Below are 60,948 nucleotides of genomic sequence, written 5' to 3' on the forward strand. Positions count from 1 at the left end.
TTAAATATTTTTAAAACTACATACTGAGAAACTGATACCATCTTTGTCATAGAAAACACTTGTTGGTTCGCACTGAGTTCACAGTTTTAATATGTTTGCTGATCTGAGGTAAATTATTTATTATTGATTTCAGTATGACTATAAATGTAATTTTCATATGTGACCCTGGACCACAAAACCAGTCATAAGGGTCAGTTTTTTAAAATTTAGATTCAAACATCATCTGAAAGCTGAATAAATTGCTTTCCACTGATGTATGGTTTGTTAGAATAGGACAATATTTGCTTAAGATACAACTATTTAAAAATATGGAATTTGAGGGTCCAAAAGTCAAAATATTGAAAAATAGTTCTCCAAAGAAAGCTCTAAGTGATGCATATTACTAATCAAAATTTAAGTTTTGATATATTTACGGTAGGAAATTTACTAAATATCTTCATGCAACATAATCTTTACTTAAAATCCTAATGATTTTTGGCATAAAAGAAAAATCGATAATTTTGACTCACACAATGTATTTTGGCTATTACTACAAATATACCTGTGATACTTATGACTGGTCTTGTGATCCAGGGTCACATAAATATTCAAACTCAAATTAGGCACTTTTAACATTGAATAAAGCACATTATCAGTACATGAGAATATGATTGTAATAGTTTGTATGTTGTTGTTCCAGCTGTAACGTTGCAGAAACAGAAACCCTTTCTAAAATAAAAATTTTGTGTCGCCGTCACGGCTAAAGTATAGATACTACACGTCGCATGTAGAACACGGTGTAAGATACTTCTTTTAAAATGAAAAAAAAAAAATTCTGATTATTTAACCAGACGTGTTTAAGTTACAGATCATGGGAAACTTGCTTTTGCCCTAAGCTGGATGGACTACAACCACCAAAACCCCGGGGTAGGTGGTGAGAAAGCTTTTCACTGCCGCTCTCAGGGGACTTTTGAGCTTTTCTGGATTTTCTACACAGTTGTAGCTCACATACGAGGTAACTGATCCCAACCCAAACATCTCCACTCACCCTGCCAGCCTCTGAACCTCTCTCACTCACACATACAAACTAAAACTCATGAAAGTATTACTTGGATCCCCAGACATTGTAGACCCTGGTCGCAAGGTTGATGAAACATCAGGTAAGTTTGGGAGAGACCACGCCGCTCTGTCCCAGAGGGTTCTACAGAGAGCCAGTGGGAGTGTGGTGCCTGCCTCTCTCCCACGCTTAAGAAGGTCTCTGACTGATGACATCATTATGTGATGTCAAGAAGCGAGCAGCGATTGAGATTAACCATTTCAATCAGAGAAAAAAAAATTAGGAGAGAACATGTCTGCTGAGGACAATTGGAGGAGACTTTCGTTGAAACTTTCTTGATTAGTAATGCTTGTTAAAGAATTAGCTTACTTCCAGAACAAAAATGTACACATAATGCACTCACCCCCTTGTCATCCAAGATGTTCATGTCTTTCTTTCTTCATTCATAAAGAAATTCTGTTTTTTGAGGAAAACATCTCAGGATTTCTCTTCATATAATCGAAACCCCCAAACCCCCAAGTTTGTACTTCCAAAACGCAGTTTAAACGCAGCTTCAAATAGCCCTAAACGTGCCCAGCCGAGGAAGAAGGGTCTTATCTAGCGAAACGTTCGGTTATTTTTTAAAACAAATTGAATATTGATATACTTTTTAACCTCGAATGCTCATCTTGTCTCTGCAATGTGCATGCGTAGTCTATGTAATCTGGACCAATACAGGGAAAATTTTGTCTTACAATGCTGTTTTACCTTTTTTCATAAAGGGCCTTCTTTGTATGTTCACTTTGTGAACAATGGGTCGATACTTCTGCAGTAATGTTGGAACGATTTTGAAGTTGGGGATAAAAAACGAGATGGGAGTTTTTGGACATACCCTAACTGTATTGACCCGGATCACACAGACTACAGATGCACATTGCAGAGACGAGACAAGATGAGCATTTGAGTTTAAACACTATATAAATTGTCAATTTGTTTAAAAAATAACCAATCGTTTCACTACAGTCGTGGCCAAAAGTTTTGAGAATGACACAAATATTAGTTTTCACCTAGTTTGCTGCTCAACTGCTTTTAGATCTTTGTTTCAGTTGTTTCTGTGATGTACTGAAATATAATTACAACCACTTCATATGTTTCAAAGGCTTTTATCGACAATTACATGACATTTATGCAAAGAGTCAGTATTTGCAGTGTTGGCCCTTCTTTTTCAGGACCTCTGCAGTTCGACTGGGCATGCTCTCAATCAACTTCTGGGCCAAATCCTGACTGATAGCAACCCATTCTTTCATAATCACTTCTTGGAGTTTGTCAGAATTAGTGGGGTTTTTTGTCCACCCGCCTCTTGAGGATTGACCACAAGTTTTAAAATCTGGGGAGTTTCCAGGCCATGGACCCAAAATGTCAACGTTTTGGTCCCCGAGCCACTTAGTTATCACTTTTGCCTTATGGCACAGTGCTGTTGTTGGTTTGTTGGAAGAAGTTGCTGTTGGAGGGTAATTTGGTACCATTCTTTATTCATGGCTGTGTTTTTGGGCAAAATTGTGAGTGAGCCCACTCCCTTGGATGAGAAGCAACCCCACACATGAATGGTCTCAGGATGCTTTACTGTTGGCATGACACAGGACTGATGGTAGCGCTCACCTTTTCTTCTCCGGACAAGCCTTTTTCCAGATGCCCCAAAAAATCGGAAAGAGGCTTCATCAGAGAATATGACATTGCCCCAGTCCTCAGCAGTCCATTCGCCATACTTTCTGCAGAAGATCAATCTGTCCCTGATGTTTTTTTTGGAGAGAAGTGGCTTCTTTGCTGCCCTTCTTGACACCAGGCCATCTTCCAAAAGTCTTGGCCTCACTGTGCGTGCAGATGCGCTCACACCTGCCTGCTGCCATTCCTGAGCAAGCTCTGCACTGGTGGCACTCCGATCCTGCAGCTGAATCCTCTTTAGGAGACAATCCTGGTGCTTGCTGGACTTTCTTGGACGCCCTGAAGCCTTCTTAACAATGTAGTGGAACGTTTTTTTCGGGATTAAGTAAATTTTCATGGCAAAAAAGGATTATGCAACTCATCTGATCACTCTTCATAACATTCTGGAGTATATGCAAATTGCTATTATAAAAACTTAAGCAGCAACTTTTCCAATTCCAATATTTATGTAATTCTTAAAACTTTTGGCCACGACTGTAGATAAGACCCTTTTTCTATGGCTGGGATCATTTAGAGCCCTTTGAAGCTGCGTTTAAACTGCATTTTGGAAGTTTGTTAAAAACTTGGGGGCACCATAGAATTCCACGATATAGAGACAAATCCTGAAATATTTTCCTCAAAAAACATAATTTCTTTACGACTGAAGAAAGACATGAATGTCTTGGATGACAAGGGGGTGAGTACATTATCTGTACATTTTTGTTCTGATAGTGAACTAATCTTTTAAGGCAGATTCTGTTACTTGCCTTATATTTAATATATAGAAGGAACCAGTACCCAACCACCGAGCAAACAAACATAAAACTGCTCAGAGGAACAACTTTTCAACATTCTGGCAACCGCAAAAAACACCATTGCAGAGCTTCATGGTAGCCACCACTCACACAAAATATACATACACAGTTTCTATTGCAATAGTCACCATTAACTCCTAATGCATGATGTAGTTGTAGAGGAGTCTGTCTTCATTTTAAAAACCCAGAGAACCCAGGGAGCTGGTGCTTGTGCTTACTATGCACACTTACCACTAAATGCTGAATGACAAATAGTTGAAACAATAAGGTCCCAATTTGCAATCAGCCTCTTAAATTTGATGGAGAGAATATTGACAATGAAAAATATGATAAATTGCTAAATTAAGGGAACAGATTATAACAGATATATACTAAAAGAAAGACAATGGTACATGCAGGTTCACCCAATGCCTCCTCCTCCGTCTCCATTAGAGTGTCCTCTACCCCCACTGTTTTACACTGACGATATCACCCTGTTCCTGCATCCAGTGCTGTTTCTGCCCTACTGCGATAATACTATATCTGCAAAAAGAGTGAGTGACTGTTGACAGCTATGTGGGAACATTTAGGTGGAAATTAAGAAAGGGATTTGCAGCAGTTTTGGACGCTCTGAGATACTTTAAACTGATTGTACATGCTGACACTAGGGTTTTAGGCTTGTCTCTGTCCTTACCGTTCAAACTCAAACAAAAACGTGACATGGTAGAGCCCTGTTGTGTGTGAGAATTTGCGAAAATGTGTGTGTGTCACCTTATCGCTGTTGTAGTAAGTGAGATTTCCTCCTTCGAGCTTCACCCATCTTCTCTGAAAGACACAGTTCCTACAAGTACAAAATAACGTGTCATGTCAACAAAAGTCAAAACACATCATTATTCATGCTACAGTATTAAACAGACTATCAATTAGTTCTTATTATAAGGGTCATGTGAAACAAAATTAGGAATATTGGCCAGTGCTACCACTCAACTGGCATTGTGTGGGTCAGCTAGCAAAAAGCATCAAGCACAAAGAGGAAGAGAAAAAAGCAAAAACAGGAAGGCCATTTTTACGAGTGGGTTTAGCATGTATGAAAACTAATACCAAAATAAAGTGTGAAATACTCTGTAGGTTTATGCCTAACTCTGCTGAAGAAATGTAATCTTGCTTTTTAAAATGATTCATACACTACCATTCAGAGTCAGCAAGAAAGATTTTGTCATGTTTTTTCATGTCTTATGCCAATCAAGACTGCATTTACTTGATCAAAAATACAGTAAAAACAGTAATATTGTAAAATATTATTATAATTTAAATTCATTGTTCGCTATTTGCATAGATTTTAAAATGAAATGTATATGATCCTTTTGAAATCATTCTAATATGCTGATTTGGTGCTAAAAAACATTTCTTATTATTATGAATGTAGAAAAAAGTTGCTCTGCTTAACATTTTTGTAGAAACCTTCATTTGTTTTCAATACTCTTTGAACTTTAAGAAGATTCAAAAGGACAGCATTTATGATATATAGCCTACAGTGGTGTGAAAAAGTGTTGGCCCCCTTAATGATTTTTAATTTTTTTGCATGTTTGTCACACTTTAATGTTTCAGATCATCAAACAAATTTAAATATTAATCAAAGATAACACAACATGCAGTTTTTAAATGAAGGGGTTGATAAACTGTGGTTTATCACACCTAAGTTCAGTTTCTCTAGCCACACCCAGGCCTGATTACTGCCAAACCTGTTCACAATCAAGAAATCACTTAAATAGGACCTGCCTGACAAAGTGAAGTAGACCAAAAGATCCTCAAAAGCTACACTTCATGTTGAGATCCAAAGAAATTCAGGAACAAATGAGAAAGAAAGTAATTGAGTCTGGACAAAGTTATAAAGCCATTTCAAAAGCTCTGGGACTCCAACGAACCACAGTGAGAGCCATCATTGACAAATGGTGAAAACATGGAACAGTGGTAAACCTTCCCAGGAGTGGCCGGCCGATCAAAATTACCCCAAGAGCACAGCGAAGACTCATCCAAGAGGTCACAAAAGACCCCACAACAACATCTAAAGAACTGCAGGCCTCTCTTGCCTCAGTTAAGGTCAGTGTTCATGACTCCACCATAAGAAAGAGACTGGCCAAAAATGGCCTGCATGGCAGAGTTCCAAGACAAAAACCGCTGCTGAGCAAAAAGAACATAAAGGCTCATCTCAGTTTTGCCAGAACACATCTTGATGATCCCCAAGACTTTTGGAAAAAAAACTCTGTGGACTGACCAGACAAAAGTTGAACTTTTTGGAAGGTGTGTGTCCCATTTCATCTGGCGTAAAAGTAACACAGCATTTCAGAAAAAGAACATCATACCAACAGTAAAATATGGTGGTGGTAGTGTGGTGGTCTGGGGCTGTTTTGCTGCTTCTGGACCTGGAAGACTTGCTGTGATAAATGGAACCATGAATTCTGCTGTCTACCAAAAAATCCTGAAGGACAATGTCCGGCCATCTGTTCGTGACCTCAAGCTGAAGCGAACTTGGGTTCTGCAGCAGGACAATGATCCAAAACACACCAGCAAATCCACCTCTGAATGGCTGAAGAAAAACAAAATGAAGACTTTGGAGTGGCCTAGTCAAAGTCCTGACCTGAAAAAGGTACAACAATTCTGCCCAAAATGAGTGGGCCAAAATTCCTGCACAGCGCTGTAACAGACTCATTGCAAGTTATCGCAAACACTTGATTGCAGTTGTTGCTGCTAAGGGTGGCCCAAACAGTTATTAAGTTTAGGGGGCAAACACTTTTTCACACAGGGCCATGTGGGTTTGGAACTTCATTCTTCATTCAAAAACTGCATGTTGTGTTTACTTGTGTTATCGTTGATTAATATTTAAATTAGTTTGATGATCTGAAATATTAAAGTGTGACAAACATGCAAAAAAAAAAAATCAGGAAGGGGGCCAACACTTTTTCACATTTCTAACAATGCACCCTTGTATAAAAGTTGAATAAAAGTTTTGTTTTTTTATTTCATTAAAAAAAAAGAACTTACTAACCCTAAACTTTTGAACAATGAGGAAATTTTATACCTTATAAATCCTGTAACATACAAATGGAAATAAAAATTACAAAATAAAAGAGAAACCAATAACTGCTGTAATCTCAATGAAATCAAATTTTCATTCATTTAAAAAAGCTAAGCAGAATAAGGCCACTTTGTGATGTGATGTCAAGCTAATCAAGTTAACAAAATTCCAACATAATTTGATTCTTTAAATTTAAATAAATAATTAAATATCAAGCAGTAGCCACTGTTTGGATAACTGTAAGGTCACATTACCAGAAGGAACACATTACTACACTTAGAAGTGGAGCATTTAGCAATAAATGCTGCTATATATGAAATGTGTCATGTGTCATGAGCATTACAGTGGACTAAAGCTCCAACAATGGGCACTCTGCAGTTAGCTCACTGTGGTGTGAAGTATAGCTTCCTGCTGCTGTGTGGCTTCAGGAAACTTGAAATGTAGTGCATGAGTCATGCTACTTTCTACTACTACCTTCATGGACACAAGGTCATCTGAAGTGAATGACAAAGAGCTGCATAAAGTGCACCTTCTGTCTTCCAAATATAAATTAATACAGTGTACAGAGAACATTTTTGGCTATACTAACTATGTTCCTTAACATTGATACTCTGATATGTGCTTTAGTACTTGACTTGACTGGCATTCTCAAGAGTTACGTTAAAAAAATACAAAGAGTGCAAAGCAGTAAACAAAGGCCTGCATGATCCTTACCCTTGAGGGGAAAGTTTGTCTAGCCAGCCTGCTTTGGTGGCAGCATTACGGGTCCCATAGAAGCAAGCGTAGGGAGAAATGGAAACTTCTGTTTGAGAAGGAAGGTTTGGTCTCAGTAGGCCTGATAGCTCATCTTGTGCCATACTGTATATGTCATTTACATCTGTTCGTGGTTGGGCCAAAGCTGATGGTCCAGTGCTCGAGAGAAGAGTAGGTGGTGCAGAATGTTTCAAAGAGCATTCATTAGCCAATCGCTGACTAAGCGTGCATTGTTGGACAGTGGAGTAATCATCCTCATCATCCTCATCATCATCATCATCAACATAATGTTGCTTGGAAAGGTCTTGCTTCTTGTTACTGTGTGCTCTTTCTTGGGTTTGTGCCTGCTTGTTTCTAAAAAAAAAAAAAAAAAAAAGTAAGACCCAAATTTGTTAAGCTGGTATTAGGAAAAAGGCAAATAATAACATTTACAATGATTAATCAATTGCTTTATGTTCTTAGAAATGATGACCATATTTAGCAAGAGGGACACTGTTCCTGAGGAACATTGAATGGATAGTTCACACAAAAATGATTTTTTACTAACTGTCTTGTTTTTCCAAACCTGTATGACTGACTTTCTTTTATGAAACTCAAAAAAAAAGATATTTTGAGTAATTTCCTAACTTTTTTGTTTTGTTATTTGTCCATACAAAAGTAAGTCAATAGTAACTTTTTGGCTACCAACCTTCTTTCAAACATCACATTTCAGGCCAGATTTACTAAACAGGCCAAATTCCATGAAAATGCAGATGGGAGGGAAAAATTCTGTGTGTGACTTACGAACAATGTGCACATTAAAGAATACAGGCGCAGCCAGATCATTTCCATAATGACCAGTGCAATCTACCAACAGCAGCGCCAATTATCGTCTGCTTTAAGACATGCTTTTTGGGGGGCGTTAAATACCAGTCATTTGACTAGCGCAAACATTAGTGTTGCGTGATTCATTTTAATATTCTCCTCCCATAAATTTTGCATCTGAAAGGGAAACTCCTACAAATGCGTATTCAATAAGGTCAGGTGCAAAAATAATTATGTCCACGCCTTTTCAGCTGTAATTCTTCACTGTGCGTCTTTAGTAAATTCTGACAGAATGCCAAAAGATGTTTTGCGCTGGGGCAAGCTGTTTGTAAATCTGACCCTTTGTGTTCTGCAGAAGAAAGGGTGAAAAGAAAGGGTTTCTGGGTGAACTATCACTTTTAGAATTGATATGTAAAGAATATTTGATAATGAACACTTTCATTATTGAAAATTAATTCAAAAAACACATGGTGTCAAACCCTACGAACCACAATGTTGTTCACACAGATCCTATGAGTACCACAGTGGGCATATGAAAATCTACAAAGCAGTTTAAAATCACAGAAATTATCAAGAATTAGAGGACTTCGACTTAGGCTGATAAGAAAACAGGCTGAAGTTCACCAAACTGTTCACCTTAACTTCTGTTGTTCCAGGTTCTCTTTTACTCCTTGACTGGATACTACATCATTGCCCAAATCCTGAAAAACAAACCCAATCAAGATGAAACTAAAAGCAAGACTATTTTCTAAATTATGTTATCAAATAACATTTACCCTTGTTATGAATGTCTTATGGCATTTTCAGACCTGTAGACCAAAGCAGGGTCTAATTTAAACTGTCACCATATCTCAACATATTTCCGTGGTTTGTTTAGCTTTCACAAGGCAACATTTCAAAGCATACCATAATGTGTTACATATATATACAGTGCCCTCCACTGGCACCCTAATATTGGCACCCTTGGTAAATATGAGCAAAGGTGGATGTGAAAATAAATCTGCATAATTTATCCTTTTGATATTTTATTCAAAAAATTCACAAAATTCTAACCTGCCATTGAAGTAAAACAACAGAACCTAGGGGTGAAATCTCATTATGAAATAAATGTTTTTCTCTAGTTCACGTTGGCCACTATTATTGGCACCCAATTATTGCAACATCCTTTTCCCAAGATAACAGTTCTCAGCTTTCTCAAACAATGTCTAATGAGTTTGGAGAACACCTGACAAGAGATCAGAGACCATTCCTTCATACAGAATCTCTCTAGATTCTCCAGAAGCTCTCTCTTCCCAGCTTCATGCTGGTGCTTCTTCTCTTCAGTTTCTATACAGGGTTCAGGTCAGGGAACTGGGATGGACATGGTAGAAGATTCATTCTGTGCTCAGTGACACAATTTTGTGTTGATTTTGATGTTTGTTTTGGATCATCGTCCTGCTGGAAGATGCAACCATGGTCCATTATAGGATTTCTAACAGAGGCAGTGAGGTTTTGATTTTTTTATCTGCTGGTATTTGATAGAATCCATGAAGCCATGTATCTAAACAAGATGTCCAGGACCTCCGGCAGAAAAATAGGTCCACAACATTAAAGAACCAGCAGTATTTTTAACTCTGGAACAACATGTGGTGATGTAGGGGCTGTTTGATTATTTTATTTTAGGCTTTCTGACCCCAAGACTCAACAATTCTCTGCAATTCTCCAACTGTGATCCTTGGAGAGTCTTTGGCCACTCAAACTCTCCTCCTTATCGTGCATTAGGATGATATAGACACACATCCTCTTCTAGGCAGATTTGAAACATCTTTAGTTGATTGGATCTTCTTAATTATTGCCCTGATGGTGGGAATGGGGATTTTCAATGCTTTAGCACTTTTCTTACAGCCACTTTCTATTTTGTGAAGCTCAACAAACTTGTTCTGCACATCAGAAATACATTCTTTGGTTTTACTTCTTGTGATGGATGATTAAGGGAATTTAGCTTTTGTGTTCCTCATATTTATAATCCTGTGGAACAGAAAGTCATGACTGGACAATTTTATAATCCTGGCCACCCTGGTGTGCTAAAAATTTTTAATATTATTTTTATTTTTTTTAACAATTGTTTTCTTTTTTTTGGGGGGGGGGGGGGATAATTGCGGCCAACGTGAACTAGAGAAAAACATTTATTTCATAATGAGACCCCCCCCCCCCATTTTCTATCGTTTTACTTCAATGAATGGTTAGAATTTAGTGAATTTTTCGAATGAAAGATCTAAAGGATAAACAGTGCAGATTTATTTTCACAGTCACCTTTGCTCATATTTACTAATGGTGTCAATATTAGTGGAGGGCACTGTATATAATTGATCTGTAAGAATGGGAATCACAGGTCTGTTGGGATAGCAATTTTGCAATGCACCCATTTCAGACATGTTTTTTTTTTTTTTAAGTGCAATAAGTACCTACAGAATTAGACACTGATGCATGTTATGTAACACATTTTCAATTTAGAAATTATAACACAGCTTGGTTTATTGATGAGTTGGGTCAGATTGCTCTTTCATCACAAGCAAACCAATCCAGAGTTTGATTTCAACTGGTTCAAGTGACTTAGGACCAATTATTTTGGTGCACATCCAAGCACAATTGTCAAATATCACCTCGTAATGGAAAGGCAAATTTTTTATCTGATTTTTTGATTATTGATTAGAAGTTGCTCCTGAAATTTTGACTGTGCTCCTAAATTTGTTAAGTTCGGAGCACAAGTGCTCCTTAAAAAAAGTAAGCGTAGAGCCCTAAAAACAATGATTTAAACAACAAATACAATATAATTGTAGATGATATATAATCACACTCTCTTAGTTCATATCTGGCTAAATAACCAAACTAGTGGAGAAAATATTGTAGATGCGAAAACCAAATGTTCAAAGTGTGAAAACGCCCTTACTAAATCTCTAACTCATGCTGTACTTGTGAGGTCATTGTAAATCTTTTGGCAGGTCTTCCAGCCAGTTCTATGAAACCTTTACAACTGATCTAGAATGTGGCTGCAAGATACATTTTCAGCAAGCCAAAAAGAATGCACATCACACCTCCCTTCATCAATTCGCACTGGCTACCAATAGCTGCTAGCATAAAATTCAAGGCATTAATGTTTGCCTACAAAACCACCACTGGCTCTGCACCCCTTTACCTTAATTTATTACTTCAGGCTTATGTGCTCTCTAGAAGCTTACGTTCTGCAAGTGAACAGTGCATTACTGTGCATCCCAAAGTGTTACAAAATCACTTTCACAGACTTTAATAATACCTTAAATATTCCCTCTTGGTGGAATTACCTGCCCAATTCAATCCGAGCAACTGAGTCCTTAGCCATCTTCAAGAATCAGCTAAACAACACATCTCTTCTGTCTTTATTTGACCCTCTAACTCTAGCACTCTCTATTCTGTTTCTATTCTTTAAAAAAAAACTTCTCTATTCTTTTTATATCTTCTATCTTTTCTATCTTTTTTATTTTTATTTATTATGCAATTAAAAAAATACTAGCTTGCTCTATTCTTTTTTATTCTATCAATTTTCTTTATATTTACTATATATTTCAAAAAACCCTTGATATGTATACTGCATTAAGCTAATCTGAGGCTTGTCATAGGACTTACATAGCATTGCTCTTTTGTTGATTTTGATTGCTTCCATTTTTAAGTCACTTTGGATAAAAGCATCTGCTAATGACTAAATGTAAATGTAAATCATGTTACTTTTATATGTGACGTTCATTTAAACAAACTCCAACACAGGTAGGTTTCATATACACTCACCAGTTCCTTTTCTGCTGAATTGTACAGGAAAAGCTCTCCATATGGGGCAATGGGGGACAAGGTCCTTTGAAGTGATGCTGTAATTAACACAACAGGAATGAATCATTATGACAAAGCAGGTTGTGGTTTTGTGGTTCGATTCTAGGAGGGGCAAAGGAGAAAGAGTAAGACAAAGAAAGAACGAGGCGAGAGAGAGAAAAGAACAAGCATAAAATGAGATCCCACACATTGTCCTTTAGCTCAGGCAGCTTGGAAAATGTACCAAAGAGGGAGCAGCTTGGGTGACTGGTTGTCAAGGTGACAAATGACCACCATATCTTTGCGGAGACAGTAAGGGGCAGCATGAATTCCAGACTGTTCCCTCCGGACGGACACACACATAGATATATAGCTAATAGACACGGCCCCCCACTAGATAAGACCCTACTGTAGGGTGTTTGATCTAGACGCCGCTATGTTATCTATGATAGAACTGTACTGTATTGTATCACATCTTAACCCAGTAGCAGAGGTGTCATTTCAGATCAGTGTCATCGTTTATCATTATCAAGAGTTGACCTTCTAACTACAGATGATACGCTCGCTCTCTTTTGCTCTCTCTCTACCCTGTTTTATCCATCTTCTACAAGAACCTGTTTCAGGATAATTGTGGAAATCGCTCACTGAGCATTTTGTAAATGTGCGTGGGATACCGCAGTCCTTTCGTGCTCCGATCTTTGCTGTCATCCTTAACTTAAAGGGCAAAATATTATAAAACTGTTGAAACATTGATTTTTTTCAGCGTATTCTCTGATCATCTCTGTTGCAAACTAATTCCCTGTTCCAGCTCCACACTTTTTATATGGAGTGCTTAAAACTTTTTCTATAAAACTTCATCTACCTTTCTATAACATTTTAGTCTCCAGAGAGTAAGAGCAGAATTAGGTTGTAGATCTAGTAGATATAGGAATTATTAAACCATTTTTACACCTAAGCCTGGTTTCTGACTTCAGTGTAAATCCCAATTCCCGACTACACACACACACACACACATACACACACACAATTCCTCTAGGACGCTAAAAGCACCTTTCCTGCCACCATTACAAACACAGCGACGTGTTCGGAACGGGGACACAATGGAGCATTTCAAAGCCAAAGACAGTTTCAAAGACACTCACACAAGCAAGCTGCTGTAAGTTTGGCAAACTAGGCTTCTCCACATGCATGCATGAAGAGATAAGAGCGAATTCCACTGAGAGACTGCATCCCATTTATTTTAACAGGATAAAATTGGCTCAATGACTCAATCACAAATAAAAAAAAACACTAAATCTGAAATAAAGTGAAGTGTAGTGTACCTTTCTGACTGCTTGTGGGGCAGACCGGTCCCTCAGAGTTTGTGAGATGGTCATTGTTGTTTGCTGCCACATTCCTGTACACATTTGTAAGGAGAAAAGTGTGAACGTTTTGTGCATTTCTGATTGAATGGATAGATAGAAAACACAGAACATATTACAGTCCCATTCAGTGACATCCATACATATTAGGTCACCTCAGTATGCCTATGTGCAGATCACTGAAGGACAAGCACTACAGTGTTTTTGGTCTCTCTCAAAACACTTTAATTTGTCCACTAGCACTATCTAGCCTGTATAATTTAATATAAGAGGCATTATGTACTTTGTTTTTGTAAGTCATGAACATTTTCACCACAGTGTTATTTGCACCTCCTCCCAATAGCAATGGTGAAAATGCTGACAACTATGAAAAGTATTTCCAAACATTTTTGGAATGACATGGCCAACTCTGTTGTCTAATTTCTCAGCTTATATACCCGAAATACACACATAAACACACAGCTTATATACCCTAAATAAGTATAGAAGCACAAAAACACTCAAGGAAAGTGACATTTTGCAAGTCTTCTTGAATGTTTGAGTACTTACAGTATTTTGTTTCAGTTTCAGACTCTCAGTTTCATTTTAAGCAACATCCTTATGACTAGGGTGTGACAAGATATCATGCCTTGACAAACAAGAAGTTAATATTGTGTTAAATTCCATTTATCTGTTTCGCTCAATTTCACAAAATGAAATAGTTCCAAACAATGCCACAGCAAAACTGTAGCGCATCTCAGAGTAACACTGAGCAATGTTTTGTTACTGTATGACAAACAAATCAAGTGATTCAGTGAGCCATTCATACAGAAAGTCACTTGCTTCGTTTCTGAATGAATCAGCCGAACAAATCAATTGAATAAGCCTTTTCACACATACAGACTTTACTGGTAAATTACCGATAAGAGATCATGTGTGAACAGGACCTTTTCAGAAAATACCGGTCAATATGTTTCAGCAATTTAGCGGTATGAGAAGGTGTACTACTATTACTACTTTTACTAAATTACCGGTAATCTCCTCTGTGTGAATTTAAACGTAAGATGTCTACTCTAGGCCAATAATAACATTCTGACGCAGATGATGCATTTACTCCGTGCTGTGTAGTTCAGTCTGAAGTCGTCTAATACAATGTCTATGGGCCGAAAATAGCTGCATGAATGTGAATGTTTGAAACAAAAATGAAAACATCAACAAAAACACTGACCGGGTTGACCCCTTCATATTTTCAAACACAACACTGAGAGGCACAGCTATTAAGAGGTCATTTCTGGTTAATGATTTAACTGAATTTACAGGTATTTTGAAAGTGATGTGTGAATGGCGCTTTACCGGTAAAAAGACGGAACGTCTTTGCCTGTGTGAAGAGCAGATTTTTGTATTTACCGGTAAAGTCGTTCCAGCAATTTAACGGCAATTTACTTGTATTACTGTGTAAAAGGGGCTAATAACTAATGGACTTTTAGATTTTAGTTTCACATTTAGAGCATTATTTCATATTTCAGTATTGATTAAAAAAAAACATTTATTATTATTGTAGCAGTGCTTTGGCAGTTATCTTTGTCTATTCAATGCTTTACTCATTTTAAACAATAATACTTAAAATGATCTTTTGGAGGGTAATTTCTACGACAAAACTGATTTACAATAAATTGATTGAAGTGATTAATTCGATTTAAAAATTTAATCACTTGACAGCCCTATTTTTTATAGCCCTATTTATTATATAATGGAAAGGAGTTCAGAGGGTCACACACAGCTTCAATCATAGCTTCAAATCATACTAAAATAAACAGGTAATAGATATTCGTCTGCCCTTGATAAAACACAGTGGACCAACACCAGCAGCTGACATGGCACCCCAGACCATCACTGACTGTGGGTACTTGACACTGGACTTCAGGCATTTTGGCATTTCCCTCTCCCCAGTCTTCCTCCAGACTCTGGCACCTTGATTTCCGAATGACATGCAAAATTTGCTTTCATCCGAAAAAAGTACTTTGGACCACTGTGTTTTATCAAGGGCAGGGTCAATGCAGCTAGCTATCAGGAGGTTTTGGAGCACTTCATGCTTCCATCTGCTGAAAAGCTTTATGGAGATGAAGATTTCATTTTTCAGCACGACCTGGCACCTGCTCACAGTGCCAAAACCACTGGTAAATGGTTTACTGACCATGGTATTACTGTGCTCAATTGGCCTGCCAACTCTCCTGACCTGAACCCCATAGAGAATCTGTGGGTTATTGTGAAGAGAAAGTTGAGAGACGCAAGACCCAACACTCTGGATGAGCTTAAGGCCGCTATCGAAGCATCCTGGGCCTCCATAACACCTCAGCAGTGCCACAGGCTGATTGCCTCCATGCCACGCCGCATTGAAGCAGTCATTTCTGCAAAAGGATTCCCGACCAAGTATTGAGTGCATAACTGAACATAATTATTTGAAGGTTGACTTTTTTTGTATTAAAAACACTTTTCTTTTATTGGTCGGATGAAATATGCTAATTTTTTGAGATAGGAATTTTGTGTTTTCATGAGCTGTATACCAAAATCATCAATATTAAAACAATAAAAGGCTTGAACTACTTTCAAATGTGTGTAATGAATCTAAAATATATGAAAGTCTAATGTTTATCAGTACATTACAGAAAATAATGAACTTTATCACAATATGCAAATTTTTTTAAAAGGACCTGTACATAAATCCACTTTACCAGCTAAATTACTCTTAGACAGTGATGCCATAGAAATATACAGATCTACCGCACAAACAGTTCAAACACAATATTCTAAAGATGGTGACACACTTGTTTCTCTGAAGAATAAGTTTAAACACTTTAAAATAATAATTTAAATAAAGTAATTGGGTAAATTGAAGTATTTGACATTAAATCAGCATATGATTTTTTTTATAATAATAAGATGGTTATAAAAATTGCCATCATGTAAAAAAAAACAAAATGTCCCTGGAAAACAATTCCAGGGGGCAAATATTGCCCCTTAATGGAAAAGTTAAATGTTTGACCCTGTTGCATATTGTCCTGTCCTTTACTGCATATGATAATTTATACACAGAAAGCAGAACTGGTATTCATTACAAGATTGTCACTTAAATGTTTCAAAAATGCACCTGATATTTGATATTTGATTATACTGTTACTGTTATTTAACTGTTAAAATATTGTTTCATCTTGTGAGTTAAGTGTCTTGTCATCACCCCTATCTATGCCTGTGTCGCTGTGTTAGCCACCAAAAATATTCAACCTAAATAAAAAAAAATGGATTTTAGGCCCAAACAAAGCAGTTTTAGAGGGACAAAATCATTGACCAAAATACACTTTGAACACACTAAAAAATGATGCTAGAGTAGATTGAGAGACAGCTCATTGTCAAAGAACTTTACAACAAATTAAAATATGATCTGAAAAAAAAGAGTTCAGTTTCTCAATTAAACAGATTTAATTACTTAAACTTTATTTTTGGTTTCTGTTTTCGGGTAAATAAGATCTTTAAGTTTGGTATAGGGGTGGGCATAGATTAATTTTTTTAATCTAGATTAATCTAGATTAAATCTTGGAATTAATCTAGATTAATCTAGATTAAAATGGCTAATTTGAATTCTGCTGAAGGCATTCAGAATATGTGTGCTACCCAAATAATGACTAAAAGTAAGTCTTCGAGAACGGGCCAGGTGGCGCATTAGACCAGGCGCTCATCTCCTGTTTCCAAAATGCATCACAAACTGCTTGACAATTGCATTTACAACATAATTACCTATACAAACTTGTGTAACCAAGTACTTGTGCGCAAAAGGCTGCACGACGTGCGTGTTGCCGTTAAATACACAGACGCGCACGGGCATCGATTTCTGCGTACATAGTCTTCCATTAAACTGCGTTGCTTTTAGAAGCGTCAATTCAGTTGTTGCATATAGTTTAATGTCTTTATTTCGGGATTATCAAAGTAAATTATAACTCACGTGCCCCAGTAAAAAGGGTCTAGCAACGCACCTGCCCTGAAGCGGCTTCATAACTTCATCAATGTCAGCACGTCTCATTTGATGTGGTAATTTCACAGAAGTTGGAGACTCGTTCTCGCCCCCTACAGTGCAATTCGACTAGGTATACGTCATCCGCGCTAAAATATCAAGGTGAAAGTCATCATATCTTGCGTAGTTTAGACCCAGCTCCCAACCCAGCTTTGAGAATAGATTAACGGCGATATTTTTTTTATCGCCCGATAAGAGTCTCACGTTAACGCAGCACGTTAACGCCGATAACGGCCCACCACTAATATATATATATATACACTTTTTTTTTTTTTTTTTGATGTATCACAAATGACAAACAAAAAAAATATAATATAATATATATATATTTACTCACCAGTCATAAGGAGGTATGAAGGGATGTTCAGGGATCTCTGGTACAGGCCTGTGACGTAGCTTATAGGACCGGGTGGATCTTGGCTTGGATGGTTCCTTAATGAAAGTGCACTGCTCGTATATTTCATTTTCAACCATTTCTCCCTGAAACCCTACAGAAGCTCCTTCTGAGGGAAAGTCATCATTCTCATCTGCAACAGCTTCTTCTGAAAAGTTCTCCAGTGATTCGCTGCTGCCATGCTCAGAGCCGGAACTAGAGCTGGAGTGACTAGGAAGTGTATGAGGAAGGGTAGCTGAACCAATAGCCATCTGCTCTGAAGCAGCAATAGTCCTTGAAGGAAGAGTTTGCCTTGTTATGCCCTTAGAATCCTGACAAGATGTTCCTCTTTTCTTAGCCTTGGGAAACACTTGTCTAGGTCTTGGTATTGGCTTTCTCCTCACTGGTACTTTCATAGAACCTTTACCTCCTTCCACTTCCACCATCAGGGTCTCCAGGCTGCTTAGGATTCTCCGCCGGTGTCCTGTGGGAATATTGTCCACCTCAAGAAGCTTCTCCTCAGTTAGACTCCTGAGGTCTTTTAAGCAATGGTAGCCAGCCTGGGCAAAGCTGGAGGCATATTGGGGCAGGTGCAGACCGGTCAGCCACCAAGTAATTTCCTGGTCCGGCTCCATAGAGGACTAGACGCAGGGGTCTTCAGTGGTCATGAAGTCTACCATATGCCATTGGACGACGAGGTTACCCTGAGGCAAGATGAAAAGATGTGGGAACACACCCTATGGAACAAACAATCAAACAATTACGTTTTGGTGTTTAGGAGTTGAACATTTTAAACCAATATCTCATCCACTGTAAGTATGGCTACGTTCACACTGCAGGCAAATGGGGCCCAAATGCATTTTTTTTTGCTAACATGACTCAGATCTGTTTTTCTCATGACAGTGTGAACAACCACATGGAATCTAATCTTTCAATTTGTGCCACTTCCATATGTGGTACTAAATCCAATACAGGTTAAATATTTTGCAATGTGACCACAGTATGAACAGTCATATTGGAAATTCATAGGACTTTTACATCACTCTAGATCAACATTCATCATGATTCTGCACTCATGGGAGTCACTTCAAAGGTCTTACAAACACAAAATTATCAAGACAGTTGAAAAAACGTAGTTAGTGGAAGCGTGATGTGTCAGAACTCATAAGAATTACAGTGACAACATATACAAGCAAAACATGAGGGCTTTTATGATAGTTTCAAAACTCTTGTGTCACATCCTTGTCTTTCATGTTATTCGCTTTTGTAGCATATCACACTTTAAATAAACACATAATCGCTTACTTTATGCCATCCGTGTTTACTTTAGAATGACGGCGCGCTGCACAAGTGTTGCCAAGTCCAGTTTTCCCACAGAACTGGGCTACTTTTTCACTGTTGCCACGAGTTTTTTCAACTCTGAGGGATGAAGCAACCCCACTAACGCGATATTTAACCCCCCGAAACGCGATTGGGCTAGTGGACTAATTTTGAGATGCAAATTAGTGGATTTTGTTGTGAAAACTTGGCAACCCTTTTCGTATTGTGTTTGGGTTGGTGTTGGACTAATTTTCAGAAGCAATTAGGCGGATTTTTTGTGAAAACTTGGCAACCCTTTTCATATTGTGTTTGGGCTAGTGTTGGACTAATTCTGAGAAGCAATTAGGCGGATTTTGTTGTGAAAACTTGGCAACCCTTTTCGTATTGTGTTTGGGCTAGTGTTGGACTTAATCCGAGAAGCAGTTAGGCGGATCTTGTTGTGAAAACTTGGCAACCCTTTTTGTATTGTGTGTGGGCTAGTGTTGGACTAATTTTGAGAAGCAATTGGGCAAATTTTTTTGTGAAAACTTGGTAACCATTTTCGTATTGTGTTTAGGCTAGTGTTGGACTAAATCTGAGAAGCAGTTAGGCGGATCTTGTTGTGAAAACTTGGCAACCCTTTTTGTATTGCGTGTGGGCTAGTGTTGGACTAATTTTGAGAAGCAATTGGGCAGATTTTCTTGTGAAAACTTGGCAACCCTTTTTGTATTGCATGTGGGCTAGTGTTGGACTAATTTTGAGAAGCAATTGGGCAGATTTTCTTGTGAAAACTTGGCAACCCTTTTTGTATTGCATGTGGGCTAGTGTTGGACTAATTTTGAGAAGCAATTGGGCAGATTTTCTTGTGAAAACTTGGCAACCCTTTTCGTATTGTGTTTGGGCTAGTGTTGGACTCTTTTTGAGAAGCAATTGGGTGAATTTTGTTGTGAAAACTTGGCAACCCTTTTCATACCGTGTTTGGGCTAGTGTTGGACTAATTTTGAGAAGCAATTGGGCAGATTTTGTTAAAAAACTTGCCAACCATTTTCGTATTGTGTTTTTGTGCATGCAAGTCAGTTCAGAACCTTGATCTGTTCACACTGAAAACTTCATATTAGCCACATTTAAAACAATAATGTGAACAGCTCAGCTATACAAAAAAAAACAAATCTGAGCAAAAATTTGATTTGAGCACTAAGGCTCGCAGTGTGAACACAGCCTATGAATCAGCTTAAAAGACATAAAATCAGCTTTGTAGCATAAAAACCTGCATCTATTTAACATGGTATTTGCAGAGGTCACAAGTATGAATACATAAGTACATAATCTAAATTGAACATCTAAGAATGGCATAACAAAACACACCGGTGATCAGCCATTCAGAGATTTAGAAATAAACAAAATAACCCAGAGATCTGTCTATGATACTATAAGAAACCAGTGAAGCTGAAACATGGATGATATGTCTTCTAGTTGTTCTTTGGATCAGTGCCTCTGCAGTCTATTCTGAACAAGATGCAAAAAAATTATTGTTTTTAGAGAGCCTTTAAAAACAACACAGCAATAATCAATTCTGCTCCCAACAAAGTGTTCCTGCATTAACTTGGTATAAAACCAAGATTTTGAAGGTTAGATTCAGCATTCAAAATAAATTTAAAAGAAAGGTCTTTACACGTGTCATCTGCAACATAAATCAGTGCTACGAAGGCCTGTTCACACCAAGACAAATATTTTAATTGGAAAATTTTTAATTTGAATGAACAGCATTTAATGTATCTGTTTAAACTAATACAAACATTTGCATGTGTCAACTGGCCAACCTATAAGAGCTGCACTTTTAGTCATGTACCCATATGCGGTTACATAAAAATATGACTTAATGGCACACACAAACAGACTATTTTGCTAAGCAACAGTGAAGAGCAGAGGAAGAATGCGGGTTCAGCTCTCGTCTCTGTACTCTTCTATTTGGTGCAACATTTTGAACAATAAACCAAATACAAAAAGTCAGTATTTTTTACAGTTAATTTTTGGTAACTATTTTATTTTAAACAATACAATCAGATTTAGCTTGTTGCTTTAAATGTTGAATCTAAACTTTAAAATCTTTATGAGTCTTTGCTCATAAAGGGGTGTATTTTATAATTTATGACTTTTTGAAAACAGTTTTATACCAAGTTGATGCAGTGAACACTTTGTTGGAAGCAGAATTGATTATTGTTGTGTTATTTTTAAAAGCTCTCTAGAAAACAATAAATCTTCTGCATCTTGTTCAGAATGGACTGCAGACATATATCATCCCTGTTTCAGCTTCACTGGTTCCTTATAGTATCGTGGATAAATTTCCAGGTTATTTTGCTTGCTTCTAAATCTCTGAAAGGCTAAGCACCAGTGTTTGTGACACCATTCCTATATAAAATATAAAACAAACACAATCAGCTTTTGTAACTGATCATCACATTGTAAAATTCAACCTCAAATAGTTCTGTATATGATACAGCAGACAAGAATAGATTGGATAGTGTCTGGAACAAACACTTATCTATTTTCTGCCATGTTATAAATAGCTTGTATAATCACAGTATAAATGTATGACGCCTGACAGAGGCAAAGGCATGATAAATGACTAGCTGTCACTGTGTTCAGTTCATATAGCATATATCAAATGAACTCACTTTTAAAATGTGCTTTTCACTCCTGTAAATTTCAGGTACTGTAGTTGACTGTAGTTCTCTTTCATAACCAAATTATGCACAAGATAACCATGTTTAGTACTCCAAGACAATCATATTTCAGTTCCGTCTGAATGCACACATTTTGGCTATGTGAGCTATGTTCTGGTTTTTAGCTGTTTTATTCTGAAAGAAACTGTATATTAATATATAAAACACAATAATATTCCCATGACATACTGAAACTGCATTCCACTAAAATTCAATTAACATTTTCATAAGCATCTCTAATAATTCTTGTTCAGCCACTGCAGAGATGTTTAAACAAAGTGACAGTAAACTTTATCAGCGATGTGAATATTAGTTCCACAGCATTTAAAGAGCTCTTTCAGTACTCCTTGGTGTTCTCTGCTTCTCCTTTTCTCAACACTACTTCTTCATTTAGCTAAAACAGCAAACAAATAATGTACAGTCGTGGCCAAAAATTGAGAATGACACAAATATTAGTTTTCACAAAGTTTGCTGCTAAACTGCTTTTAGATCTTTGTTTCAGTTGTTTCTGTGATGTACTGAAATATAATTACAAGCACTTCATACATTTCAAAGGCTTTTATCCACAATTACATGACATTTATGCAAAGAGTCAGTATTTGCAGTGTTGGCCCTTCTTTTTCAGGACCTCTGCAATTCGACTGGGCATGCTCTCAATCAACTTGTGGGCCAAATCCTGACTGATAGCAACCCATTCTTTCATAATCACTTCTTGGAGTTTGTCAGAATTAGTGGGTTTTTGTTTGTCCACCCGCCTCTTGAGGATTGACCACAAGTTCTCAATGGGATTAAGATCTGGGGAGTTTCCAGGCCATGGACTCAAAATTTCAATGTTTTGGTCCCCGAGCCACTTAGTTATCACTTTTGCCTTATGGCACGGTGCTCCATCGTGCTGGAAAATGCATTGTTCTTCACCAAACTGTTGTTGGATTGTTGGAAGAAGTTGCTGTTGGAGGGTGTTTTGGTACCATTTTTTATTCATGGCTGTTTTTTTGGGCAAAATTGTGAGTGAGCCCACTCCCTTGGATGAGAAGCAACCCCACACATGAATGGTCTCAGGATACTTTACTGTTGGCATGACACAGGACTGATGGTAGCGCTCACCTTTTCTTCTCCGGACAAGCCTTTTTCCAGATTCCCCAAACAATCGGAAAGAGGCTTCATCGGAGAATATGACTTTGCCCCAGTCCTCAGCAGTCCATTCGCCATACTTTTTGCAGAAGATCAATCTGTCCCTGATGTTTTTTTGGAGAGAAGTGGCTTCTTTGCTGCCCTTCTTGACACCAGGCCATCTTCCAAAAGTCTTGGCCTCAGTGTGCGTGCAGATGCGCTCACACCTGCCTGCTGCCATTCCTGAGCAAGCTCTGCACTGGTGGCACTCCAATCCCGCAGCTGAATCCTCTTTAGGAGACAATCCTGGCGCTTGCTGGACTTTCTTGGACGCCCTGAAGCCTTCTTAATAAGAATTGAACCTCTTTCCTTGAAGTTCTTGATGATCCTATAAATTGTTGATTTAGGTGCAATCTTAGTAGCCACAATATCCTTGCCTGTGAAGCCATTTTTATGCAATGCAATGATGGCTGCACGCGTTTCTTTGCAGGTCACCATGGTTACCAATGGAAGAACAATGATTTCAAGCATCACCCTCCTTTTAACATGTCAAGTCTGCCATTCTAACCCAATCAGCCTGACATAATGATCTCCAGCCTTGTGCTCATCAACATTCTCACCTGAGTTAACCAGACGATTACTGAAATGATCTCACCAACCATGCATGTCACTTCTGCAGGCTGCGTTGTACTCTGTGAGATAAAGTGTCACTCTTTTCATAGCTTTTGAGACACTTGCATGGTATTTCTCCTGCTCTTTTCCCAGCAAAAATTTACTCATCACTAAATGAAAACTTAAAGTGAAGACCTGATTATTTCAGGAGCCTTGAAAAATAGCCTTAAACCTATACACCTTTTTTTTAGTAACTTTTAGGAGGGTGTACTTATTTTTGCAACACAACATTTTATCTCTTTGATAAGAAAATCGGTATAATATGTTGTGATAAATAGGTTATGTTACAGAACAAAAATCACCTGTGTAGTTAAAAATATAGGCTATAGATATGCATTTATTTTAGCCACTATCAGAGGCAAATTACCCAACAACCCAGTTTCAATTTTTTCCAAAAAAAAAGTAGAACGCAATGAAATCAATTAATTTTTTCCCAAATTCTGCATTTTCTCTTTGAATTAATTAAATTTTATTACTAAAAAATGTCTAATTAATTGAATGCATAAAACAAAACAAAAAATTAATTCTGTCTGTTTAATGTTTAATTTTTTTATGGTTTTATACAAATTTATTAATAAATACAGCAGTAATCAAATGAATACATAAAACCTTTAAATTATTATTGTTATTATTACTTTAAGAGGTAGAAGTAGATTCTACTGTACAACAATAATATATTTCTGTCATAATTTCTTCAAGATAAACTAAACATTTATTTTGTCATATTGTAGTGAAGACTTTAAAGTTACCTAAAGATAAACCTATGATAATATGAAGCACATTTTGCACTTTATTATTAAAATTTGCATAAAACATTTCCTTATCCTTATTTGGATATAAAGAACCTTAACAAGCATTCCAAAGAGTAATAAGATGAAAAATAGATTCCATTACTAGGTTAGTTTACTAAAAATTAGGTCACTATCACTAAATATATTTTGCTAAACACAACCAATCTGTACTGAAACATTTAAAGTAACTCTACCAGACTGACTGCAAGGTATTGTTCACTAAGCATTAAAGGCCCCTTTTGTTCATATCAACTTAAGCCTTGTTTAACAAATCAGATTTTTCAGATCTGAAAATCTTGTCTGTTTTACTGGCTGAAACATCACAGCTCTGGCACAAACCAATGCTTTCACAACCTCTAAACCTGCGCTGACATGCATCAGAGTTTTACCAGTTCAGACACGGGCACATATATTTCATGAATTACAGAGTAGCACAGCGTATCCTGCCAATGCAGCAATTCACCGGTTTCCTCCCCGAAACGTGTTCTGTGACAGTCGAAGACAGCAGGGAAAAAAATATTTAATATGCAAATAATAAAATATAACTAACCATATAATTGGCCATCGTTAGCATAAGAAAATGCATATAAATTTTTTTGTTTTTTTAAAGGGAAGAAAAAAATACTTTCAATATCTCTTGTAGGCTACAAGTTCATTTGTCACTTGGTAGAAGCAGGGAAATTATTCAGATCATTCAGACTGCATGACTGCTCTCATCCTCGAAAACCATGAAAAAATAATTTGAATCAGACTACATTAAATACAGTTTCACTTGCAATGAGAATAAACATGGTTTGTGTTCTGTGCTGTGAATTATTGTCTGATGAGAGCATGAATCTATCAAATCTCAAGCAACATTTAAAAAACGTATTACTGTCCACAGGAAAGTAGTAACGTCTTCAAAGCATCACAGCAAATCAACAAAAATCATAAATCACACTTGCTCTTTTTTATGCATTCAAAAAAAGATTATTTTCCATCAGGAATGTTATTTTGCATATTGTTGTTCCTACGGAGTTCATGATAATATCATCATTTCAAAGCCTTTTTTGACTTGATAAACAATTCTAGTGTTTGTGTTTGCAAATAAAACTAAGACAAAATACAACAACAACAAAAAAACATAAAAGCTTAAAGACAAACAACACTAAATCATTTCACATTTTAACTTAATACTACCAGTACCAACAGGTTAATCAATTGCTCATATTAATTTAGACACACTGGAACACCCAAAATGCTTCACAAACCCATGAAAGCTAATCTGCTTAGATAGAATTTTCCCAAACATTGTAAATTAGTTATAGTCAATGCAGATGCCCTTCTTTCACCTGCAAAAAAAATGCTGCAATGCCATCTTCTAGTCTTCATAACAAGCACAAGCATGTAGGCCCGTGCCTGACATCCACTGTAAACCACAGCTATTATAGTGTAAAGAATGTACACAAAGAATGTGCTTAAAGGAACAGTTCACCATTAATTTGTTATTTACTCACTCTCATGTCATTCTGTGAAACCCAAAAAGGGATGTGACATCCCAGGCAAAATGACAGTCTATGAATGGTGACTGAGACTGTCATTCCGCCTAACATCTCCTTTTCTGTTCCTCAGAAGAAAGTCATTATGAGGGTAAGTAAATAATGACAGAAGTTTCATTTGGGTGAAATTGTGCATGTGAAGACTACTTGGCTACTCTGCTGTACTTATTATACTTGAGTCATACATACCAGGCATTTCTCTCCCATAAAAATCCTTCACTAAAGAGCAAAGTCCACCTATTGGAAATGTTTTACAGTGTAAATACATAGAGCCAGCTTGAAATACCATTACAATATAATCAAATCTTAAGCACATAGCACACAGCATGCAGCTGTGCATTATTTGTTTATGTTAAAAGCATTGGTAAAAAATAAAACAAATCTAAAGTTCAAGACTTGATTAGACAGCCATGTAAATCTTTTTTTTATCCGTTATGATAACAAATGGTATCACTCTTGTAGAAACCGTTTCCTTTGTATGAAAACTTTGTAGAGAATACGTAAGTTTGCACATAATGTGGGTGTTTCTTAAAGTATTGACACTTTTTTGTTTTGATACCCCGTGAATTAGCGCAACATTAAGTTGAGGGAGTGTTTACACAAGGAGTGTCTAAGGAAAACGCACTACAAAACAAAATATTGTAAGTAACCCTATTTAGTTTAGTAGCATTCATAACGCCATGAACGAAAGTGAAGCGCTCAAAGCGAAATCTAAAAGATAAACAGGTCTTTTCTCGAAACGTACCTCAAACCGTCCCCACCCTTCTTGCTGTCAAACTGTCGCTGTAAAGTTCTGACGAGTTGTTGTCACTATCTGCTTAGTTTGAAAATGTTTGTCTTCATGCCGTAGTTTCTTTCCTTCAAGCGGTCGTTCCGGATTTCGAGTCTAGGCGCGCGGCTCTCCACGCCTACCTGCGCCAGGCCACGCTGACGCACCTCGTGCCCAACCAACCGCGCCTCAATACTACACCGCTGTGAACATGTGGGACAAACGCCCAGACGTAAGATAGATTCAGTTACTATTTAAATAACATGACAATATAGTCATGTTAGCAATTACATTAGTTTGCCGAAACGTCTCTTTATCAGTCTTTGAATTAGTAAAACACCGTCTGTCTCCTCTCTTCTGCATGTTGCAGCTTGATGCGCCTCCAGCGACGGATTCTGCAGGAATTCATGTCAGGTCAACACAACCACAGCACATAATATAACAACTGCTGGGATATTCAAATAAGCGTACATTTAAAAGTATTCGCATCTTTTTTATATAACTGGAAGCACATATGAGTTGAACAGTTTAATACAAAGAGAAGAGAGGATGTATAAATGTGTGGTATGTACAATTGAGTTCAAAAGTTTACACAGAATCTGCAAAATGTTAATTATTTTACCAAAATAAGATGGATCATATAAAATGCATGCTATTTTTTTTATATAGTACTGACCTGAATAAGATATTTCACATAAAAGACGTTTACACCCGGTTGAAAAAAAAAAAAAAACAGCATGTGCTGGTTGGTAGGTTTGATCCTGGTTTCAAACTGATCATTTGCTGATTTATGCTGGTCCTTAGCTGGTTTATGGTGGCCCTTGACCAGCTAAGGACCAACATAAACCAGCATCACAATCTACCTAACCAGCATATGCTGTTTTTTTCTTTAACAGGGCATATAGTCCACAAGGGAAAATAACAGTTGAATTTATAAAAAAATGAGCCTGTTTAAAAGTTTACATACACTTGTTTCCTAATACTGTGTTCTTGAATGATCCACAGCTGTTTTTTGTTTAGTGATAGTTGTTCATAAGTCCCTTGTTTGTCCTGAACAGTTAAACTGCCAGCTGTTCTTTAGAAAACCTTGAGGTCCCATAAGTTTTGGGTTTTCAGCATTTTTGATTCAGCATTTTTTATTTGATTTGATTGAAAAAATAAAGATTTTTGATTGTATTATTTTGAGATCCATCTTTTCACACTGAGGACAAGTAAGGGACTCATATGCAACTATTACAAGAGGTTCAAATGCTTACTTGATGCTCCAGAAGGAAAGGTGGTTCATTAAGAGCCAGGGGTGTAAACTTTTGAACAGAATGTGTAAAAAAAATATATATATATTTTGTCTAAAAATCATAATTTTCAATCATTTTTTTTTTCATTTAGTACTGCCGATCAGACGCTACAGAAGATATGTATATGTTTCCTAGAGGACAAAATAAGTTAAATTTACCCTGGTCTTCAAATTCTAAAAGTTATCATTTTGAAGCCTCAGTGAGCGTTTAAACCTTCTGTAATAATTGCATATGAATTCCTCAGTGTAAAAAGATGGATCTCAAAATCATAGTCATTAGTCATTTCTGATTAAACAGTGTTAATTTAAACAGATTAAACAGCATTTTGTGATTAAAATGACAATAGTGTAAATTACATTTTAAACATCTGACAATTGCATTTAAAACAATAACAGCATGATTGGGAATTACCCATTAAAAAGTGTGTTAACTTTAAATGTTCTCTTTTCCTAATACATCATATCTCATTTTATCTCACTGACACAGTTGTCTCTTTGGTAAAAGAAAAAAGCACACTAACTTTTGTAGCTAGAAAAAAAGGGTTGGCTGTGACGGAAATAACTTTGAGACAACTGAGGGATACTTGTAAATTAAAATAATATAGGCCTAATGCGCTGGCAAGTAATTGTTTTGGTATTGTTTAGATTAACATTTTATGATTAACATTTTAATATTTAAATAAAAGCAACTGACAAGTAAAAAAAAAAAATGAAGGCATAAAAAAGTTTACAAGTTTAGTGTGAATTTCATAACGCAGTAACAAAAAAAGCTCAAATCTGTTTGTTTTAATAACATCAACTCAAATATAAAATTGCCTGAAGTTGAAGAAACACATACATGTACATGCATGACTGATATAAAAGATATCATGTGAAAATATGAAAGAACAAGCTTGACTCATAAGCTGTCCGGAGAACTTTGTCAACACCTAGGCCCGGTTTCACAGACAGAGCATAAATTAAGCCAGGACTAGGCATTAGTTAAATGAAGACATTTAAGCAGCTTTTATAAAATTCTTGAGACATCTTGAGACAAAACAATAACACTGACATATTTTAAGATATGTTAGTGCCTTAATCCCCGTCTGTGAAACCAGGAAACGCCTTGTTAAATGTGCAATTTATTAATTTTGCCACATGATGGCGCCATATTCCAACATTTTCTTTTCCCTGTGTTTTGAGCTTTGTCTTTAACGCGCAAACAATATATAAATGTATAATTAACATATCTTTAGCTAAATATTGTAGCATCTAGATCACAATTTAAGTATTTGTCCTATATTTCAAATAAATGTTCCAGGTGTCTATATATCCACTGGGATAAAAAAAATTACAATGGTTAATTTTGCATTTCTTAGATTAACATTTAAAAATGTATATGGCAAATGGCAATGAACAAGTAGAACATTTTAAGCATTAAAGTTTTGTATAACCTCTTCATACCCTACTGCTCTTTGTGTGATGATGTCAGGTCATAAAGGTCATGTGGAGAGTCCTTTAGATGAAGAACTATGGTTCACTGCAGAAGAGAGACTCTTCTAAATGATGAGGTGAGTTCCTTTCATTATAGCAGCATAGTGGCCATAATACAGAAATATAGTCTGCACCAACCACTTAATGCTTCTGGCCTAGATTTAAAGCCAGAGCCTGTCATTTTAAGAGAGCCTTTGCCATTTTTCTGAGCAATATCCTTAATGGTCCACGGGTGTGCTGTCTGAGAATATTTACAGTGGTTCACACTCTGCTGGAGTTTCATGTATGCTCACAACATTTGACCACATGGTTTTAAAGTTCTATAGCTTTTCAGAAGCAAAGTTGTTAATGCTTCTTATTGTATTTAGTCATGTAAAACCACTTTCTCAGATCATATGCAAAACATTTCGATTTGTTAACTTTACTAAATGCTGGAAGTATTTATGTGGGGCTTAATTACATTATTTAATTTGCTGCAGTAGCTTTCAGTAACATAATATGATTTTCATTATAGTTATCACAGAATCCTGACAAAGTATCACAGTTTCCACAAAAATGTAAAGCAGCACAGCTGTCAACATTGATAATAATACATTTTAAGCATCAAATCAGCATATTAGAATTGTTTCTGAAGAATGAGGCGACATTGAAGGCTTTATATAATTGTTGCTAAAAAGTCAGCTTTGCTATCACAGGAATAAATTACATTTTTAAATATATAAAAAAATTGCATGTTTTTTTCTCACAGCATCACTGTTTTTACTTGTTTATATATATATATATATATATATATATATATATATATATATATATATATATATATATATATATATATAATCAGTACATTATCCATACAGTAATACACAGTATTTGCATATTTACTACCAGTCAAAAGTTTTTGAACTGTAAGATTTTTAATGTTTTTTTAAAGAAGTCTCTTCTGCTCATCAAACCTTACAGCAAAAACAGTTCAATTGTACTATTTAAATATATTTTAAAATGTAATTTATTCCTGTGAGCAAAGCATCAATACATTTTCAGTATCATTAATCCAGTCTTCAGTGTCACATGATCCTTCAGAAATCATTGTAATATGCTGTTTTGCAAGAAACTATTATTATTATCAATATTTAAAACAGTTAAGTACTTTTTTTGGATTCTTTGATGAATAGAAAACTTTAGCATTGATCTGAAATAAAAAGCTTTTGTGACATTATTAATGCTGTTCTTCTGAACTTCCTATTCATTAAAGAAACCTAAAAAAAATTCTACTCAGCTGTTTTCAACATAATAATAATAAAAAAAAAAATTTTGAGCAGCGAATCAGAATATTAGAATGATTTCTGAAGGATCATGTGACTGGAGTAATGATGCTAAAATATATATATATATATATTACATATTAATTATTTAACATATCAGTTATTTTAAATATTTCAAAATGTGCTTTGGATCAAATACAGACGTCTTTAAAAAAACATTAAAAATCTTACTGTTCAAAAACTTTTGACTGTTAGTTCATGTAAGGCCCATATAGTATACTGTATCTGTGCCTCATTTGGGTCACAACAAGACTACAGGATCTATTCGCAGATGTAGATATTACTCTTCTTTAGAATTGCTCATCTCTGAGAGACGCTTTTGTGTCCAGACATGCCTTCTATTTGCCATGACAACCCTATTTTAAAGGCCTAGAGTAATAAATACTGAGTTTACCAGTGAGAGAAGAAGAGACAGAGCGAAACACTACTGTGTGTATCACTTGCTATTTCTCTAATAATCAAATCCTCAGTTTATCCTCTAAGGCTCTCGATTAATACACTTGAAAGTATGGTAGATTCAGCCAGCCAGCTAATACTCTCAAATGAGAACGATCTGTTAGACCTGTTACAAGAAACCGCTGAGGAACTGAGAGTTTTACAACCAGTAAAAGCAAGAGAAGAAACAGGACCTGAGCAATCCTCTAATGGCCATAGGGATTCAGCTGGACTTCACACAAGACTTTTCCAGGTCCTCAAGACATTTTGTGAGCTTCACACCCAGAGAGTGTGTGTGCTGAGAGAGGTTCTTTGCGGCACAGCAAACACACTCACTGAGCGTAGGATGTACTCTAATTTGACACACACTCTCCCAGACACTAAGTCTCGAGAGACAACAGCTGATGTGGGTAAGTGCTTCATGAGAGGCTTGGGATCTTTGTAAAGGAGGTTGAGGAGTGTTTCCAAACTCTCTCTGTGTGTGTATGTGTGTCTTGCTTTGTCTCAAAGCTTTATTGGCATGACTGTGACTGAGTACTGCCATGCATCACATTACTATGTACTTACAGTTCAAAAGAATTTTTTTTTTATTATTTTACAACAATAAAAGGGATCATACAAAATGCATGTTATTTTTTAATTAGTACTGACCTGAGTAAGATATTTTATATTAACCCTTTCAGTGGTGAGTTTAAAATATTCTAGTGGACCCCCGAGAGTGAGTTTTTTTTAAGCGACCGTTATTTTAGAACGTTCGTCCTTATTGTTTCCATGGCGACGCGTCATGCTTGTCACGTGACACAACACAGACACAATAACACTGTATGACAGATAGATCGCTTTAATTTCGTTTTTCCTTTTTTTATCCAGAATACTCACACACTTGCTTACCATGCCATGAACTATCTAATATTCCGATTCACAAATATGTGTGAATTAGTATGATTTGTCGTTTAAAACCCTATGTAAATGATGTGGATCGTGATTTGAAACGTGAGATGGGCGCGGCCATGTTTGTTCGCGCTGCAGTTCAGAGAGTCCTGTCAGCCGCGTTTACATCACGTACATTCATCCGTTTCTCCCGAAATACATGCAAGTAAGTGGCTGGTGAACTAGAAGAGGAATAGAGTGAACCTTTTAGTTACTTTGCCTATGTGTATGTGATAGAAATAAAACACATCGGCAAATTATATTTGAATAGATGGTTATTTGCTGCTTCCATAGACCTATGTGTGTATTTTACAAACTCTTAATGTCTCGTTTTACTAGTACTTATGTGTATTTAAATGTCTGAAACCTAAAATAAGCGTTATGTGGTTAAAAACACTGCATAGTTGTGATTGTATGACAAGTGCAGAGCTCCGCTGTCTCTGGCTCAATGCCAGCCAGCGCGCCAAAGCGCAGTTTGAATTTATCAGCTGCGTGACGTCACCGAACGTTCTAATGCTGCCTTCATGTGCTATCGTAATTATGGTAAATACCAAAATCCGACATCTAAATTGCACATGAACACCCACTCACGTTGTAATTTCCACTGGAAAGCTCGAAATTTTTTATGATACCCGAGTTGCCGAGATGGGATCAACTTTGACCTTTCAACATGGCGGACAGAAACGGAACTATACTGAATGGTAAACATTCCATGATGTTAAAAGTAAAAAAAAACTTATATAGGCTATATAAAATATATATACTTATATAGGCTTATATAAAAACGTATATAGGCTAGCTAAAACAGACCCATTAGTTAGTATTGTCTTTAAAAAAAACTATACTATTCATGATCAATAAGATATACAGCCTATCATTTATCGTTTGCGTTTTGATGCATCCTTTTCTTCCTGTAGCAGATGTATTAGGGAGTTTATAACCGTTTTAAAACTTTTACCCAAATAGCATGTGAGGACAAATTCCGAGTCCGCCATGTTTCTCTTCACTACGACAACAAAAGCACCTGAACACGACACACTGCTAATTTCCACTTCACAAGTGGAAAGCATCATCTTTCCCATATCACATGAAGGCAGCATAAATCCCATATGTGGGACCGTACTCCCAGGGGCACAGAAATTAGAATCCCATATGTGGGACCGTACTGCTCAAAGGGTTAAACATGTTTACTTATAGTGCACAAGAGAAAACAATAATTGAATTTATAAAAATGACCCTGTTCATACAAGTTTACATACACTTGATTCTTAATACTGTGTTGTTACCTGAATGATCCACAGCTGTGTTTTTTGTTTAGTGACAGTTGTTCATGTCCCTTGTTTGTCCTGAACAGTTAAACTGCCTGCTGTTCTTCAGAAAAATCCTTCAGGTCCCACAAATTCCAGCATTTAGTGGACCCTTTCCAACAATGACTGTATGATTTTGAGATCCATCTTTTCACACTGAGGACAACTGGGGGACTCATATGCAACTATTACAGAAGTTTCACATGCTCACTGGTACTTCAGAAGGAAACACAATGCATTAAGGCATTAAGGGGTAAAAACTTTTGAACAGAATGGAAATGTGTACTATTTTCTTATTTTGCCTAAATACCCTTTTTCTTTTCATTTAGTACTGCCCTTCAGAAGCTACAGAAGATTACATGTTTCGCAAAAGACAACATAAGTTTCTAATTTACCCTGATCTTCAAATTCTAAAAGTTTTCACCCCCTGGCTCGTAATGCATGTTTTTTTCCTTTCTGGAGCATCAGTGAGCATTAGAACCTTGTGTAATAGTTAGAGTGAAAAGATGGATCTCAACATACAGTCGTAACAACACAGTATTAAGAATCAATGGGATGTAAACTTTTGAACCAGGTCATTTGTATAAATTCAACTATTATTTTCTCTCATGGACTATATGTAAACATCTTTAATGTGAAATATCTTATTCAGGTCAGTACTAAATAAACAATAACATGCATTTTGTATGATCCCTCTTTGGTCAAATAATTAACATTTTACAAATTCTGAAAGGGGGTGTAAACGTTTGACCTCAACTGTATGTAGTGCATAAAATAGTATAAATCTATAAAAATATTTAAAAAGGTGTGTAAAATATTTAAAATATATTAGCCTGTTTTATGCAAAGTGACAATTGTCAAATTTGAATCTATTTGAAAATACAAAAATCTTTAATATGCACTTTTGCATGACAATATATTGTGCATTTTTAGATGCTTCCTGTGGATCCCACTTTTTCCAAGACCATGTGACTGATGTCATTCTTAATGTCCTGGAAGATGTCCACATCATTGTAAACCAGTTTAGTGTCATGACCAGGAGGCTCGACACTGGTATTGCTTTTCTTACTGAAGTCAGTAAGGAGAGAGATGATCTTACCAGTACTGGATCTATGGATACTGCAGACCACATAAAACCAGAATCATGTGACATCAGTATTCCACTGGACCATCATCCTGAAAATGCACAGACTACAAGGCTTCTAAATGGTCCAGTGAAAAACTGTAATGTGCATATGGATGACAGAAACATGAAAGAAGAGAGCTCACACAAGGAAACAAAATTAGACTCAATCTATAAAACTACAGTGACTGACTCCAAGGAGTGTCTGAACATGAAAAATGAAGTGGAGGAAGAAAAAGACATAGAGGAAAGGCAGAAAAGCCCAGGAGAAGAGAATGAAAGATTGAAGTGTACATTGGTAACTGTTGGGTAAGATTATGTACTAGTACGGGGGAGTTGTGGGGTAATGATGTTTCAAAAATGCTTGTCTTCCAAGATGTTCATGTCTTTTTTTTCTTCAGTCGAAAAGAAATTAAGGTTTTTGAGAAAAAAATGTTCCAGAACTTTTCTCCATATAGTGGATTTCAAAGGTGGCCAACGGCTTAAAGATCTAAATTGCAGTTTAAATGCAGCTTCAAAGGGCTCTACATGATCCCAGCCAAAAAATGAGGGTCTTATCCAGTAAAACGATCTGTCATTTCAAAGAGCCCTTTGAAACTGCAATTTATACCTTCAACCCGTTAAAGTCCACTATATGGAGAAAAATCCCGGAATGTTTTCCTCAAAAACCTTAATTTCTTTTCGAGTGAAGAAAAAAAAGACATGAACATCTTAGATGAAATGGGGTAAGTAAATTATCAGGACATTTTTATACTGTAAGTGAACTAATGTTTTAACAACTGTATTTTTGTCACCTGCAGACTTGCAGACAGAACCAGATTCTCTGAGTCTCCCAGAGTCTGCTACATAACCGCCCCATCAGAAGTTGCAAAAGTCTTGACTTGTGAGGTGGTTGACGGTCTGAGTTCCCTCATGGTGTCTGGATCTGAGGAGCTGGTCAGCGCTGTTCTCCGCATACAAAACGCCAGCCATGTGAAATGTCCCTTTCCACTCACCGTAGCAGTGCCTTTCCAGACAAGTTACCGTGGAAACTACAGAGAGATCACAGTGAAAGTGGTGGATCCAGAACAAAGAGTTAGCTATGTCACACCTACATCTACTGAGGGTTTCTATGGAAGACAAAGGGTTTGTAATAAAGTTTATTTGGTTTTCTGTTTTTCATTCCTTACTTCTTTTGTTTTGTTTTTACAGAGATAATACCATATATATTTTGCAATGTAACTTTAATCTTCATTGTAGGTGCCCAACTACAGTGGCTTGCAAAAGTATTCATACCCCTTTCCCTTTTTTTCCAAATTTTGCTATGTTGCTGTCTTATGTTAAACTGCTTTACATTACTTTTTTCCCCACATCAATCTACACTCATACGTCATAATGGCAAAGCAAAACAGTTTTTTAACATTTTTGCAGATTTATTAAAAATAAAAACTTTGCATAAGTATTCATATCTGGGACAGTTGAAATTTAGCTTAAGAACATTTTTATTGCTTGTAGATGTTACTACACGTGGAATTAAGGGATTGTATGGGTATGATTTGGAAAGGCACACACATCTTAATAAAAGGTCTAATAGCTGAAAGTGCATATCAAAGCAAAAACCAAGCCCTGAAGTCAAAAGAACTGCCTCCAGAGCTCAGAGACAGGATTGCATCAAGGCACAGATCTGGGGAAAAGCTCAGAAAAAAAACTGCTGCATTAAAGGTTCACAGAGGCATGTAGTTTCCGTTACCCTTAATGGAAGAAGTTTGGAACAACCACAACTCTTCCTAGAGCTTTGATTGAGAAGGAGAAGGGCTTTGGTTAGACTGGTGACCATGAACCTGATGGTCTTTCTAGTTGAGCTCCATGATTATATGTGGAGATATGAGAAACCTACAGAAGGACAAACTGCAGTAACTGCATCACTGCGACACTCCACCAATTTGGGCTTTATGGCAGTGTGGCAAGACTCAATCCTCACATGAAAGCACCCAAAGGACTGTCAGAAACAAGTTAGAAACAAGATTCTGTGGTCTGATGAACCTCAATTTCAAGAATCATGTTTGAAGGAAACCAGGCACTGCTCATTACCTGCAGGCTAATATCTTAAAAGTAAAGTGTGCTGGTAGCAGCTTCATGCTGTGGGGATGTTTTTCAGCGGTAGGTACTGAAGGACTTGTCAGAATAGAGGGAAAGCTCAGCACAGCAAAATATTGAGATGGAAATGGAAACCCAGTCCGGAGCATTCAGAACCTCAGACTGGGCTGAAGGTTCACCTTCCAACAGGGCAATGACCCGCAGCACAGAGCAAGAGTGGCTTATAGACAGCTCTGTCAATAGCCTTGAGTGGACCAGCCAGAGCCTGGGATTGAACCCAGTTTAATATTTCTGGAGAAACCTGAAAATGTGCATCTGTCTCCATGTAAGCTAACAGAGCTTCAGAGATAAAAGGTTGAGGGGAAATGCCAAATGCTGATGTGCAAAACTTGTTGCATCATACCCAAAAAGACTTGAGGCTGTAAAAGTGCTTCTGCTAAATACTGAGTTAAGTGTATGAATACTTATGCAATGTACTTATTTCAGGTTTTTAATTTTTTTATACATTTACGAAGTGACAATTCTGTTTTTGCTTTCACATTATGGTGTATGGAGTGTAGATTGATGTGGAGAAAAAAGTAATTTAAAGCAGTTTATCATTAGGCAGCAACTTTAATCATGAAAAAATTAAGGGGTCACAAGGCACTGTATAGCGTATATGATATTTGTTAAAGTATGATGGCACTGTGTATTTTTTTTTTGTCTTTTCCACAGGGTTCATTTGCAGTGGCGCGGGTGTACTCTTTGGGTGTGTTTGCGGTTCTGTCCCGTTTGAGGACGGAGAGTTTCACAGTTCCTAAATCAGGACTGTCTCTTAAACTTAGTGTGGACTCCAGAATATGTCTTGACTACTTGACTGGATCCTTTACTGCTCCAGTTGTCGCTCAAGTGATGGTACATTCAGATTTTTTTTTTCAATCAAGGCTGCATTACAGCCATTTGTGATGACTTACGAGTAAACCAAATCTTAATGCAAGTCAGTTTTCACAAAAAATAATCAGTTTTGTGAGACAAAGAGTCTGCTTGGACACATTGTCATGTAGCTTCATAAAATTATGTATTAATAAGTACATATAAAATTATGTACATTTCATAAAACATAAATGTTTATAAAATGTAATTTTGTCTCCTTAGGTACAGCCAGTGGGATGCCTTCATTTTATCCTCTCTGAAATCCAAAAATGATTCCTACCATGCTGCTGTCACCTCAACCCCCTTACTTTACCTAAGCCATCCATCAACCCTTAAACTCAGACGACCTATGACACTTATCCTGCCCTGTCCTCCTATTTCTGACAAGAGGAGAGCTGGAGAAGAGACTGACAGACCCACTCATGTATCAAGCACTTTCTTACCTCAGCAGATAAAGTAAATTCACATTCTGAACTGAAGAGAAAAATATATTGAAACTAATGAAATAAATAAATAATAAATATATAATAATAAATAAAATATTTTTCTTTTTTTCTGATATAGGGTTGATTGTGTCTCAGTAAAGATTCATAACGAGTCTAAAGAGCAGCTGGCTCTGTTGGGCTGGACAGAGAACCGTTGGAAGATTCTGGATAAAGTCAGTGTAAAGAACCTACAGAACAGCTTGGTCTGTTTTGAGCTAACAGAGAGCTGTGAAAGGTGCAGTGTGACCAAATCAAGAGAAGTAAAGTCAAAAAGTAAAAACTTTTTGGAAAAAAATAATAATTCTCTTTCCCTTCCTCTGTTCTTAGGTTAATCGTTTTTCGCCTTCAGTCCACTGTAAAATCTTCCTACCTGATTTCATTAATTGAAGAACTGGAAGAAGCTATAAAGATCTTCCCAGTGACTGTTGTACTCCATCACGAGCGTCTAGACCCCAGCAGTGTGGTTGTGGCCACCCTACCCAGCAGAGATGTGAGCTGGGCACTGTGTGAACTCCAGGCCTTGGGTTACTGTGGCCCTCCAGAGCCCTCGTCTGAACTCTCCATAAAAGAGGGAGAACAGCTGCAGCTCCAGTTTAGTGGAAATATAACCTGCAAAGGTACATAAAAAATTAAATAGATGTATTTATTGCTTAAAATCATGTGTACAATCTTAGAGTATTCACTATATGTGCTGTACTTGTTTCTGTGTCTGTTGGAGACCCAACAGGTAATAAACAGCCAGAGTCACACATAATCACATTCCACAACCAAAGAAGGACCTGGCTGTATTTGAAATTAAAAGAAGTGGACCCCTTCGGCAACTACAGCTCTCTTCACTACAAAGGTGTAATCAGTTTATTCAAGGTAGCCAAAGATCAGCTGGTCTGGAATGGTGACAGGGCAACCGTGTCTAAGGACTGTCCTCTGGAAGAGCCTGTCTGCCAGCTGCCGCTCACTCTGCCCAAGGTAAAAAAAAAAAAAAAGAGTTGAGTCCTTAAATAGAAAGAAAGCAATTTATAGATCAAAAAATATTTATTTGAGAAGCAAAAAAGAATTGTTTTTTGAATAGTGTAAAAAAAATGTGCTCATTTTTTTTCCAATTGGCTCAAATTTTTTCTAGTTTTAACGGGTTAGTTCACCCAAAAATTCTGTCATTAATTACTCACCCTCATGTTGTTCCAAACCCGTAGGCACTTTGTTCATCTTCTGAATACAAATGAAGATAGTTTTTGTGAAATTAAGAGCTTTCTGACCCTGCATAGACAGTAATGCAACTGAAACAGCCCAGAAAGGTAGTAAAGACATTGTTAAAATAGTCCTATATTGTCATACTGTATATACAGCATGAGGGTGAGTAATTAATGAAAGAATTTTCATTTTTGGGTGAACTATCCCTTTAACTATAAACTTAGTTCTAAGTATAAACTAAAAAAATTAACTATATACATTTAATTTGAATACAATTTTCAGGAAACGAAATGCAATATATTATCATCTGTAATAAAAAAATAATAATTTGTTGCTCTTTGTAAGTCAGAATTATTGTTTTTTGTTACTTAGAGTCCAAGAATATTCTTTCAGCCTATGAGTGTGAAGGTAATACAGGACAGTCCAACAGGTATGTGAAATCAACTGCACCTACATTTTCAAAAATATACAGTTGCAACTGAAATTATTCAACCCCTCCAGAAAAATATAAGCTTTACTGAAGATCCAGGATCCAGGTGTTGCATCTACAACAGTTTACTGGCATATTAAAAGTGATATGGCAATATATAATGTTTTTAAAGTTAGGATTTTCTAATAATACAGCTACGTCATAATTATTCAACCCCTATTCAACATTGCTGTTTTAAGTCACTTATTTTATGGTAGGGAACAAAATTGTCTTAAAACACAATTAAGCCTTTAGAAACTCTAATTAAAAAACAGAATTAGCTTGGGCTGTTACGCATATTTAGCCCATGCATGTGCTGAAGTTGAGTAGCAAATATAGCAAAAGCTCTCACAAAAACTAGAGAGAAGAAATAATTGTATAACTTTAGAAAGGCTATATGAAGATTACCAAGACATTAAAAGTTCTGAGAGACACAGCTGGCAGCATAATTCCTTAGTTTGAAGTGTGTTGTACCAGAAAACCTTTTAAGGGTGTTGAATAAAAAGAGCACAATACTATAAAATGTTTGATCAGAGCAACTGAGAAAAACCTACAATGTACAGACAAAGACTTGCAAGATGACCTGACGAAAGAATGCAGAGTATAAGATGAACACTAGACAAATATGGCCTTCATGTTGAAGAATCTTGCTGAATATCACTCTTGACCAAGAAGAAAATCCCTGTAGTAGCAAGTGGAAAACACGACCGTTTGAAGAACATCGTGGATTCTTTAAAATATCAGGCCATTTTGAAGAGTATCTCTGGTGCAATGACTGAAGCTGATGATCAATGAACTTTCCTGCAGGACAATCATCTCAAAGTGTACATCCAAATCTACTTATGCTTTGTTCAGAGATCAGTCATAGAATGTTCTTTAGAGGCCTGTTCAGTCTCCAGGTTTAATTCTCACTGAAAATATTTTGTTGCATTTAAAGAAAGCAGTTAAAGCAGTTAAAGATTATCAGTAATCTGAAAGCTTTTTCAGGTGAGTAATGGGCCAAGATTGCAGTAGAGAGGTGACAGAAGCTTCTAAGCACTTACAGGTAGCATTTATTGGTGGTTTTAAAGAATAAAAGGTTCTGCACCAAATTTTACTTTTGGGGTTGAATAATATTGAACATGAACGTTTACAGCCAGTTTGATTTATTTTCAGTATTCTTCAACTTACGTTCTCAGAATTACTTAAATGTGTTTTAATAAACTTTCTCTTATAGTGTACAGATGCCTTTGTTGAATTGTTTTCACAAAATTTAGTTCTATGCAGCAAAGAGATCAAGTATGTTGAATAATTTTGATATATACATATATATATTAGTGGTGGGCCGTTATCGGCGTTAACGTGCTGCGTTAACGTGAAACTCTTATCGCGCGATAAAAAAAATATCGCCGTTAATCTATTCTCAAATTTGGGTTGGGAGCTTGGTCTAAACTACGCAAGCTATGATGACTTTCACCTTGATAGTTTAACGCGGATGAATATGGTCGCGCGTTTAAGTCTCCTCCGCCAAAACACAGACGGGATCGAGTCGTCCTCCATTCATAAAAACCGAATCTACTATAGCGAAATGCCACGTAAATTCGTCGTTTTTTTTTATTCATAAATCAAATGTTGGTCTGTCACTTAATTCAAATCGCGATATGGACTAGTGTATGTGAAAACTGAAATGCAAAAAGACCGTTTTAATATGAATCCGATATGTTCCGTTTGCCTAGCTGTATGTATGCATTGCGGAGACGCGCTTTTACTACACGCATACTGAAACACACGTGACGCTCCCGCTAATTTTTGGCATTTTCATCTCACATGAACAGATAAACTCAATCGCCCAAACTGCTGTGAGTGTTACTTCTACCGTTTCATTTGAGAAAACTAGCATCATATCATACTGTATGACACAGAAACTTCACGGCAACCTGTCAAAATAAAAGTACGGTGTAACATGTAATGGGCTGGGTAGGTGTTGACGTTAAAAAAAAACACAATCTAATAGGGAGACAAAATAATTTCATTGTTTGTTAGTTAGTTAGTTTACACAAGTACATCTAATTGAACAATTTATTTCCATCAACAAATTATCATAGAACAGCTTTATGAGCTTTATGATCCATTCTCAAAGACTTTAAGTCATTATTTGGGTAGCACACATATTCTGAATGCCTTCATCAGAATTCAAATTAGCCATTTTAATCTAGATTAATCTAGATTAATTCCAAGATTTAATCTAGATTAATCTAGATTAAAAAAATTAATCTATGCCCACCCCTAATATATATATATATATATATATATATATATATATATATGTGACCCTGGACCACAAAACCAGTCTTAAGTCGCTGGGGTATGTTTGTAGCAATAGCCAAAAATACATTGCATGGGTCAAAATTATTGATTTTTCTTTTATGCCAAAAATCATTAGGAAACTAAGTAAAGATAATGTTCCATGAAGATTTTTTGTAAAATTCCTACTGTAAATGTATCAAAATGTAATTTTTGATTAGTAATATGCATTGTTAAGAACCCAATTTGGACAACTTTAAAGGTGATTTTCTCAGGATTTTGATTTTTTTTGCACCCTCAGATTCCAGATTTTCAAATAGATGTATCTCGGCCAAATATTGTCCTATCCTAACAAACCATACATCAATAGAAAGCTTATTTACTGAGCTTTTATATAATATATACATCTCAGTTTTGTAAAATTTAACCTTATGACTGGTTTTGTGGTCCAGGGTCACATATATATATATATATATATACACTGTGCAATCCAGCCTCCAAATTTTCCATCCATTTTGGCCTGTTTTGTCGTTTACTAAGATCATTCTCAAATCTTTTCCCGATTTATAACTAAAAACTAAAAATTCTGTCATTAATTAAAAGCTTTCTGACCCTGCATACACAGCAACACAACTGACACATTCAAGGCCTAGAAAGGTAGTAAGAATATCATTAAAATCTTAATTTGTCATGGAAGAAGAATTTGTTGAATAAAGTCGTTATTTTTGAGTGCACTCTCAGGCCTGGGTTGCGTCAGGAAGGACATCCGGCGTAAAACATGTGCCAAATCGGCTGTGCAGATCACTCCACTGTGGCGACCCCTGATTAGAAGGGAGTAAGCCAAGAGAGAAAGAAGAAGAAACTCGTTATTTTTGCCTTCTTTGTGTACAAAAAGTGGTCTCATTGCTTTGTAAAATTAAGGTTGAACCACTAATGTCACATGGACTATTTTAATGATGTCCTTACTACCTTTCTTGGCATTGAACATGGTAGCTGCGTTGCTGTCTATGCAGGGTCAGAAAGCTCTCTGTTTTCTTAAAAAATATCTTAATTTGTGTTTACTCATTTGGAACGACATGACGGTGAGTAATTAATGACAGAAGTTTCATTTTTGGGTGAACTATCCCTTTAAAAATGACAGAATGAGTGATGAGGCTATGGAGATGTGTTGTGTACCTGTGAATACAAACACACACACACTAACAGTCTTTGTCTTCCAGAGCCTCTCTCAGATGAGCTGTTATCATGGCTCTGTGATGAGCTCAATGAGGATGATGCAGCTCTTCTCATTATGTCTCTCCATCTCCGGCGCTCCACTGTCCAGATCGCTCGACTCCGTGCACCACACAGTCTCTCACAACAGGCCTTTCACATTCTGACAGCATGGAGGCGGGGCCTCCCTTCCTCGACTCTAAAATGCCCCATGCTGGCCCGCTGCTTGTCCCGCGTAGGAAGGCCTGACCTTGCCAGAGAGCTACTGCTTAGGGAAGCTGCAGATGACAAAATGGAGGAGAGAAAACCAAGAGAAACATAAAAACCAGGCAATCAGCAGACATGTGACAACAGTAGTAGACAACAGTACACTAAGGAATGATATATTTGGTGAAATGTTCATATACTATCATAAAAGAGTTGTCCATAGAACAACAAAGATCACCACAAATAAACAAAAATAATAATAAATACAATTATTGTATTTCCTTTAACCCAAAATCACTAGGATAATGAGTAAAGATCATGCTCCATGAAGATTATTTGTAAATGTCCTACTGTAAATATAGTGAAATGCAATTTTCGATTAGTAATATGCATTGCGAAGAACTTCATTTGGACAACATTAAAGGTGATTTTCTCAATATTTAGATTTTTTTGCACAACCTCAGATTCCAGATTTTCAAATAGTTGTATCTCAGCCAAATACTGTTCTATCAAACCATACACCAGTGGAAATCTTATATATTCAGCTTGCACCAATGGAAAGCTTATACAGTGCCCTAATATTGGCACCCTTGGTAAATATGAGCAAAAGTGGATGTGAAAATAAATCTGCATAATTTATCCTTTTGATCCTTCATTTAAAAAAATCACAAAATTCTAACCTGTCATTGAAGTAAAACAATAGAACCTAGGGGTGAAATCTCATTATGAAATAAATGTTTTTCTCTAGTTCACGTTGGCCACTATTATTGGCACCCAATTATTGCAACATCCTTTTCCCAATATAACACTTCTGAGTTTTCTCCAACAAGGTCTAATGAGTTTGGAGAACACCTGACAAGAGATCAGAGACCATTCCTTCATACAGAATCTCTCTCTTCCCAGCTTCATGCTGGTGCTTCTTCTCTTCAGTTTCTATACAGGGTTCAGGTCAGGGAGCTGGGATGGATATGGTAGAAGCTTCATTCTGTGATCAGTGACACAATTTTGTGTTGATTTTGATGTTTGTTTTGGATCATCGTCCTGCTGGAAGATGCAACCATGGCCCATTATAGGATTTCTAACAGAGGCAGTCAGGTTTTGATTTTTTATCTGCTGGTATTTGATAGAATCCATGAAGCCATGTATCTAAACAAGATGTCCAGGTCATCTGGCAGAAAAATAGGTCCACAACATTAAAAGACCCAGCAGTATTTTTAACCGTGGGCATGGGGTACTTTTTTTTTTTTTTTATCCCTGTCTGCACCAAAACCATCTGGAGGGTGCTATTTTTTAGTTTCATCATAGAAGCCAGTGCTGTTTGAAGTTTTAATCACGTCTGACAATTAAATATGCTGGAGTTTGTTTTTGGGTGAGCCAGGAGAGTTTTTTCTTGAAACCCTCTGGAACAACATGTGGTGATGTAGGGGCTGTTTGATCATTTTATTTTAGGCTTTCTCTGCAATTCTCCAACTGTGATCCTTGGAGAGTCTTTGGCCACTCAAACTCTCCTCCTTATCGTGCATTAGGATGATATAGACACACATCCTCTTCTAGGCAGATTTGTAACATCTTTAGTTGATTGGATCTTCTTAATTATTGCCCTGATGGTGGGAATGGGGATTTTTAATGCTTTAGCTCTTTTCTCACGGCCACGTTCTATTTTGTGAAGCTCAGCAAACTTGTTCTGCACATCAGAACTACATTCTTTGGTTTTACTTCTTGTGATGGATGATTAAGAGAATTTGGATTTGTGTTCCTCATATTTAAAAACCTGTGGAACAGAAAAAGGTTAGAATTTAGTGAATTTTTCAAATGAAAGATCTAAAGGATAAACAATGCAGATTTATTTTCAGTCACCTTTGCTCATATTTACTAAGGGTGCCAAAATTAGTGGAGGGCACTGTATATTCAGCTTATATATTGGCCTAGGTCACAAATATATACTTTTTTCAGGTTTAAACAGGAGGATTACGATCGATTAATGGTCAGTGGTGGCACTGTAGTGGGTTTGTCAATTATTGTTTGATCAAAAACTGATTTTGTAATATTATGAGAACATGTGCCTCAAACTAAAATATGAAGTTCATTTAAGCTTAGCTAAATGTTTAGTTGTCTCCACAATTCAAAAGGCTGCATTTGTTTGATCAGAAATACAGTAAAGCCAATACTAATATTAAATCGTGTTAGTTTAACTATTTACTGTTTGACTATATTTTAAAATATAATGTATTCCTGTGATGACAACGCTACATTTTTAGCAACCATTATTTTAGTCTTTAGTCTCAAATGATCCTTCAGAAATCTTAACTGTTACTTTAGAACAATGGTGAATAGAAGTATTAATTTCTTTCAAAAGTCTAACTGACCACAACTTTTTAAACATAGTGTATTAAGTACATTTAAAATGCAATAAGATTTTTATTACAGAACAGGCGTACTTAATACTACAATAAATTGATCCAATCCTAATCCACCAAAAGATCCTCGAAGACCTCTGTTCCACAAAGATATATGGAATGTGACCAGCAGATGGCACTGACATGTCAATAAAAATTGCAGCTTTGAAATAATGTTGAAGAACTGCTGTATACTGCCACGCAGTGAAGTGGAAGCCCAGTGATAGATTTGCAGAAAAAAAAATGGTGGAAGGGCCTAGCATACAATCAGGGCCGGTGTTATGCCAAATTCTGACCCCCGCCAGATTACTACCCCCCTAGTATTGGTAGGTTTAGGGTTAGGTGTGGGGGAGGGGTTAGGATTAGTGGTGGGGTTAGGATTAGGCAATCAGGTAGCGATTTCAACGAGAGGGGGTAATAATTTGGCAGGGGTCGAAAATGGGCACAACACCGGCCCTGTACATCTGGGGGCTCTAAGCAGGATAATTTTGGGGTCCTTCCTTACAATGAATAGTGAAGTAGGCTATTGTCATCGCAAACCAGCAAATGTATACAATCTAACCCATTTTGCATATTTTATCTGTACCTGCTTATTATTTATCTGACTGCTTATTAAGTACGCTCACTGAAACAGTAAAAGTAAAGCTTGCAGATTTGCTACTTTTACTTAAATAGGATATTATCTTAATGATTTGTAAATTTTAAAATGACACTAACCGTTTTTGTCCATTAGGTGGCTTCAAAAATGTAGTATCAAACAATCTTCAATAAAGTTGTTGCATCTACAGGTGTTGCTGGAATCTTGACCTTTTGAACTGCTTTTTCCTTTTCCAGGTTCTACAAAAGATTCTAGGTTGAGATTTGTATTTATTGTTTTATAAATTCCAACAACAAAACACTGCAACATAACTTAAGTGAACAATCATTAGCCAAAAGTGTAAGTGCAATGCTTGGTAATAAAATATATACTTAATCTAATAAAAACTCTAATAATACTCTTTTCATACATTCAGAACACACTCAAAGCCCAAAAACAATAAACAAAGTAATTAACAGCATATAAAATGCAAAGAATTATACATACGTAAATAAAATCAATAAGCAAATAATATAAGTAAAAATAAATATACCCTAAAGTACCCTGAACAACTCAAACGTTCACTTCACCCCATCTCCTTTTAGATGCAAAGTCTTCTATAATGTCATCATAGGAAATCTTGCTTCCAACTTGGTGGCTGACACTGATGACTGACAGACCACTAAGGCATTCTTGTGCCATGGAGGACCTTAGGTAAGTTTTGATCAACTTCAGCTTTGAAAAACTCCTTTCTGCTGTTGCTAGTGTCACTGGTAGTGTGCACGCTATTCTCAGTGCCACCCAAAGGTTTGGATAAAGCACAGTCAGCTCTTTTTGGTTCAAATTCAAATGCTGTCATGTTTGCCTTTGGTAAGTGTGGAAGGCTCTGGATTTCTGTGGTCAGTTCTTGCCAGTCAAGGTCAGTCTCCTCCCCATCAGTCAGTGTGTTGCCAAGTAGCTCACAGTGCTCTTTGAGAGCCTTGTCATCCATGTCAGTGAATCTGAGCAGAACACCAAATTTATCATTTATGTTCTTTAGTGATGTGAAACGATCTTCCAGTGATTGGATGGCAGTGTCAACAACAGCATTAAAGAATGCTACTTCTATTCTCTTTGCTGCATCATTCACAGTCTCATATCCTGCCTCATAGCTAAAATGCCTTTTTGAGATTTGAATCCTTTTCTGCGCCAGCACTGCCTCCACATTCATGTTCTCACATAGTTCTCTTGCTTTTGAGAGGGCATCAGAGAATCCTGTGTGCCTGTACTTTAACAGAGATTCTTTTGTTTTGTCAATAAGACTGACAGCAACATCAAGTTGCAAGCTTGGAGATTGCAGGAGTTTACTTTTAATGTTGATTTTGGACAGGATTTTAAACCAGACCACTGTACAAATTTGAAATCTGAATGATCCTATTTCTTCCGCCAATGATTGAGCCTCAATTATTGTGGCAGCATCATTTGTTTTGTTTCTGACTTCAACCAAGGCCTCTCTGACTTTGTCTGTTTGGTACCGTAGAGGCTCAATGCTGTTCAATCTACTCTCCCATCTAGTCTCACTCCATGACCTGAGCGTAATCTGGACATGCTGCTAAAGAATGGCCCACCTCTGAGGAGCAGCAGAGAACAAGTTGTAAAGCTTCTGAACTATGCCAAAGAAGCTAATGGCATCTACTGACTGCTTTGCAGAATCTGCAACCATTAAATTTAGGGTGTGTGATCCACATGGAACATAAAGAGCACGGGTATTTCTTTCAAGCAGCCTGGCCTGCATCCCTTTATGTTTCCCCTTCATATTTGACCCATTATCATAGGACTGACCCCTGCACTCTTTAAAACAGATGCCCAGCTCCTCCAGCTTGTTCAAAATCAATGAAGACAGGCCAAGGCCAGTGGACTCTGGAGCAGGTAGGAAACCCAGAAAGTGCTCTTTAATCTCTGGGGGTGTTGATGTGGTGACAATTCTGACAACAACCAACATTTGTTCCTGGTGACTGATGTCTGGGGTACAGTCTGAAATAATAGCAGAATACTGCTTAATTTCTGTCACCATGGTCCTACGTATTTTCCCACTAATACAAGCAATGAGTTCATTTTGAATTGTTTTCCCCAAGTAGGTAGTGTGATTTTCACCAAGGCTGATGCGTCTGATGTGGTCATTTAAAACTGGATCATACTTTGCAAGAAGTTCTACCTCTTTCAAAAAATGGCCATTGTTCGGATTGTTGATGGTGTCTGCTGATCCTCTGAGAGCAAGGTTTCTTTCAGCCAATGATTGAATGATGCTGCACTGTAAAACCCGACAAGTTACGGTAACTCAAACCGTTTTAGGAAACTGATTGCCTTAAACCATTTAAGTTTGGTAAAACCCAAAATTGAGTACTATAAACTCAAATACATTGAGTTTAATTAACTTATTCTTTTTAACATTAGCTTAGGCAATTATTTGAGTTAACTCAACTTTAAAAATGTAAGTTTATTCCACTCAGTCAGTTTGAATTCAGGTAACAAATCCAACTAAGTCTTATCAACTTTTTGCTACTTGAATGGTTTGAGGAAACCGATTGCCTTAGATGGTTTAAGTTCATCAAACTCAAAGCAATAAAGTTACATAAGACGTACCAAAAACACTTGTAATAATGACAGAACAGGTGGGTTTTCTTAAGTATTTATTGAAATACAACAAATGTTTTAAAGCATAAATAAAAATAATTGATCTGTTTAGTTAAAAAAATAACATTTACGCTATCTTATCAGACTTTTCACCAAATAAGCAAAGACAGCAAAAACAAGGAAATGTTTAACAAAATCCCTTTTTAAAATACTAATTATAATTGATGATATTAAAAATAATAACAATAAATGATATGAAACACAGTGGATCAATTTTAAAATAAAATTAAAAAAAAAAAAAGGTTTTTCTTAAATTTTGTATAGAAAGTACTGTTAATCTTAAGTATGTATACTATAAGGGAATACATTAGTGCAAAAAAAAAACCCGTACACTGAGCCAAGACTTGGCAGACATCATCTTCAGATACAATCAAAACATCCAAGTCAAAATTATTTATACAATGCTTTTTACAATACAAGTTGTGTCAAAGCAACTTTACATTACTGCAGTGACCATTTGATCTGGATACAGACTAGACCTGGTGGCTACAGCAACCTCAGAATAAGAAAGAAACAGACTAATATTAACATAGACACAAAAGTTCCATGTTGCCACAAAGTCAGATTGGAGAGGACTCATCTGGTTCTCGTGGTCTTGCGTCGATGGCCGTCTAGGTGATGAGGTCTTCAATGATGATCTGTCTCTGGGGCTCATCTAGTTGACGTGGTCTCTGCTGTCATTCCATTGGGTTTAAGAATAATGTTCCCTCTTCCTCCTTAACAGTGATGGTGACAGCTGCCATCTGCACCTGATCAGGCTCCCGTTTTCTAAATGCAGTAAAAGTTTTGTTAGTGTACGTCACCAAATATCATCATATCTAAACAAATCAGACATATTTACATTTTCATAAATTACAATAAAGGTGTGAAGGATCGGGAAAGTGTTTATTCAATAAGGTATGTACACAATTTAAAACAAAAAACCTGTAGTACTTTAATTTTCACATCACAACTTCCAGAGTTGTTTATCAGCAGGATTTTCAGATGTGAATATCAGCTAAATGTTTTAGAGATTTAATTTAATTTACATAAACTCATTTTACTAATTTACTATTTAATTTGACAATCTAAGGTTCTTTATTACAGAACAGAGAGAAAAAGTGATAGTTCACCCAAAAATGAGAATTACTTACTCTAATGTTGTTCCAAGCCCGTATTCCAATTTAAACCCTGTGGCTCGTGACGATACATTGAGGTTTGAGACACAAAACTATCGGTCTGTACAAAAAACTGAACAGTATTTATATTATTATTTACCTTTGATCGATCGCAACGTTCTACTGTCCTCACAACAGCCGGCGCGTGATGCGTCAACGTGATCTGCCATAGTAGATGCATGCACGGCGGTCTGTCATGCGTACACATCACTCATTGTTTACGTAGTGCATAGTGGCTACTCAAAATGATAATGACTTGTGCTTATCCTGATTCTGGCAATTGATTAAAAACTAAAAGATTACGTTTTCTTGTGCAAACCCATCTGGGAGTGTTGACTTTTCACCGACTACAATCGCCAGAGCACGTTGACGCACCATGCACAGGTTGTTGTGAACACGCTCCATACAGGGGAGAGTTCCAGTGGATCAGAGGTAAATAATGATATAAATACTATTAAGTTTCTTGCACAAGACAGACTGTTTTGTGTCTCAAGATCTCAATTTATCACCACGGGCCGCAGGGTTTAATTGGGTTTTGTCTGTGTATGTTTTTTTTCCCCTCAAAGATTTGGTAACTATTGACTGCCATTATATGACTGATAGACTGCAATGGTTTGAGTTAAACATTTTTGTTTGAACTATCCCTTTAAGGTATTTTTAATGATATCTGAGAACTTTCTGAGCCTCCATAGACAGCTACGCAACTGGAATGTTCCTAGACCTATAAAATATCTTTTTTTCATCTGTATTAATTAAGTATATAACTATAACTATAATCACAACTTAAAAGACTTCACTGGTATTCTTCTGAAGCAACACAAAATAAAAAAGACTGACAGAATGACAGCCAACCTGAAATTTAAGATGTCATTCACTCTACCAATACAGACTGAATCAAAATGGTAGCACACTACAAACATTACTGGTCCTTAGATGTCATGATGTTATTCTTGTGGGATGCTAGTTGAGGTTTGCCATTTTTCATCTGTGCTGTGTATTCACCATTGATCATTGTTTAGGTCTAAATTTCAAATCTAATATTCACATAAAATTACAGTATTGCTTCAGAAGAGCAGAGATTGAATTTGTGTTTCTGGTAAGGACACAATTGCAATTGCATTAATTGCAATTCATCAAAAAATAAAAACTGAAGAACTTTACTTTTTATAACGTGACAAATTACATCTTGTAATTTCGTAATAAACACTAAAGCCCATCAATTTGTATATATCCTAAAGCCCATCATATAAATATAATGTGAATTCTACTTACTTCATTTTAGGCTTTTACTGCAGCAGCTTGTTGCCAATGACATCACACCACCCCTAGCTGGCTTTGCTCTGAAAAGATTGATGTAAAAAACATGACAATTTGTTAGTATGAATTTTAAATAAGACAACATGAGGAGAAAATAACAGTCTAAAATGTTAACTAACTTAATTTTAACAAAACAGAGTATAAACGCTCCTCACCGGGCTTGGGCGAGTATAGTAACGTTAAACAGCGTCAGCGTCACATGGATATTCTAGATGAAACTGACAAAGCAAATAATAAATAACGATTATCAAAAAGTTTAAACATTTTTGAAAATAGGGAATGTGTGTTTGCTTTACCTTGCTTCAGAGCTGTGGCGCGAGTGACGGTTAAAGATGTGGAAGATAGTTAACGTTAGTCTGTCAGCCGCCTCTCCAGTTTAAAAATAAAAATTGCTGGACTCGTTTGTGTCCGACTGTGAGAAACCACAAAACATATTTATTAATTTATCACTGACAAACCGTTGTGTATAACACTGCATATTTAACACCTCCTGTTGATAACTTTGATGTAATGACGCCATAGCTGCTTGATCTTTGCTAGACAACGTTATACACAATAAAGTTGACAATAAAACACAAGTCGTTCGAAAGTGCTTAAAACAGCAATAAAGAAGTTTGAAAAGCTTAACTTGCCTGATATTTTCCAGGACTACGTCGCAATCCATCCTACTGTGATCCCGTGACATGAGTGAGAGGATGAGCATGAGCAGACGTGATTGACTGAAAAAATGCGCGCGGTTTTTGAAAAAACCCGGAAAATATTTTGCCTCCAGTAAAAGTAATTATTTTAAAATTATAAATCTAAATCTAAATGAAATAGATGTATGTATTTATTATATTATCGTTATTATTATAGTTTATTATTATGGTTGTTTAATTATTATTAAAAGTAATATATTACCATTTAGTTAGGCTATTTATCTAGTAATGAAAGATCTAATAATCTAGAACCCTATATTATACAAACGTGACTTCTCAAAAAACTATATTAGAAATCATGGATTAAGCTTATATTTATTTTAAATATTTTGTGATCGATCATAGACATAGAGTGTATGGCAATAATAGATTGAATTAATTTCTAGTAACTTATTTAAAATGAGTTCTGCTTAACCTAATTCGCGTTTGAGTTTACATCACTAATATGTATTGAGTTTAAATAACTTTTAGAAATTTTTGAGTTAAATTAACTCATTTCATTTAACGAATTCCACTGTTAGGTTTTACAGTGTGATCAAACGTTTGAGTACCTCTCTCCACCGATTCTGCTCTGCTTACAAGAGAGCTATCACAGTGTGGTCAATTGTTTTTCCTGCTTTAAGTCGACGCTCTAAATCCTTCCATGCTAACAAATGTTTTCATGTGACTTTAATATTGCACTGATATTGACCCAGTCATTCTGACCTTCTGTGGCAAGCTTTGATGACTTTTTCGAAAACAGCTTGCAGCAAAAGCAGAACACTGCATTGCTCTGCTTTGAGTATGTTAACCATTCATGTTTAACTTTCTCACCATTTGCAAGGTTGTGAAACATATGATGCTAGTGAAAGCTTCTGTGCAAATGGGACTTTGGGAATTCGAAGTCTCTGTCTACCATTGCAGGACCTCTATAAACTAAGTCATTCCGTACTTGGTCAGACAGTTTTGATGGCCACTGTGCAGGATCAGTTGGTGGTGGAGCAGAAGTCCAAGTGACCGAAGAGGTTGGTTGGTTTGGACCAGCAGTTGCAGTAAGAGCTGTGGGGTAAGATTAGTTGGGAAATGTTCAGATACTTGTGTACAAAATTTAGATTTAACAACAGATGTAGAAACACATTGTGGCAATAAAGGAAAGAAAAAAGGAAAGGGGTGACATGAGGCCAAGTATGGTGACCCATACTAGGAATTTGTGCTCTGCATTTAACCCATCCAAGTGCACACACACAGTAGTGAAAACACACACACACACACACACACACACACACACACACACACACACACACACACACACACACACACACACACACCGTGAACACACACCTGGAGCAGTGGGCAGCCATTGCTGCGGCGCCCGGGGAGTAGTTGGGGGTTTGGTGCCTTGCTCAAGGGACTCACCTCAGTCGTGGTATGGAAGGTGGAGAGAGCGCTGGTGATTCACTCCCCCCACCGACAATCCCTGCCGGACCTGAGACTCGAACCTGCAACCTTTGGGTTACAAGTCCGACTCTCTAACCATGGCTGCCCCAAAGTAAACAAAACTTACCTACTGTATTACTGGAATCAGCAGGGATGACCACTGGTAGGGATGAAGATGTTGTATTACCCTTAGCATGGCACAATAATGATGGGCCTAGCGTGAAATAAAAACATCAGCATTACTGTGATTCGTTGTTTTCTTTGTTTTTAAGTGTGTTAGCAATTACAGTATCATTATACCTACATCATACACAAGATCAAACTTTTTATAAACAAATAAATATAAATTTAACACTGGCAATAGTTAACTTACCAGCAACATCATCCATTGTCATATGCTCTACTGAATCAGCAGTAGAGTCACCTCCTCCAGCTGTAGAGAATCAGATTATAATGTAATCATAGTGCAGAGTAGATTAAACAAATTAATCTTAAATTAATCTTAAATTAGCTATGTTGAAGTTACACACAAAACAATTCAAAGGAAGACAGTGGGAAATATTTACTTGTGTCATCTCTGGTGTCAGCCTCCTGAGATGTTTGTCCACAACCGCCGCCACCACCAAAATATTTAAGAATGGCACCTCCAGATGTTTTTTTTTTTGTTTTTTTTTTTTTTACAATTTGTGTGTACAGAAAATAGTGTTAAGAAATTAAAATAATTCCATTATTTACTTAATGGTTTGTTTAACTCTTATATTTCATATTTTATTCATATTTTAAACCTTCACAGCATGGAGCGAGAGCTTTTCAACTTTTATAAGTACATTTCTAACTAAAGTTTTACTACAAATCCATTTTGCATTCAGATGTTTTGTACTGATCCTTAATTAATGTTTCTTTAGGTTTAACAGGACTTATATTAAGGGCTTACATTAAATTTTAAGACATAACTTTTATAAACGTGCCATAGAAAAAACATTACCAGCGTGCCTATTGAGACAAAACAATGGTACTGACTTAATTTATGATATGCCAGTGCAAGACTGGAACTATAGCTTAAAGGATAACTATTGCCAAAATGCAACATGGGATGTTTTTTTTTTACTGTAAACGATACAAACTTATATCTAAAAGCATAATTACGACAAACGAGCCGTTTTTGAGATTGACCGTGATTTCGTTTTGTGGTCAGTGGCCGGTGAATGGGAGTACTAAGGGCATAAATTTGAGCGTATCAAAATCGATATTTTTACAACACTAAGAAGGCTCGACACACCATGAAACTTTGCTCGAAGTATCGCCTGGGTCTCTACACATGAACTCGAGCATTGAGAACATTGTTTGTGTACACAGAGTTTACTAAAAAGAATGGTTTTGAACAACTCACTTACACTGTTTGGGTTTCCGCTCGCGGCCGTCTTGACAGTCAAGAAGTGTCGATCTCCGAGTGCGAGGATGGATAGCTCCTAAAGCATATTTCCATATAAATGCACGGCTAATTCGTTGTTTTGTCGCAAGTGAAAAACAATATTAACCTTCTAGTTGTAAAAAGAGCCTCATATAAGCCTAATATTTCGTCCTATGGAGTCCATTCATTCGCACTCGGAGATCGACACTTCTTGACTGTCAAGACGGCTGCGAGCGGAAACCCAAAAAGTGTAAGTGAGTTGTTCAAAACCTTTCTTTTTAGTAAACTCTGTGTACACAAACAATGTTCTCAATGCTCGAGTTCATGTGTAGAGACCCAGGCGATACTTCGAGCAAAGTTTCATGGTGTGTCGAGCCTTCTTAGTGTTGTAAAAATATCGATTTTGATACGCTCAAATTTATGCCCTTAGTACTCCCATTCACCGGCCACTGACCACAAAACAAAATCACGGCCATTCTCAAAAACGGCTCGTTTGTCGTAATTATGCTTTTAGATATATGTTTGTCTCGTTTACAGTAAAAAAAACAGCCCAGGTTGCATGTTGGCAATAGTTATCCTTTAAGCCTTGTCTGAAAAACTGGGCAATATAAAAAGATAAAATATTTCATATTAGTATACAATCCTTATTAATATTTAATTGCCTATTTTCAATAAAGACCAGGTTAGTCTTTAACCTCAACATGACGTTACCACTTAAAAATCACCTTACTAAAACCTTGAGCTTGTCTCTTCTCATCATCATTCTTCTTTTTTTTCTTTTTTCTGCACCTGAAGGGTAGATTCGTTTCATTTTCGCGGTTCTAATTTACAAAATAAAGAAAAATCCAGGAAGGGGTAGGTGGCGGGAGCGATTAGGCAGGTAATGATGTAAAGGCCATGTATATTATTTACAGCAGAGCGCTTTGCAACGTAATGACTCAAGCCACTAGTGGTGTGAGGGGGCCCCCTAGCGGCGGCGGGGCCCTAAGCAGCCGCTTAGTTTGCCTATAGGGAGGGCCGGCTCTGCATATAATTATCAAACAAAAAAGGCATGTGGGGTAGAACAAGATGTTCAAAAGACAAATGAGTAATGCTGCAATCAGTCTGATGACACACCTCCCGCTCGCTCCCGCTCCACAAACTAATAATAAAACATTACAAATGACTGAACCAAGGAGGGAGAACTGGGGAAATATTGCTCACTCACCCCTAAGAAACTGTAACAGTTTTTCAGTGGTGATTCAGTCCATCCTTAATCTACTGGGTTTTGCAGGAGTAATCATTTCTCAGGAAGTGAGGTAGATAATGATTGTTATTATGCCACTAGTGTGTTTGAGAGATGGTTTAAAGAAGAAAAGAAAACACAAAATATCTCACTAGTCATTTTGACACTAGTATTGGATGTGTCTTCTTTTTGAAAGCATCTCTAGTGTACATGTGGAACTTCCAGTCTCATCCACATCCATCTTTTTAGGTGTATTTTTAGCTGAACAAAACAACTCGTGTTGTCAGGATTTGGTAAGTGAGGACCCAAACGCAGAATGAACAGTTTGACAGTTTATTGACTGGACAGGGCAAACAAGAGGAAGGGCAGACAGTCGCACACACGGGCCTGGGAACACACGACTAGGGAAGACAGGCAGGATGTGGATGGAGAGGCAGGTGCAACCCCGAAGAGAGTCCGGGCGGCCGGGAGCAGCAACCAGGGGGAACTCAGGAGGCCGAGCAGGAACAAACACACAATAGACAAGACGACAAAGACAGGCACACAAAAGAAAAGCTTCAAAAACTAAGACGGGGAAGAGCTAGGTAAAACAATAAGGTAATAATGGACTAGAAAAATCAAAACAACAACAAAAGGGAAAAAATAGAATTAAAACAAAAGAACTAGGTAAAACAAAATAAAGATATCAAAAAGACTAGAGAAAACAAATCAAAAGAATAAAAGTAAATAAATGTAAACTAGAATTTAAACAAGAGACCAGAAGAGCTAGGTAAAACAAAAATAAAGATATCAAAAAGACTAGAGAAATCAAATCAAAAGAATGACAAAGGAAATAATTGAAAACTAGAATTTAAACAAAAGACCAGAATAGCTAGGTAAAACAAAAATAAAGATTATCAAAAAGACTAGAACGGGAAAGGCAAAAACTAGGGCTCAGAAGAAAAAAAAACTAAAACTAGACTAAAGGGGAAAAAACACTGAGAGTTATCTTGGACTGGACCGAAAAATCTCAAAGATTAGAATACACAAACTCACAAAACAAACCAGCAAAGACAAGAGGGAAAGAGCACAATATAAAGGGAGGAAATGACATGAGGATCAGGTGAGTACAATTAGACAAACGAGAAGAACAGGTGACGACACTCAAACAAACGAGGACTAAACAAGAGGGCGTGGAAAAGGGAAACAAGGAGGTGGGGCAACAGGAGCACATGGCAGACATAAACAAAGACACAGCCATGTGCTGACACACAATACAAACAAGGAAACATTAAACAAAGACAAGACAGACAGGGCTGTCAGGGCAGGATCATGACACGTGTTGCTGCTTAAAAAATAAATTTGTGTGATGTACCATGTTATTGTAATATAATATCTAAATTATGAGCACACTCGTTTGTAGTTTTACTGTTTACTGGACAATGTTATTAATCTCTTTATAATGAACGGGAAGTCTCACCCAGGCTTACTTCCCTTTGAAGAAAAAGGTGGATAATGTTACTGTTTATATATATATATTCCCAGCAAATGTTTTACTTTAGTATTCTATTATACTTTTAATAACGTGTACTTGATGGATTTTAACAAGAGGTTTAGCATAGCCTACATGTTGTCTATTTTTCTTGAGAAGTGGGACAAAACGGTGCAAAATCAATCAAACAAACAAAACCTTATACTCAGACAAATGAACTACATTTATGTATCTTATATGTAATAAGCTACTGAGCTATGTTTTGATACAAACTGCCAACTTTTCTCTTTTTTTAACAAAATGTGCGTTTTAACTTGGACCATATAATTTTAACTTTATCTTTAAAGGAACACTCCACTTTTTTTGGAAATAGACTCATTCTCCAACTCCCCCCGAGTTAATAAGTTGAGTTTTACCGTTTTGAAATCCATTCAGCCATTCTCTTGTTCTGGCAATATCACTTTTAGCATAGGTTAGCATAGATCATTGAATCCTATGAGACCAATATAGCATTGCGTTCAAAAATGACCAACGAGTTTCTGTATTTGTCCTATTTAAAACTTGACTCTTCTGTAGTTATATGTACTTTGTGTACTAAGACCGGCGGAAAATGTAAAGCTGCAATTTTCTAGGCCGATAAGATCACTGCGCCTGCTTCGGCCATGTTACGGCAGCAAACTTCCTTGAATATTATGCCGTAATGGAAGTGTAGTTCCTAATCTTTTTGGCCTAGAAAATCACATCTTTACATTTTACGCCGGTATTAGTACACAATATAGCTACAGAAGAGTCAAGTTTTAAATAGGACAAATATCGAAACTCGTTGGTCATTTTTAAACGCGATGCTATATTGATCTCATAGGATTCAATAATCTATGCTAAGCTATGCTAAAAGTGATATCGCCTGAACAGGAGAACGGCTGAATAGATTTCAAAACGGTAAAACTCACCTTATTAACTCGGGGGAAGTTGGAGAATGAGTCTATTTCCAGAAAAAAAAAAGTGGAGTGTTCCTTTAACAGCATTCTAGATGTTTTTAACATTTCAAAACACATTATCATGTAGTAGTAACATCTGTCGTCATGAAGTCGTTTGAAAAACTGGTTCTGGCTTATCTGAAGGACATGGCCGGACCCTTACTGGACCCCCTGCAGTTTGCTTATCGAGCAAACAGGTCTGTAGATGATGCAGTGAACATTGGCTTGCACTTCATCCTGCAGCATCTAGACAGACCAAGGACTTATGTGAGGATCCTGTTTGTGGACTTCAGTTCGGCCTTCAACACCATCATTCCTTCACTCCTCCACACCAAACTAAACCAACTTTCTGTTCCTAGCCCTATTTGTCAATGGATTACCAGCTTTCTGACAGATAGGCAACAGCTGGTGAGAATGGGGAAATTCATGTCAAGCAGCTGAACCACCAACACTGGCGCTCCTCAGGGTTGTGTTCTCTCCCCACTGCTCTTCTCCCTCTACACCAACGACTGCACCTCTAAAGACACCTCTGTCAAGCTCCTGAAGTTTACAGAAGACACCACGCTTATCGGCCTCATTCGGGACGGTTAAAATGTTCCTCCCATTGTGCAATAAAAATGTGTGGAATAATCTGGCCCTAACACATCCCTGCATTTCATTCTGTCATCTATAGCACAACTGTACATACCACCTATTTATTTGTCTATTTTTTTTTTACAAATTATTATTTTTTTTTAATCTTTATTTTGTCTATTTATGTTTACATATGTGTATTTTTCTTATTCTCTTATTTTTATTGTCTGTGCATTGTTGTCTCTGTGTACTGGAATCTAATAACACTGAAACAAATTCCTTGTATGCGCAAACATACTTAGCAATAAAGCTCTTTCTGATTCTGATTCTGATTCTGCTTCAGGAGAATTTAATGATCTAAATATTTCAAAAATTTCCTCAGAAATTGCAAGATGTTGTTGACATATCATGGTTGTGACACCACATGTTAAAATATTCTAAACATATCAAATTTAGCAGAGCCTGTCTGACACTCATGCTCTCTGCAGAAGAGGACTGTGGCAAGGGGGTCCTTTAGATTGACAGCTGTCCATGATATTCTCTGATTTTATTACATTTTATACTACGGCCGTTGAATGCTTGAATCTGATTGGCTGACGAACGTTCTAATGGTGTGCATTATTTTCAGGGAAACACACAGCAAACGTAGTTCCAGGCAGCTTTTGACCGCATTACATGTCTATATCACTTTGCCACACGATTTCAGTTATTTAAAAGGTCCTTACAGCCTAAAACAGCAAAATAACCAAAACCCACAATGACACAGTAAACAACAGGATAAAAACGACAGATTATTTCCATGTTTTTGCCACAAAATTACTTTTTATTATGTAAAGAACGAACTCTATTTCTCTCACTCTCTCTCCCTCACAGACGCACACACATACAGTTTGCACACACGTTAGCATGCTAATGTTGTCAGCGCTGATTTGACTATTAACTAAACTAAATGACAGTTCCCACAAGCGAGGTAACAACAGCGTGGTCTTGAAGAAAATGATTTTAAAGTTTCACTATTAGTAGAGACAACGCTGCCGTTCACTTTTGAGAAATGCACAGACTCAGAGAGGTAACTCACAAGCTTTTTATCTCTCTCCCTCTCTCTTGCCGTCGGTCTGCCTAAACTTCATTATTAACTGCATTAGTTTGCTATCAAACGCTCAAATGTCGTTGCTAGGTCTAAAATGACATTTTGGAATTAGTAACGAATGTATTGGATGAGCTGCGTAAGAAATTAATCCACCTCACAAAAGCGTTTTAAGGACAAAAACGGGACGAATGTCTTGAAATATATCATCTGATCAATGCCTTGAGGTGTTGTAGAATTCTTGGTGGTGATGTGGCCCGTCATCAATTATTCCTTACTTAATTAATGTCCGAAGGTGTTGACAAAAAGTGAGGGCACAACTTCGAAACCTTATTAAACACGCATGTGTCACTGAAAAACAACCTTTCTTTTGAGATATTATTAAATGTTTTTCTTCATTTTATTTTCATTAAAACTTTTTCAATCTATTTTATAGAATATGATTGAATAAACCCTTCTCTGTGGACACACTGTTTTAGATGTAGTGAGAAGACGGTAAGTGTCATAGATTTCATAACAATGATAAAATTAAATTGAAGGGGATAATTTTGTTAAATACATTCTATTATTAATCCCCATAACATTTACAATTGAAAACATTTTTATTTTTA

The 60,948-nt window shown here is 36.7% G+C and overlaps 1 protein-coding gene and 1 long non-coding RNA gene across 2 annotated transcripts; one reads left to right on the forward strand and one right to left on the reverse strand.

Moving 5' to 3' along the window:
* The first annotated feature begins 31,240 nt into the window (after positions 1–31,240).
* On the forward strand, positions 31,241–43,474 carry dthd1 (death domain containing 1). Its single transcript, XM_073827860.1, is given in 11 exon segments — positions 31,241–31,577; positions 34,338–34,836; positions 35,328–35,652; positions 37,318–37,497; positions 37,738–37,749; positions 37,751–37,971; positions 38,080–38,235; positions 38,328–38,617; positions 38,719–38,966; positions 39,561–39,618; positions 43,161–43,474. Coding segments are annotated over 11 exon segments (2,640 nt in total).
* Positions 43,475–49,316: 5,842 nt separating this feature from the next.
* Positions 49,317–52,573, reverse strand: LOC141297302 (uncharacterized). The gene is made up of 4 exons (XR_012341354.1): positions 51,776–52,573; positions 51,635–51,697; positions 51,435–51,502; positions 49,317–49,773 (listed from the first exon to the last, which is right to left on the reverse strand). It is a non-coding gene; the product is annotated as an uncharacterized lncRNA (long non-coding RNA).
* Between the last annotated feature and the right edge of the window lie 8,375 nt (positions 52,574–60,948).

The sequence above is a fragment of the Garra rufa genome, chromosome 22, assembly GCF_049309525.1.
Source record: "Garra rufa chromosome 22, GarRuf1.0, whole genome shotgun sequence".
Lineage (NCBI taxonomy): Eukaryota > Metazoa > Chordata > Actinopteri > Cypriniformes > Cyprinidae > Garra > Garra rufa.